The sequence below is a fragment of the Lithobates pipiens genome, unplaced genomic scaffold (genome assembly GCF_037356315.1).
Source record: "Lithobates pipiens isolate NorthernLeopardFrog02 unplaced genomic scaffold, aLitPip1_a1.2 Scaffold_16, whole genome shotgun sequence".
Lineage (NCBI taxonomy): Eukaryota > Metazoa > Chordata > Amphibia > Anura > Ranidae > Lithobates > Lithobates pipiens.
The window spans coordinates 538,965,884-539,037,972 of NW_027507748.1; the positions used below are offsets into that span (position 1 = coordinate 538,965,884).

At 41.6% G+C, this 72,089-nt stretch overlaps 1 protein-coding gene across 1 annotated transcript; it reads left to right on the forward strand.

The window, feature by feature from the left end:
• The first annotated feature begins 13,675 nt into the window (after nucleotides 1-13,675).
• TAMALIN (trafficking regulator and scaffold protein tamalin) lies at nucleotides 13,676-56,033 on the forward strand. Its single transcript, XM_077483279.1, has 8 exons — nucleotides 13,676-13,936; nucleotides 35,732-35,781; nucleotides 38,248-38,302; nucleotides 44,460-44,562; nucleotides 47,996-48,089; nucleotides 48,353-48,419; nucleotides 50,381-50,447; nucleotides 53,255-56,033. The coding sequence occupies exons 1-8, from the start codon at nucleotides 13,754-13,756 to the stop codon at nucleotides 53,689-53,691; spliced, it is 1,056 nt and encodes a 351-aa protein (XP_077339405.1). The 5' UTR covers nucleotides 13,676-13,753; the 3' UTR covers nucleotides 53,692-56,033.
• The last annotated feature ends 16,056 nt before the right edge of the window (nucleotides 56,034-72,089 follow it).

The window sequence follows — 72,089 nt, forward strand, 5'->3', positions numbered from 1 at the left end:
GAACTAAAGTTGCGCCTACGTCAAAGAGGTTACAGTAATAAAAGTTTAAAAAGGGCATACACACAGGCCAGAAAACAGAACAGGGCCTCCTTAATACATGGCCACAGACCACCTAAGACGGCCTGTGGTGTCAGATTATTTACCACATTTAATGAACAACATCTGCAAGTCAAAGGAATCCTTCAGAGATACTGGTATCTCCTGAAGGGGGACCCCCTTTTAGCTAAACATCTCCCGGATTATCCGGGTATTACCTACAGGAGATCACGATCTCTGAGGGATTCCTTAGTACAGAGCCATTTCTCTCCTCCTTCAACAGTGGGACAGAGACGAATGGGGTGTGCTCCCTGTCACAAATGCGGTTTTTGCAGATATTTATATGCATCAGGATCCATACTGTTGCCAAATGGTCATCTATTCAAGCCCAAATTTGCTGTGACATGCCAATCGGTGGGGGTAGTGTACATTATGATTTGCCAGTGCAATGCCTTCTATATAGGCAAAACCAAACGTCCCTTTTTCCACCGCATCAGGGACCATGTATCCCTGGTGCGGGGGAAAAAGATGGAAACTCCAATTAGCCGACATTTCGGTCTACATCACCAGTTCAATGACCATCTTATGCATTTTTTCCCACTCGAATACGTCCCTCCGGGAGAAAGAGGGGGGGATTACAATCATATTCTCTTACAAAGAGAGACCCGGTGGATATTCAATTTAGAAGCCACTCGGTCCCCTGGACTCAACGATGCGATCAGTTTTAAACCTTTTCTTTAAAATTCGTCATGATTCCTTTTTTTTTTTTTTTTTTCTTTCTCCCTTCTTCCCCTGAGATGTGAAAATATGTTTGAATATTGTAATGCATATTGATTAACATGATTACATTACCTTATGTGTAGTATACTTAATGGACTGTGTGTGTGACCCCAAATTTTCACGAGGGATCTCTATATTTCCCATTTTAACGAGTCTGTACGGGCACCCCGGGGCAAGATTGACCCATAGCCTATCCAACCAGTTATGGGTTTTGTCAACTTGCCCCTATCCTAAGTGTGAGGTTTGTATTGCCCACAGCTTGCAAGTAGTTTTCTTCTTGTCATCATTTGAAACCGGGGAATATATAGGGGCTTACAATTCCACTCTGCCATCCCCCTCCCCATGTATCTGCAAGCTCTTTGTCCGGTAATTTGATCAGGGCACAGAGCCCTCTTCCATCATGGTCGCCTGTCGTTGACAAGCGCGGTGGACGCTTTCAGCGCAGGCACGGACAAACAACTGTGGGCAAATTCCTTGACTCCAGCCATGTTCTAAAATGGCCGATTCGTTGTAACGACGTAAATCACGTCCTTCGCGCATGCGCAATACGATACATACGCGCAGCAAGGAAATCCTCCTCTAAGACGTGCCCGCAGCCCGGTAGTGACGTCAGACGCCGCCGGGCTGGAGCCACGAGTCAAAACACCAGTCCCGTCAGTGCTGTTCAGGCAATTGACGGGAAGAGACCTCGGGGACATTCGCTAGCGGATGAATACCTGAATCATATTAACTTAAACATCATCTTAACATACAGGTAGGAACAGGAAATTTTTATGGGACATAGAGGATGGTCCTCTGGGTCCAATTAGAGAATTTTTACCCTTACTATAAATCTAATAAGGGCACCTATTGATGTTGGGATTTGGTCACTTCTTTCTTTTCTCTCTACTTCTTAGATCTGCATAGACAAATATCTTTTGCTTTGAAGTGCATTATTGATAACTTATATCTGACAATATACGGATCACCTTGCCATTTGGCATTTCGAACTGGTTCAAATTCAGCTATTTCCTGGACTTTCCCAGGTATGCTTTCAAGTTGATTATTACTTGCTACTCAACTTTTAAAATTAAATAATTTAGATACAATGTACTTTCTTTCTCGTGCCTCTGCAGACTCTAGGGAAATATCAGGGATCCCCAACGGTGTCCTCATCACACTCCATTTGTTTGGTGTGAGTTCCCTCACTTACCAATAACCATTATCTACAGCAGTGACAAATGACAAATAAATTCACAAATCTCATGGGGTAAGATGTTTTAGTTTATACAACCTAATTTGTAATCTCCAAATTGGAGAATTATGCTATCACATAAATGTGTCTACTAATCTGGATCTCATCCATAGAATGGAATGTTTTTTCTTATAAACATTTTTTTGTCTACCAATAATTATGTCCTGGTTCTAGATGAATCTAATTACTTTTAATATAAAACTGCCCTGGTCTAGTTTTTAGATCAGAGTGGAATTATTTATTACAACCATTCAAGTATATATTTGGGATTTTTGGGGGACATATTGTTTGTCCCCTAGGGTTCCTTACATTTACATAATTGTTTATATAACTGTCTATTTTTTGTATATTTTCAGTTTTTTCTGTATATCGCTGTATGCTGCAATGTCCTGAGGAAGCTCGGAAGAGCGAAACATGTAGGAAAGAAACAATGCAGGCTAAACAGTATACAAATGTGGTAATCTGTGGAATTCTGTAGGATTCTGCACCAGTGTTTGTATATTTATATTTGTTACACTGTATACACATGGAAAAAATTGTTTTCCTTATTTGAAAATGTATTTTGTACATTTAATAAAACTTTATTGATTTTTATTTATTGTGTTCATATATGTGGTACCATTATAAAAATCCCGGGGGTTGGTTACCCTCCAGTCCCCTGTTAGCTTCTTCCCTCTTCTTTTCAAAAAATTTTCAACTGGGATGTGGTACCTTTTTACTTATTTATGTTTTTGACCAATAGCCTTTTCTATATATATCTTTTGTCCACACTTTACAGATATTTATTTGTAAAAATGTTTGAAAACCATTTATCTTTTTCCTTCCACTTGACAATTATGTGCCAATTTATGTTGGGCTATCACATAAAATCCCAATAAAATACATTTACGTTTTTGGTTGTAACAGGACAAAATGTGTAAAGTTTTACGGGGTATAAATACTTTTTCAAGGCACTGTATGAGGACATGCTTGGGTAATGAAAAGGGTCACTTTACATGGAAACTGAACAGGTTCAATTATTATTTGATTGCAAACCAGTAACAGAATGGAATATTTTGCTATAAATGGGGATATACATGCAATAAATAATTTATATATGGCAACTGCAAGTGAAAACATCTAGCGTGTGTTTAGTATCAGGGAGAAATTCTTGACACATAGATGTTGGATCTAAGCAAAATATTCTTGCTGAGCTGTACAAAATGTATGCAGCCTGCAGAGTTCACACGAATAATGAACTCCCAATTATTTGACCTTAGTGATTGTTTGAAACGCATAGACAAAGCTGTGAACGAATGTGATATAAAACATCTGCTTATGTATTTTTTATTGATTTCCCCAAGAAAAAACTGGCAATGGTTGTCCTATATATTTCACCTGCTTGTATGTTCATTGTAATACAAGCTTGCATGGCAAAAATAAGATTGGTGAATCCAAATTCCATGGCTACGGATAGCTTTATACAGAAGTTGGCTTATATAATCTCTAGTGTGCTTGGTGAAGGAAAGGCTATACAGTATATGTTCAGACTAGTCACTAGCTACTAGTACCTGCACTGTACCTTTTTCATGGACATGCATCAACATGTCCAGGTTGTTATTTTATGGGTCTTCAGTAAACAGCGTTCCATTTGCATTGAATGAAAGGGACATGTTTTAACATGAATACGTTCAAGTGTAAATCATGCGTATTCAAGGGTCTGCTTACTTCGTCCTCTGTTTACATTGTAATGCTGACCATACACAGACATCGCTTTAATTGATTAGAGTGACAATATTGGGCAGTAGTTGTCCACATTTTACTGAAAGACCAAGCATCTTAAAAAGTGATAGACTAGGAATTGGATTCATTTACACATACCCTGACATGCCTTTTTTTTTTACTTTTTTATGTATTCTATTAACATGCCCTGCAGCATGTTGTGATGAGTTATAGAAAAAGCTTCATGTATTGCAGGTGCCAACCTGTCAATGAGGAAAACAATAGTGATTGACCATCCTGGCAGATTAAACCCTCCTAGCAGGTTCTGATCTGTATGAACGTGCGCCACTTTGAATATGAATGGCTGGGTCAGGTGTTGGTTGTCTAATATCTGTAGGAGTCTAATCAGCCATTAAAACTAGCAATACATTACATTTAAAGCGGAAGTAAACCCATTGATTTAATAGTTTCAAAAAACTGTTAAATTTCCAGCAAGCCGGAAATGCCAACTGTCACAATGGTTGTGCTCTCAACCAAACAGTCAAACCATCCAATGGCTGGGGTCATAACTGATCACATGTGCAGCATCATGACAGTTAAAGATTAAGCAGAGGCCAAGATGGCAGCTTCCTTGGCTGAAAATAATAGGAGGGTTTACTTCCACTTTAAGTAAAGCGCAGCACTATATCCTTATATTGGTTCATTTGTGTTAATTTCATTAACATAAGAAAAAAAAAAGAATATTGGTCAAATTTAAAGAGCATATAAAAGTTATCTATCACACCTTTTTGCACCAATATTCTGATATCTACTAGATACTAGATGATACCTATGGTACTGCAGGTACTGTTTGCACATTTTTTTTAAAATACAATAGCTGCTGTTTATATTTCCCATCAGGGAAATAGCACTGCAAACCATTTGTCCTTATATATAATGGATACAAATGAAGATCTCAATAAAACAAGGAATTTAGAGATAAATACAGGGATCTCTGCTGTACTGTATCAAAGTAAAGGGCACAGATGGCAGTAGGATTAAGGTGCATGATCTCTAAGGTCAGATAAATGTTAGGGATATAATTGTACATCCCAATGTGGTTTCTGATAACAATAAAGAAAGCTGTGTCTGCAACTGACAATGCAGGTCCTGCTGTAATTATACTGAATGTTCCAATTAAGACTAGTAAGAGAAACGTGTTTATTTTATAAGGTGGATCAGCAGGAAGGCCCCAGATTGCCAATTATACTAATTATTTACTTGAAGCCATGGTTAGATAAGTTACCTGGCTATAGATGGCCTTGGTTAATGTTATTAAAAAAGGTTTCATAACAGGCATGTAGATCCTGGACATGTTATTTATTCCCTCCTTCATTTCATTAAAGTGCACCCAGGATTCAACTTTTCTAGGGAGCTCTCCCAGCTGACTGGGCACACTTTTCTTAACCACTTAAGGACTAGAAAAATGTAGCCCCTTAAAGTGGAGTTTCACCTAAAAGTGAAACTTCCGCTCGTTGTACACATTTGGCACCTTTCGGGGGGGGGGGGGGGGGGGGGGGTTTGACAGGATACCCGTCTAATACAGCTATCCTATTCCCACTTCCAGGAGCCTCAGCCGTGGGTATTGATGTCACCGCCCGGGCTCCCTCCTCCTCCCCAGTAGGAGAGAGGAGCGGAGCCTCGCGCATGTGCAGTAGTGTTCCCGGCGTGAAGCTTTAAGGCTTTACTGCTGGGTTCCCTTACTTGCAATGGAGGCGGCATGCACCCGACAGCTGGTCGAAACATCAGCTGCGGTGCCGACATTGCTGGACTCCAGGACAGGTAAGTGTCCGATTATTAAAAGCCAGCAGCTGCAGTATGTGCAGATGCTGGCCTTTAATTTTTGCAGGGGTGGGCGGACCTCTGCTTTAATAACCAGGCCATTCTTGCAATAGGGCACTACGTCGCTTTAACTGACAATTGCTCGGTCATGCAGTGTTGTACTCAAACAAAATTTACGTCATTTTTTTCCCACAAATAGAATTTTCTTTTGGTGGTATTTGATCATCTCTGCAGGTTTTTAGTTTTTGCACTATAAACAAAGAGCGACAATTTTGAGAATTTTTTTTTTTATATAATACATGTCCAAAAAAATAAATAAAAAGAAAAAAAATGTATTTATCAGTTTGGGCCGATATAAATTCTTCTACAAATTTTTGGTTAAAAAAAAAAAAAACGCAATAGGCGTATATTGATTGGTTTGCGCAAAAGTTATCTCATCTAAAACTATAGGATAGATTTAGGGACTTTTTGTTTTTTTTTGTTGTTTTTACTGGTAATGGCAGCGATCTGCAATTTTTAGCAGGACTGAAACATTGCGGCGGACAAATACGACCCCAAATGACACTTTTTGGGGGACCAGTGACATTATTACATTGATCAGTGCTATAAAAATGCACTGATCAATGTAAAAATGACACTGTCAGGGAAGTGGTTAACACTAGGGGGCGATCAAGGGGTTAACAGTGTTTTCTAGGTGAGCTCTAACTGTAGGGGGGATGGGCTGCCTGGGACATGGCAGAGATCATTGTTCCCGATCACTGGGAACAGTAGATCTCTGTCATGTCATCTGTCAGAATGGGGTTTCACTTTGTTTACAAAGGCTGATCCCCAATCCTCCTCTGTACTAGGCGATCGCAGTCCACCAGCGGACATCGACCCGCGGGCAGGTATGGCGATGTGCGCAGGAGAGCCAACCTGCTGCAGTACAATTGCGGCGGCTGGTCCTTAAGTGGTTAAAGTATAACTAAAGGTAAAACCTTTTCTTTAGTTTTGGACAGAGTGGAGAAGGATTAGAATCCCTGTGAGTTTTTTTAATTGCTGTCTGTGCCCCCATAGGGAAGATTCACGCTCTCTATTTGTCCTGTTTACCATTACCCAACTAAAATAAAATCCCAAATTTTGAGTTGTCCTCAGAAAAGTAACAGAGGGGAAATCTTCCAATGGGGCACTAGTTTTGATGGCCTGCGTGTCTCCAAGGAATTCCCTTTATTTTCAGGGATTTTGTTCACTTCCTGTATTGGCTATGTGACAGGAAGTGAGGGTAAATTTCCCCTGTGGGGCACAGATGGCAAAAAATAAACCAACAGGGTTTATAACCCTCCTTTACTCTATCCAAAATAAAAGAAAGTTTTGTCTATAGTTCTACTTTAATTTAGCTTCACTATCATGGCTTGTCTACCTGGAACAAGCATACTGCCAATGAAATCTGCAAAGTTTGAATTCCTCTCTTGTATGGTTGTTCCAGGTCTTTACGTAGCATGCAATACAACAAAAATTTCTCAACACTAGGATGTTGCTGCACACGTATACTGGGGTATAGGCTTTGGAAATTTGCCTTTATTTTATTCCTTACCTTTCTGGATCCTTTGTTTAATAAACGTAAAGTGATTGTAAATGATCACCTTATAAAACAACCCATTCAGTTTAAAATAAAAAGGAAAGGCAAAACATTTTTTTATAGATATAAAAAAAAGAAAAAGATAAATACCTTTTTTCCCCCCTTTTTTTTAATAAATGATCGCATCCCCTCTGTTCTCAGCTGCATAGATCTAGAGGAGGAGAAGCAGCAGCACAGTGAATGGCTGTGCAGCAGGGGCATTTCAGGACAAGTCTGATCATTGGAGGAGAGTACACCAGCTAGAGAACTGACCATGGTGTGCTCGCCTGCTTAGCATGGTTTGTTTTTAATAAGAAAGCAGAGAGACTGGCAGGAACACCAGAGATTTCACACAAAGGAAGCAATACAATGAGAACAGGATACTTTCTCATATAAGCACATATCAGGATTAATAATTAATATTAAATAATTAATAATAATTTAAAGAGGGCTTTCACTCATAATCTTCCTCCCCCAACCTGTAACAAAACCACACTTCTTTTTTCCTTCGTGGGGAGCGAATACCATTTTTGGTGGTGTCTGCTCCCCCACGTCTTTATTCCTCGACTAAAACCCCTTTCACACTGGGGCGTTTTTTCAGACGCTTTAGCGTTAAAAAAAAAGCGCCTGTAAAGCACTTGAAAGAAGCCTCATCTGCAATCCCAATGTGAAAGCCCAAGTGCTTTAAGAGCCCTTTCACAATGACAAAACGCTTGTAAAGCGCCGCTTAAACTAGCAGCGCTCTACCAGTGTTTTTTGAGCGCTATTGGGGCACTTTTAACCCCTGCTAGTGGCCAAATAAAGGGTTAAAAGCGCCCACAAAGCACTGCTGCCAAAAGTGCTTTTCAGGTGCTTTGCAGGCGTTTTGCAGGCATTTCTCATTGATTTGAATGGAAAGGGGTGCTTTAGGAGCGGTGTATTCACCGCTCCAAAAGCGCTGCAAAGAAGCTGCTTGCAGGACTTTTTTTGATGCCCTGCCAGCGCAGCACCTCAGTGTGAAAGCACTCGGGCTTTCACATTGGGATTGCAGATGAGGCTTCTTTCAGGAGCTTTACAGGCGCCAATTTTAACACTAAAGCGCCTGAAAAACGCCATAGTGTGAAAGGGATCTCAGTGTGAAAGCACTCAGGCTTTCACATTGGGATTGCAGATGAGGCTTCTTTCAGGCGTTTTACGTGCGCTTTTTTTAACACTAAAGCAACTAAAAAACGCCCCAGTGTGAAAGGGGTCTAAGTGAGGATGACGAACTCTCAGCCCACCACCCTGCAGCCCCCTGGAATAATGTCACACATCTCAGAAGGCTACAGGCCAGTCTTACAGAGGTCGGCCGCCTTGTGTATGTGTAGTATGTGGCCGGCTGTGAGTCATCAGGAATGATAACTGCCTACCCAAGCCAAGATGGTGGTGCAGAAGACTTGCTGCTTGGAAGACTGCACTGGACTTGTTGGGCTGTAATTATGCATTTCTTGAAAGTCAGCAGCTGCAGTACTTACTTGTAGCTGCTGACACTTCAATTCCCCTTACCCAGGTAAAGATGCTCTTCAAAATGTAATATAAATGATGGCATCAATAGTAGAAGGATAAGCTGAACTTGGTTGCTGGAAAATAATTGAACTGTCTATTTAGAATTTAAATGATGAAGTAGGACATAAGCCATATGACATAAATGTGTGACAATTGAGAAATAAATTCTGCTGTGAAGAGCATGGCAATGCACCGTTACTTGCGTGCCTGCTATTAAAGTATTTTCTGTATTCAAATATGATCCACAACATAAGATTTTGACTAAGGCAAGGTGGTCTGCATGTGTTTTGACTTTTGTCATTCTAATTAGCACTTTATATATACTGAGGACCTACTAGCACCACATTAAAAAGCCTTTGAACTAATGTATGTCAAAGACACACCTATTAGCAAACACCCCTTTCTTTTCCTCAATAATAGAAGTGTGTCTGACATGTGTAGGCATTTAAAAGGGCCTTTTTATCCACGACACATAACAATATGCATATGGATGCTCTCTATAGTCTACACAAGCAGTAGGCGTCTTGCTTACCTCTCCTAGTGGCTGCATTGTCTCAACGTCCAATTACAGATATTGAATAACCATCCATATAAACGTCACTGATCAGCTTTATATGTCTATACACCGCAGAGTTATTCTTCCTTTGAAAATAACGCATTTTACAATGTTAGTCCTTGGTTCTCTTTTATTTTATTTATTTTTTTGCTTTCCTGGCTTCCCTCTCACTAATCACTGCACAAAAGTGTACACAACTACTTAAAAATGTAAAATGATAATAAAAATAAAAATAATCCCACTGAAAATAGTGAAAAATGGAAACTAGTAGGAACAGAACTGCAGAATATTGTATTAACAAACAAACAAATACAAGAAAGAAATAATGTTAAAATTCTACTCTTCCTTTCATAGGGAAGAAAAGAACTAAAATGAAATAATCATAAGATCAATTTACTAAACTACATAACCTGCAAAGACAAGCAGTGTTCATTCACTCTCACCAGCATAATTGATTGTGCTTTTTTTTTTTTATTATTCTTATAATACAATTTTGTTTATAATATTTTTTGTAAGTAAACTTAAAGTCAGTGTTTCTCAACTCCAGTCTTCAAGGCGCCCCATCGGGTCATGTTTTCAGGATTTCCTTTGGATGAAACAGCCGTGGTAATTACAGGGAGGGAAACTGATCAAATCACCTGTTCAAAATAATGGAGAGACTGAAAACATGACCTGTTGGAGTGCCTTAAGGACTGGAGTTGAGAAACACTGATCTAACTAACGGCAAAACCTTACTCTCTTCCAGTGTTTCTCAACTCCAGTCCTCAAGACGCCTCAACTGGTCATGTTTTCAGGTTTTCCCTCAGATGAAACGGCTGTGGTCATTACTAAGGCAGTGAAACTGATCAAATCATATATGCAAAATAATGGAAAGCTTGAAAACCTGACCTGCTGGGGTGCCTTGAGGACTGGAGTTGAGAAACACTGCTCTATTTAAAGTGAAAAAAAAAGGTTTTGCCCTTAGTGACACTTTTTAACCAGACTCTTCTCATTCTGGGTCGACGTCATATGACAGTCCCCCGGTCACACCGTCTGTGTGTTCCTCGGACACGGCGCATCACCGATCAGAGTACAGAGCCAATGACATTGGTTCTTTACCATGTGATCAGCTGTGTCCAATCACAGCTGATCCCAGGTAAACAAATGTTGGTTATCAGCATTTCTTTTCCTCTGTGCTATCACTGTGTGAGGTAAGGAAAGTCAATAACAGGCTTTCCTGTGACAGCAGACATTTACACTGATCATCAGGGTCCTGATTAGCAGTGCAGCCCCATCAGTGCCAATAGGGTCCATCACTGCAGTATCTTAGTGCAACAGAAACAAGATATACATGTGCTCAAACCCCAATAGCTTGCACATGCATATAATCTATCAGGTGCTAAAGAGGTGTGAACACTAGAAATTCTGGATAACCTTCTGCACACTGCTATGTACCCTTTTGGACAAAAACATGTTTAAGCTGGCCAAAAGGGTACATAGCAGTGTGCAGAGGGTTGGTCACCCTGGTCAGAGGTCTGGTCACTGACCTGCATTGCAACAGAAACAAGATATACCTTTGCTCAAACCCCAATAGCTTGTACATGCATGGGATCTACCAGGTGCTAAAGGGGTGTGACAAGGGGTGGGCAGGAGGGATGGCTGCCCCTGGCGCAATGGTCTATTGCAGGGGTAGGGGGCACCCTAACCCTAAGGGAAAGGGGGCGCAGTTTGGCATCTTTGCCCTGGGCGCTGGATGACCTTGTCCCGGCACTGGGTGTGACCACATGTTAAAACTAGAAATTCTGGATAACCCTCTGCAAACTGCTATGTACCCTTTTGGCCAGCTTAAACATGCTTTTGGCCAGAAGGGTATATAGCAGTGTGCAGTGGATTATCCAGAACTTCTAGTGTTAACATGTGGTCTTACTCCTTTAGCACCTGGTAGATCACATGCATGTACAAGCTATTGGGGTTTGAGCAAAGGTATATCTTGTTTCTGTTGCAATGCAGGTCAGTGACCAGACCTGAACCTAGTAGCTCTCCCCCATTTTGTGTCTGTTTGCCCCATGTTGGCATTGTGCCCACTGTAAAATTTGCATTGGAAGAGCAGAATAGAACTGGCCATGAGAGGGATTACTTTGACGCAGTTGGCCAGCTTAAGCAAGTATTGCGATATATTTGAATGAAAAAAATCCTTATTTTTCATTGCAAAGTTTGCTAGAAAGGGTATTTATAGCAGTGTGCAGAGGGTCATCCAGAATTGCAGGCCTTATCAGTGCAGCCTCATCAGTTCGTATCAGTGCAACCTTACAGTGCCCATTAGTGCAGCCTTATCAGCACACATAAGTGAAGAAGAAAATTTACTTATTTGCAAAATTTTATAACAGAAATTAAGAAACATTTTTTTTCAAATTTTTCATTTATTTAGCAAAAAATAAAAAACCCAGCAGTGATTAAATACCACTAAAAGAAAGCTCTATTTGTGTAAAACAAAATTATTATTTTTTATATGTGTACAGTGTTGCGTGACCTAACATTATGATGATATTTTTAGTGTAGCATCACATTTTTAAGCCTAAAAAATGACAATACTAAGGAAAATAATATCCAAAATGAAACGTGTGTCAAAATCCATGTTAAACTGTTCCTGTGAGGGAATTAGGTGTATTATCAGAAACGAGAGGTAACCACGATGGAAATATATGAACCTTTTTAGGGCTCAGTCACACTTGTCCATTTTGCCAGATTTATTTTCTGTTTTAATCAATGGAAATACATCAAAAGATAGGTTACTAATGTTGTCCATGCGCCTGTTATTTTTTCTGGCATTAAATAAAGGAATTACAAAAAAAAAAAAAAAGATAGGTTACTGCGTGTAGTTCTAGGCACAATAAAATTACCTTACATTGCATGTCAACCTGTGGCAATAAGGCACTTCAAACACGTGTTTGTGTGCATTGACGTGCATTTCCACTGAAAACACATCTGGAAAAAATGGACAAGTATAACTGGGCCCCTATTTTGCTGCCACTTGTTTTTTACATTTGGAGCACACATACTAAAATGCACTTGTTTTTTCCATTTCATGTCTTCAGTGTTGTCACGTGAAAAGATATAATAAAATATGTACAAACATGTGAGGGGTGTACTCACTTTTGTGAGATCCTATATGTAGAAAGGAAGAGGGAGCTTTTGTCAATTTCTGAGGGTTGTTTATTATATTAAACTTTATTTTTTACATAACATTATTGCTATCACAAGGGAGCTGAGAAGGTCTACTATGTGATGATTTAGTGCAGGTGACAGGTTCTCCTTAATGAGATATCTGGGTCTCTCTGACCCCATAATACCTCCTGCACAGACCGTGCTTGATTAGCTTCTTGCCTGGCCAGACCAGTCAGCATTTGAGAATTCTTAACCCAGAAGTGTTCAGAGCTGAGTACTTCCAGGTTCAAACTTCATAGGGTGTACTGTATCAGGTGTAGTAGTGTAATGTATGACCCCTCTTGGTGTAGTACTAAGTAGTGTGGTGTAGTAGTGCAATGTATAACCCCTCTTGGTGTATTAGTGTCATGCATGACCCCCACTAGTTGTAGTAGTGTAATGTATGACCCCTCTTGATGTAGTAATGTCATGTATGACCCCTCATGGTGTAGTCATGTACTGTATCAGGTGTAGTAGTGCCATGTATGACCCCTCTAGTTGTAGTAGTGTCATGTATGACCCCTCTAGTTGTAGTAGTGTCATGTATGACCCCTCTAGTTGTAGTAGTGTCATGCATGACCCCTCTAGTTGTAGTAGTGTCATGCATGACCCCTCTAGTTGTAGTAGTGTCATGCATGACCCCTCTAGTTGTAGTAGTGTCATGCATGACCCCTCTAGTTGTAGTAGTGTCATGCATGACCCCTCTAGTTGTAGTAGTGTCATGCATGACCCCTCTTGGTGTAGTAGTGTCATGTATGACCCCTCATGGTGTAGTCATGTACTGTATCAGGTGTAGTAGTGTCATGTATGATCCCTCTAGTTGTAGTAGTGTCATGCATGACCCCCTCTTGGTGTAGTAGTGTCATGTATGACCCCTCATGGTGTAGTCATGTACTGTATCAGGTGTAGTAGTGTCATGTATGATCCCTCTAGTTGTAGTAGTGTCATGCATGACCCCTTCTAGTTGTAGTAGTGTCATGTATGACCCCTCTTGGTGTAGTTATGTACTATATTGGGTGTAGTAGTGTCATGTATGACCCCCCTCTAGTTGTAGTAGTGTAATGTATGACCCCTCTTGGTGTAGTAGTGTCATGTATGACCTCCGCCAGCTCTCAGGTCTCCCCTCAGCAGACACGTGCTCCGGCGTCTGTAGACTTTCATGTTGTGTTCCTGTATACAGGGGGGGCGTGTCGGCCAGACACAGCCCCGCCCCCGAACTCAGTTATATGCCCGCCGCTCAGTGCTCTCCCTCAATAGAGAGCGAGCGCCGAGTGCTGCTGGTCAGGACGTGTCGGGCTGAGCTGCGGCTGACTGGATAGGAATGACTTTCCGAAGGCTGAAGAAGCTCCACCACAAGGAGGACTATACCTCTCCGTCGGAGCACACCATATACCGGGATAGGGACAAAGCTGACTCTACCTACATGGCCCTGGACACTTACCGGACGGATGACATGTACAAGGCGCTCATGGTGTCCGGCGGGACCCTTCCCAGAGCCAAGAAGGTACAACACTGCGGGCATAGCAGTCATTACAGAGCACGTGCGGGGTGTTATGAAAGGGTTACTAGGAGGAGGGGGCCCCATACTGGGCTCTATTGATATGAGGAGCGTGTCTGCAGAGCTTCCCCGTGTTGTCATAGCATTGTCCCCGGAGGGGAAGAGCACACAGGGACGCCTAGGGTGGGGAATGTGAGACCATTGTTGGGGAAGACCTATTGTCTGTGTCTTGTCACTGATCAGTGCGAGGAGAACACCGGGAACTTCACTCCTCACCGGACATCACTGCCTGAGATCATCCCTATGATCGTTATTATCCTCATCACTGACTTCTGTGTCTGATGTGATCTCTGATCTGTATGATAGTTATCACCACCTGAGATCTCTGATCTGTATGATAGTTATCACCACCTGAGATCTCTGATCTGTATGATAGTTATCACCACCTGAGATCTCTGATCTGTATGATAGTTATCACCACCTGAGATCTCTGATCTGTATGATAGTTATCACCACCTGAGATCTCTGATCTGTATGATAGTTATCACCACCTGAGATCTCTGATCTGTATGATAGTTATCACCACCTGAGATCTCTGATCTGTATGATAGTTATCACCACCTGAGATCTCTGATCTGTATGATAGTTATCACCACCTGAGATCTCTGATCTGTATGATAGTTATCACATGATCACTGACTTCTGTGTCTGATGTAATCACCTGAGATCAGTTATTTAACAGATTAGTTATCTCGGGTGATCAGAATAACCACCATACTGATCAGTGATCATATATCTAACAGATCTGTATGCTTGTTATCCTGATCACCTGAGATCCCTGATCTGTTAGATATGTAATCACCTGGGATCACTGACTTTTTGTGTGTGATGTGATCACCTGGGATCGCTGAGGTCCTAGATCTGATGCATGTGATCACCTGACATTACCTATGAACTCTCAACTCCTATCTGTGATCACTTGAGGTCACCGATCTCCTATGTCTGATGTGATAAACTGACATCATTGATTCCCCAAGCATATGATTACCTGAGTGCAATTGATCTTCTATTTAATATTATCACCGATGATCACCTGACATCAGTGATCTGCTATTGATATTATCATTGATCGCTTGAGTTCACCAATCTCCTGTGTCTGACATGGTCACTTGAGATGACCAAAGTTTACTGTACTCCTAGCTAGGTTATGATGACCTGATCCCCCCCCCCATGACATGGTATTTCACGTAGATGGATCTTGGGTGTCACTCATTGACATCCTGCTATAAGGTCATGTAAGAGCACGTATACAAAAGATAAAAATAAAATGCTATGTGAGAAACCACACCACCACTTGCATGTACTAAAATGTTAGCTGCACACTCTAATACAAGTGTGAGAAGTTGGTGGTTTGTGTCTAGGAGCTTATGGCTTTGGCTCAGATTCCTGTAATAGTTGCACCTCACTTACCACATCTAGTTTTGCTCTGACTACATATCAGTTATGTGTTCATGTATGAATGTTGCCAAGGGCTCGTTCACACCATGTCCGGCGAGCTGCGCTTATCTTCATATATCTGCACAGGCTCTAAATGCCAGAACACATAGAAAACCATTGTTCTCTGTGTGCCCTGTTCACACTGTAACACTGCATTGAGGTGAAGTGCATATAAACCGCCACAGGGTTGATTTACTACAAGTTGAGAATGCAAGATCTGGGGCAGCTGTGCATGGTAGCCAATCCGCTTCTAACTTCAGATTGTCACAAAAAACCTAGCAGCTGATTGGTGTCTATGCAGTGGTGCACCAGATTTATCACACAACTTTTAGTAAATCAGCCCCAACATGTCTGAATTTTATGTAGTGCATTCTATCAACTGATGTCAAGGCATTCTGCAAATTGACTAGGGACAGTAAACCACAGGATGACGTCTGTCACAGCTGCTGCTCTTATGGTTTGGCGCTGTTGGTAGTATCCAGCTAACTGATGGATAATAGGAGTAATCTGAGGCCCATTTTAAGTGGTAATGTTTTTGGACTAGACATTTGGATAAATCTGTGGCTTGAGTTGACCAGTTTGTGAGGAAGACAATGTTGCTAAAACCTGTTTCACTATATCTGGTCGTACACAGAACATGGAAAAATGCAATAGTTTTAGTAAATATAAAGTGATAAATCTCTCTTCTCATCGGTAGTATATAGCAGTTTTGTGACTTCTGAGTTTCTGGCTAAAACTTGTAGGAGTTTTCATTTTCATCTGACTGTCCTATGAGGCTGCAGGACCCCTGACCCTCGGAACAGTGCTAATTGGTCCTGTGCTGTTTAAAGTGGTTGTAAACCCTTACAACCAACTTTGACCTACAGGTAAGCCTAGATTAAGGCTTACCTGTAGGTCCAAGAAATATCTCCTAAACCTACACGGTTTAGGAGATATTTGCCGAAAGACGGGCACTGAGCGCGCTGCGGTCAACGGCGATATGCTGCGAGTGGCGGCTCCCGTGCGCATGCGACGTCATTGCGGCTTTGCCGAATGACAGCCGCGGAGCAGCAAGACCCACCGAGAAGATGGATGCGCTGGACTACAGGGGACAGCGGTGACTTTGGCTCCTGTGTCAGGTAAGTGACACCTAATGGGCTACTATGCGATGCATAGTAGTCCATTATGTTTTACCTTTGCAGGGAATGAGAGGAAGTAAACCCATCAGGGTTTACTTCCTCTTTAATGCACCTTCCCAAGAAAAAACAAAAACTCTAGCCGTACACCAATCTGAGCATGTGCAGGGTGCCCCCAAGGCTCTGTTCTCTCAGGAGATGGTTTGGAGACTGTGGAAGAAGGGCATGATCAGAAAGCAGAGCCACACAGTGCTGAGGATTAACCCCTTAGGTTCCACAGGGAGTATAACAAGCATGCTTTACTACATATACAGACTGATTTTATTGCTGTGCGTGTAGTAACACTTTAAAGTGCTTCCCTTTCCTTCTCCAGTGATAGTTCAACCAGAAAACTTCATATTTAAATGAGACATTACCCATGGCCGCACACTCATACTAATAGCCAGCTGTGTGATTCGCTGATTTAATTAGTGGGCACCTACCCATTGCCATGTTTTCTTGGCAGTGCCTATGAGAAGCCTTCGGAATATTAATGAAGCTCTGCGTTCTAGGGTACTTCTGGTGCTATGCATCATAGGTACCTTACTGCTGAACTCCTCAAAATAAGAGCAGGATTAACCAGTAATTTCTAGAGATTTTGTCAATTATGTTGCAGCTAGCGATGTGTGTATTGATGGTTGGTCAGTGTAATATCATTGATTAGTAAGTGTACAAGGGAAAGCTGAAAGCTGGTTGCCATGTACAGCTGCTCCAGTTTTGATACATTCCCCTTATACTATATGCAATGCTTGCCAATGTATTTTTACTCTTGTACTGTAAGATAGATAATCTGACTATATATCTGTATTGGAGAACATAGCTCTCAATCATGGATATAGTCAGACTTTTTAAAACTCTGTTCTACTATATAATAAGGAGCACCTACATGTGTTTTTTTTCACCACAGGCCAGGGTAAGTAGATGGTGCGATTTTTTTTTTCTTTTGGTTGTAGGAAAGAAAATTGCTTGATTCCCCCATCAACAGTCAGTGTTGCTGGGGGAATCCCTCTGATGGAGCAATTGTTAACCCAGCGAGGGAGTGGTTTCTGCCAGAACACTGAGTATTGCTAATGGCTATAGCTGCTGGCAATAATCGCATGAAATATCCGACAGGCTGGTTGTACCCAAGATGGTCGATCAATCAACGTGGGTATAATCGGCATGCCCATATGAATCTCAGCCGGTTTAGCAGGGAGAACACAATTTTTTGCTAGCGAATGTAATCGCATGTAAAATCTGTCAGGCTGGTTATATCCAAGTTGATCAATCAACTTGCGTACAACCAGCCTGATGGATTTTACATGCTGAACCGGCTGAAATTTGAACCATGTATGGGCACACGTATTGTACCCGCGTTGATTGATCGATCAACTTTGGTACAACCAGCCTACCTATTCATGGTCCCTGCTGAACCAGCCGAGATTTGAACAGTATGGCCGGCTTAAGTTTTGGTGCACCCAAACACACATCAAATGTATATGTACTTTAGAAGTTATATCTTTCAGATTTCCAAAAAAGTTGTTTGGTAAACATCAGTAATTGTTGATGTGAGGTCAGATGGCTCCAGTGACAAGTGAAATGCCTTGTGTAGGTAGTAGTGTACTAGTGGGACTTCTTGTTTTACAAGTTTTCTCTTCTCACTGTGACAGATGACAGGTTGGTGGCGCTCTCATCTACTTCTATATAGCACTGTGCCAGCAGGAGACATTGTGCTACACGCTGGCAGTGTTTTGTAGATTACATTGTAACAAATGAAGTTTTGTTGCATTGTTATAATACGTGTATTGTCAGTTCTATGTGATCCCTGAAGCTGAGCTCCAGGTTTACCTCCAGACTTGTACAGTAGCACAGGCTCCTGTCCTGATCTGAAATTGCTACCTCTGGTTTCACTGTATACTGTAAGCATCTCAAAGTGTGCATTAGAAGCTGCAGCAAGTCTGCCAGAGTCCATCTCATTTCCTGACTGGAGAACATCCAGCAGCATCTAGGTCTTTTCTCCCCCTTTTTTCATCCACTGTCCCTGTCCTCACTTTTATTCATTGGATTTCAGCTTTTTTTCATTATTTTAAATGTGCTATTCTTGTATCAACATACAAAAGGGATAACTGACCCACGCATTTACGTTTTTAGGGCCAATTCACATGCGATCCAGGAGCAGTGCGATTTTAGCCTCTTCATTTAAATGGGCTTAAATTGAGCAGGACCACAGCAAAATTAGTGCATGCACTACTTTACAAAACGCAGAACAAATTGATCAAATGGTACTTCTGTACCATGTGATCCGGTGCAGGCAAACGCCCCACTTTTACACCCTTTGTTTGGGGTGTCAATTGCATTGCACCAACACCCACTGTAGATTGCAAATGCAGTGCGTTTTGAGCGAGGTTTGAAGAAATGTACACAGAGCTTGGGTTTCCCACACTGTATTCTGGTGTGAACTGGCACTCGATTGTGGAGGGCACCACGTGTGTTAGGCTGGTTTCACATGGGCATTCTCTGTAATCCGTATCTGCCTGCTCAGCAAGGGCTCTCCCTACTGAGCAGGCGGGTGACAGGTCTGTGTCCGCTCCGCAGAGCTGACATGGACACAGCCCCACTGTTCTCTATGGGATGGTTTCCATTAGACTGTCATCCAGTCCAAACCTGCTGGTTTTGCAGACAGGATCCTCTCAGATGCCGGCAGGTGTCAGCAGACATGTCCACTGGCACCTGCTGCTCCATAGAGATCTATGGGTGGTCCTGTCAGGTCTGCCTGAAAAACTGGCAGGTGGACCTGACAGCCTGTGTGAAACCAACCTTGATTAGGAAATGTAGCCTGCCTAGGAACTCCCATTCCTCCAGACTGACATCTGCCTAACAAGGCATGTATAGAACTCCTCCCAAGGGTCATAATCTGCCTGTATTGTATAGAAAAACGCAGAGACCCAGTGATTGATATTGCTCAGCCTAAAATAAGGTATATAATGAAAATAGGTTTTATTTACAAATGTCCTTTAATGATTGTGCTTTGTCCTTCCATGTTCTGTGATCGGTAAGGCTGAAAACTTGGTTTATAGGTTTGATCTAATATGGCAGCACACCAGTTAAACCCCTTTCATGCAAGCTGTCTGATCAGGTCTGCCTGTCTATTTCAGTCAGACCTAATCGCACCCTCCAGTCTCTTCTATGGGAGGGAGAATGTCAGTGGACACATGTCCGCTGCCACCATCTGATCTGCCAAAAACAGTTGGATGGTGGTCCTTTTACCCATGTGTCTTGAGATCAGATGGAAACAGAGGTAGTCCGTTTCCATCCGCTTGCCCCGTAGAGGAGAGCAGGACTGTCCATGGGGTTTATGTACTAAAGGCAAATCCATTTTGCACTGAAAGGGCAGTTGCTGTAGATCAAAGGGGAAGATCTGAAATGAGGGGAAGCTCTGCTGATTTCTATCATCCAATCATGTGCAAGCAAAAATGCTTTATTTTCCTTGCATGTCCCCCTCAGATCTACAGCGACTGCACTTCTAGTGCAAAGTGGATTTGTCTTTAGTAAATCAACCTCAGTGTCCGTTGTACATATCGGAGCAGACAAAGACCTATCAGCCTGCTCAGTGGGGATCCGTGGAGAAATCCCAGGCTGAGCAAGCAGATTCTACTTAGTAGAGGCACCCGTGTAAAAGGGGCTTGGATTGGTGTAGTTTAGATTTGGTCTTGGGTCCCAGCTTAAATTATTCACTCTATATTCTACCAGCTAGGCTTTTAGGTTGCACACTAGCAATAATCGCAAGTAAAATCTGACAGGCTGGTAGTACTTATGTTTATCAATCCCTACACAGCAGTATCACTGATAGCCACGTATTCACATGTACAATGTATGAGGGTAAGTGTACATTGTGTATTTGACTCCAAGAATACAGAGGATTCTACCTTCCTGGAGCTTTTTAAGTGCTGCGTTGTAGTGTATCACAATATACAAACACGAAATCTAATCCAGAGGAATATAATTGCCTCATGCTGGGTCCTTCATTTGGCTCAGAGATAAGTTGTCAGTTATGCAAACGTTTGCCTATTTACTTAACTCGAAACTAGAAAATCGAGTTTCGAGTTGAGTAAAGCAAGCTTTAGGCTGATTTTATTATCAAACTAGGACCTAATTATTTACTAATTTGCATGCAGAAAGGACGGCCTAAAAAAAGCACATCTACGTAGATAAGCATCTGTCAGTTTTCTTTCTATAAACTATTTGTATAAGTTAACCTTTTCAGAGAACACTGTTTGTGATTCTTCTGATAGAATGAAGTGTAAATGGGGAATGACACGTGTCTCTTTAGGGCTATCTTCCTGTTGATTCATGGTCTGTAATGGGTCAATCTCGCAGTGTCCATACACCAATAGATTGACATATATTTTACAGGAGACAGCCCTTAAAGCAGAGTTCCACCCAACAGTGTAACTTTCGCATTAAGGCCTCCTCCCAGGGTCCTTTTTGTGAAACTGAGCTTTTCGGGAGGTGGGGGGAGCATGTACCAGAATGTGACAGGTACCTGCTCCCACTTCCATTCTGGTCACCTGGGCAACTGGAAGCGGAAGCTCTCCTAAAGTCTTCTGGGACACGACAGGTCCTAGAAGATTTAGGGGCAAGTCACAGATCACGGCGCCGCATATGCAGTGGGCACCTGGCTGTGAAGCCGCAAGCTTGTCAGTCGGGTGCCTGTAGTAAAGTTGCCAGCACCGCTGAGGGAGGATACGGGGAGAACAGGGCTGCGGTGAGTACACCGCTGCACCATGGGACAGGTGAGTGGCTGTTAAGTCAGCAGTTGCACTTTTTGTAGCTGCTGACTTAAACAAATGATTGGAACTCCGCTTTAACGAGTCAATGCTGTTTTAAAGCCACAAAAGCAATGGCTCTTCAAATTACAGCTTGCTTGTTTCATCTCACTTGGGGGAAAATTGCCGGTATGGACTTTACTTAGTGACACGGCTACAATTCCTGCAGTATAACCAGAAACAATGGCATCCTGAAAGTAAATGAGGGCCAGCTTGATCGGTCATGTAAGTTGCACAGCCTTACTTTTCATGTTTTTTGTTCTATATCTGCAGCCGTGATGTAGGTCACTGTTAAAGCTCGCTCACATGTGCAGATCTATGTAAAGTTCCCACCAGCAGGTTGAAGGATTGGCATTCTTGACTTTCTCTTTTTTTATTTTTTATTTTTACGAGGAAGCTCAGGTTATGAGCAAAGGCAAATATCTTCCCCAGCTGTCAAATTGAAGGGCATGTCACTTCTAATAGACAAGTTTTATGTTCTCCCTGTAAATCAAGCTGATCAAGCCAGTGTTTTTTGGGCTGCAAGGGGCCCCTTGCACAGTTTTCTGTGGCCCGCAGGCATATTTAGGGATTTAAAATGAATGAGACCCTAGTTGTTTCTGCAAGCTGATTTGACTACATTTTGTTTTGTTACCTGATGGTTTTTAAAGTGTTTTTATTTTTTTGGGGTACGTTCACACTGAATGTGGTTTCGAAATTGTGTGAGTTCAGCTAAACCTCATTCAGGGGCCCATTTGAAAGACATCTGTGGGTTCATGCACAGATGTCTATTGAAACTGCCCCCGAAGTCACCAAAAGTAGTGCAGGAAATACTTTTGGAAATCGGTGCGGTGCCGCAAAGTCGGCATCTCACAGATTGGCACAGTGTCGTTGCCTGCAATAGACTGCGATTTAGCATGTCAAATTGTGCCGATGTGAACGGGGGTTTCATCCCATATGAATGCAGATCATTATAACAAACACTTCAGTGTATCAGCTCATGCCATCTTGGATCCCATTAAATTGAAGTAGTAGGGTAATGTGAGCAGAATGAGTTCTACTGATTGAAATGTGGCGGCTCCCGACTAAACCAAACAAATTTTGATCAGTGTATTGCCAGCTTTAGTGCCCGTTCACTGCAGACATTGCACAGCAATGCTTTCATGTGTGATGTGATGAATGCAAATGACTCGTACTGTATGGAATTGCCCTGGATTGCATCAAAAGCAGCATATGCACTGCTTTAAAAACCACACTGCAACTGGATCTCATGGTGCTGTGGTATCATGCGATACAGTAAAAGCAAATGCACTGCATTTGCGATTTGGAGTGTAGTTCTGAATCTTGACACCTGCAGCAGATGGCACAACCATTGCATTTTGAATGCGGTGCAAGAAACGTATACCGAACAAGGGTTTTCCACACTGTATTCCGATGTGAACTAGCACTCTTATAGCGTAGAAAGATCGTGTGGGAGCGAAGGACTAGGTAAGTAATGGATCCTATTCTCCTAGGCATAATTAGTTCTCCCCGGAGTTCAGCTTTAAACTGCCCACACAAACGGCTAGACGTGATTCCCAGAGATTACCATGTGAATTTTATGTTCGCAAACCTGTTTCCTAGTGTTTATTTTCCACTAATATCCTTATTCACTAGGATCTCTGAGCTCCTTTGCCTAAGTAAATGAGAAGAGCACACATTGATGACTTATTAATTGTTCAGTGCATATTGTGTCTCTCCTGAGAGCCAACCTTTCGCCAGCAGCCTGATTGCTGCCATTTTTGGCTGAGCAGTTCTGTGACTTGTCATGCAGAACGTTTGTCACAAGGTTTTCTCTCAGTCATTGTAGCATAATAAAAAAAGATTAACTAAAGTGCTAAAAAAAATTAATAATGGGAGTTGCTTTGGTTGGCAATTATTTCTGGAAATGCAGGTTGCTTGGTTGTCTTGCAAATTTCACTTCCTTGGCACAGATTTTTAAATCGGCAGTTCTAACCATTTGGAGCTATCTTGTTCCATTTGCTCAACATGGCAGTCAGGCAATTGGCAGTCAGTGCTTGCTAGTTGGCCCCCCTGTAAGCGCCTGCACAGCAGTATTATGACAGAGCGTTTTGTCAAATTCTTCAGAAACATGAAGATGTCTTCTTGTGTCTTCATAATGTTCCTGTTTCTGGGTATTGTGTTACAATCGGTTTCCTTTTTTCAGTATGAACTACATATGCGTTTTCTGCAAAGTTTTATCCTTCTAATGCCTAGCATCTACGATTAGAAAATCAGACGAAAACTACCGCTTTCAAATTGATAGTCCAAAATTCTGATAGTACACTGCTTTCGAGAGCCGATCACGACAGTTAATGCGAAAATATCCGAAGGGACAAACATGAAAAATTCTATTGTGATACCAGATTGTTTATTCAGTACAGTATTTGTCCCCAAAAAATCGGAAGACCGAGACGGATGCTCGCAAATGAAAGCATATATTACAATACAACACATTACATCACTTCTGAAGTTTGAGTCTGTCATACGAGAATTTTTATAACTTTAGTAACCCATTGGTTTTCGATATGAGACTAGCATGCAAAAAATCGTCTGACATTCTCATCGTGTGTACGAAGCTGGGGAAGCTAAGGAGTCTGGCAGGAAGTGCCTAGAACTTTGGATCTAAGAAATGTATTATACAAGATTTATATAGTGCCAACAGTTTATGCAGCGAAAATGTAACTGGTTCTACTGATGGCAACTATAGGTGGACCAATGTTTTCCTGAGATTAGGTTTTGAGACCTTTCTGTATATGGCTGTTATTCATGGAGCTTGTATAGTCGAGTGTACAATTAAACTGCATTTTTGTTCAGTTTTTCTTCCGTTCTATTTGCAAAGCAAGCCTGTACAAGGAATTTATTGGCTGGGATGGGTTGCAGTTGGGTTTTCTGTTGGACAACCAGGATCTGCAGCATTCCCTGTTTTCTCTCTAAGTGGACCTATGGATTAAAGTTCATGGAAACCTGGAGTATCCAAAGGAAACACATATGCAAGCATTAGGGAGATGATGCAGACAGTGTCCTCGCTGGGATTTGAACCAAAGGCCTCAGTGCTACAAATGTTAATTGCCAAACCAATGTGCTTCCCCCATGCAGTGGAAACTTTTATTGCCTTTTTTTGTGAAGATCAATTTAAGTAACGATTTGGTGGCCGACCACAATGTAAAGCCTGCAGGTATCTTCACGGACAGATTAGCTGCTGGGTTCATGACTGTAAAGCCTAGTACACATTAATTGTGTGTTTTTTTTCATTCAACCCAGCAGATTGAACGAAAAAAAGCTGAATGCTCCGGTCGGAGCTGCTGTACTTATTGGATTAGCTGTTGGCTTCAGGACTTTAAAACCTGGTACACACTAATAGGTTTTTTCATTTAGCCCAGAAGGTTGAATGAAATAAACTGACTGCTCCAGTCAGTCGATGTACTAATGATCCAGCATTAGTACAGCAATCTCCCGGCTGAGCTGTTTTCTGAAAACAGCTCAGAACACTCCGATCAGCACTCTTAGCCATTGGCTGAGAGCACTGATTGGGAGCTGGTTGGCTGCTGGTTTTCCAGGATGTTCATCTGACAGAAGCCAGACTAGCTTATGGACTGGTGGCCATACACGTGCCGGATGTGGGGGGAGCATTCCTGGGCTATAGCTGCTGGCAGTAATCGCATGCAAAAAATCTGATTGGCTTTATGTACCCAGGTCGATTGATGGCTCGACCTGAGTAGATAAAACCTGCCCATAAAAAGATCGGGACTCAGCTGGTCCCTGCTCAACGGGCCAAATTTTGATCCATGAATGGCTGGCTTTAAGCTGACCATGCATGGAAACCATTCTGGCCAGTTCCCGATAAACTGATTTAATCACGGTTTGTGTATTCTGACAGCTGTGGGTGCTGGCTGTCTGGATACAATAGCTGGCGGGGGAGATTTGTCTATCTAGATAAGTTTTAGTGTATGGCAGGCATGTACTGGCCATCGGGACTACAGGGAGTTTCCCGGTGGGCCGATGGCTCAATGGGCCACTCTGATGTAAGGGGGCTGGTGATGGGGCACTCTGATGTAAGGGGGCTGCTAATGAGACACTCTGATGTAAGGGGCTGCTGATGGGACACTCTGATGTAAGGGGCTGCTGATGGGACACTCTGATGTAAGGGGCTGCTGATGGGACACTCTGATGTAAGGCTGCGTACACACGCGCGGACTGTTCGCCCAACTTTGTCCGTCAAACAGTTTCGGCAAACAGTCCGCTCAAAATTAGAATGGACGGACATGGCCACACACGACGGACGAACAGTTTGCTGAAACCGTGCGCGATGACGTGAACGGCACGTACGACGGGACGAAAAATACGACGTCCTATACACTGCATTATAACTTTCGGCGTGTAAATCCTTTCTGAGCATGCGCGGAACTTAGTTTGACGAACAAGCCTACACATGAGCGGACTGTTCGCTGAAACAAGGTTTCAGCGGACAGTTTTTCGGAAATTCCGTAAAACCTTGTTCGTCAAACTGTCCGCTGAAACTGTCCACTGAAAGCCCACACACGAGCGGACTGTCCGCCCAAACACTGTTCAGCGGACAAAGTTGGGCGAACAGTCCGCGCGTGTGTACGCGGCCTAAGGGGGTGCTGATGGGACACTCTGATGTAAGGGGGTGCTGATGGGACACTCTGATGTAAGGGGCTGCTGATGGGACACTCTGATGTAAGGGGCTGCTGATGGGACACTCTGATGTAAGGGGGCTGCTGATGGGACACTCTGATGTAAGGGGGCTGCTGATGGGACACTCTGATGTAAGGGGGCTGCTGATGGGACACTCTGATGTAAGGGGGCTGCTGATGGGACACTCTGATGTAAGGGGGCTGCTGATGGGACACTCTGATGTAAGGGGGCTGCTGATGGGACACTCTGATGTAAGGGGGCTGCTGATGGGACACTCTGATGTAAGGGGGCTGCTGATGGGACACTCTGATGTAAGGGGGCTGCTGATGGGACACTCTGATGTAAGGGGGCTGCTGATGGGACACTCTGATGTAAGGGGGCTGCTGATGGGACACTCTGATGTAAGGGGGCTGCTCATGGGACACTCAAAATGTAAGTGGGCCGGTCTGGATGAAGTCCAGGGCCAAATTTCTGCCCCAGTCCAGCCCTGGTGTATGGCCAGCTTTATTTGTCAGGCAGCTCTTTCTAACCATATGCGCCCTTTTTACATTTTACAAGATTATGGTATAAAAGGTGCAAGTCACACTTCTGATGTCAAGTGTCTCATGGTGACTAAGGTCACTTTTGTTTAATTAAACCTTCTAAATGAATGGCATATGCTGTGACACCAGTAATCTTTAAAAAGGTTTGGCACCACTTAACCCATATTCTGTCTGGCAAGCTACACTGGTAATCAGTAAATGATTTGTCTGCTGCTTTGTGCCACCTTGCATTTTTTTTTCTTTATCCTATTTGTCCTAATCTAGTTATGTTTTTTTGTTGGTGGCACTTTGCTCAGACTGCTGCCTCTCACTTTTTCATGATCCTTTTTAATAATAGATTTGTTTTTCTTTTCTGTTAAACAAGAAACAGCATGGTGGTCACACCCTGTCTCTTTAAATTGCCATAATTTAATTATTGCTTTGTTTAAGCTGCATTAGTCTCTATCCTTTTGGAAGCAGATGGTTCATGAAGTTGGGGACAATAAGAAGATTGAGCTTTTGATGTGAATAAACAGAAGCTGGGACACGTTCCAAGCGATCTGTAAAGCAAATATATTCAACATAGATCTGTATTTTACAGTTTTAAAACTTTTTTATTTGCTTTGACATAAATAGGAATTGTAAGGAAGGCATTGTCCATGGAAGCATTGTTTTAACCTTTTGACAGATTGCCTAGAAAATTGACAGTTATATCTGAATGAAGCTACTGTATATAATCTGGCTTTGCCCTTCCTCAAAGTATCTTTAGTTTCCACTAGTCAAAGGGACACAGGTCTGACTGGTTTTAAAAGCGGGACTGGTTTTCCAGTATCTGTTATGTAATGTAATAAGCACCTGCAGAAAGTGAAGTCAAGATGACCTGAAGGCTTGTTTACAAATGTGACCACAGATGACCATGTCATTTGTGTCTTTTTAATAGAACAAAAGATTACAGCACACACATACAAAAATGATTTAAATCCTGCAAGGCTATTTAAAGCGCCTGAACATACATATTCAGCAAATAAGCAAAAATATGAGGATTTGGTCACACCATATGGCCATACAGTGCCCACTACTGCGTCAAAGTACCCCATTATCAGTCAATAAGCGTTTTATTTTTGTGCTGTAAACTTGTTGTGTTTGTATAGTCTTATGTAATGCATTTTAGGGTGCGCCACCCCAAGTCCGTGTGTCTCCAATATCCCCTGTCTATATATAATGTGGTTGTGCTGGGAATCCTGGTGTCCTTGGAATGTTTTTGGAATTTTTTTTTTTGCTTTCATCTGCTAATAGTAAGCAGTAGGGCACTTCCACATCTGTTGATGTTGTCTAAGTAATTTGGATAAATGGTGACAACTATGTATGCAAATTTTTGCTTCTGCAATATCTTTCGATCTTTCACAAGGTTTGAAAAATTCCCAGGTAGCCGAATACTCATTGCTTATGTCCATGTTTTTGAGAATTTTTGGTTGTCTTCAAAGGAAGCACTTGTTTCTTGGCTTCATAAAGATTCCCAATGGTTCCTTAATTGGGTTGACTCTGTCCTGAATTCTACTTGGCGATTAGATAACAGTAGAAAGAAAAAAATCAGGAGCTATATATGGGCCGCCCTGACTGCTGCATCAGTTGTTGGACTTGCTTACGATGAACAAAATGTGTCAAATGGGGCTAAATCTTTTTCTAAATATAATTTTTTCACATGCAAAAAAGACATGGGTGTTTCAATAATAAAAAAGCGAAAAAATGCCACTCACAGGTGAACCAACATATGCAGTATAAACCAAAATCCAGTGAAAAAACAAAAGTGCAACACAGTCGGTGCCAAATCAGAAATGGCCACAACATGTGATAAAACATGTGATAGTCCAGTGCAAAAAATGAATATCACAAAGTTCTATGGAAAAGTGTAAATGGTTGCTTCAGAATCTAGCAATGGGGGGGAGGGGAAAGGATTGGCTCATGCAGTCCATTGCTTAATTCAGAGAGTTAAGTATAATTCACCACTAAGTGCAATGGCCGCTCACCTAATTAACAGAATATCAGGCATTGGATTAAACGCTGACTTTCATGAAATCTGTCACACAATCAGGTGATTGGCTCGCACATAGGGAACACAATAATAATCCTCGTGCAGTACAAACGATTTTAATAAAACAATGTAGAGACTTGGTCAAAAACACTGCATCCAGTGAAAGCTGGGACCAAGGGGTGACAACGAGAGGAACGCTGCAGAACCCGAACTTCAGTGTCTCCCGTGACCGGAAGTGACATCATCTGACTTCTCCCAATGTGTTGCCTCAACTGCAGTCCACAGGTTGCTTGGAGCATGACCAAAAAGGACTTGCTCAGCAATTGGCATGTAATGTTTAACAGATTAGAAATAGATAAGTGACCTATCAAGAGGTTATTCTAGTTTTGTGTCCCTTTAAATAAAAAATAGGAACTTCATAAAAAGGCATGTGGATGTCTATGCGTAATAGGGTTTCTAAGGAAAAAACAAAAACGTACATACTCCCCTATGTGGCTACAGCATTGCTCTAATGCTGCCTCTGTCCCCCACTGGCTCTAAGGCTGTGAACTGAACGATCACATGACTAGTGATGGCTCAGTTCTCGGTCTTCACTGGACAGAGCGGTGACTAATTTATCAGGTCTGTTCTGCCCCTCCAGTGTTCACTGGAGTGTCGGGCTGTGGAAGGGGCAGGAGTGGCTGGCTCAGGCTCTCAGCATAGCACTGGGAAGCTGCACCAGCTGCCAGTCGGGCATCTGGACGTTGAAGTTGGGATCCTGGATGGGCTGTGATGTCGGCTTATATGAATAAGACTTACAGGACAGTAGGCATAAGTACACACACTAACTGGCCATACTTCAATATTGTAGTTTTCTGATGCTTTGTGTTACCATAGTCATAAATGTGTAATTGGGTCCTATCAGGCTGATGAGATGCAATTATAAGTAGCCTAAAGACAGTGACTTCTAAGCTGGTTCACTTTCTGGAGGCATAAAACAATCATACCTGAGAAAGAACAGATCATTTCTAACTTTTTCAGGGATTTGTTTGATGCCCAGACTTTATTGGTCTGCGGATGCTATGGTACAATAATTTGCCCACTTAACGTGGAATCTGATTGTAGAAATTTGCAGCCTGTCAACAAAAGAACCTTATTAAAGCCAGATTCAGTATGAAAATTTGGGTAAAATGGAAGCTTAATAAATCCACTTAATACTGAATAAAGTATTATGTTGTGGCCTGTGCCCACTGGTGAGCCACCCCATTTCTGCTCCAACAATAAAGTAAAGAAAAATTGTCCCAGGCAACGCTTCCAACAGTTGCCTACTTTGTAAAATTAAAAATGCTTGGCTGGGGTTGGGGCATAAATGGTGGTGGTTGGCAAACAGCCTTGTAGAAAGCCAAAAGGGTCATAAATGGTGGTTGGTAGATGGCTAAATGCTTTCAGACGATGGATGTCTGGCAATGTGTACATGATCACCATTTGTTAAGCTGTGCTAGCAGGACGTCTGCAAATAGCTGTCTACACTTCCCATATTCTAGGAAGACTAGGCACATCCTAGTACTTAACGACCCAAACAATACAGTGGGACTTTCCAAAAGCATTTAATGAAGGAAAGTTAAAGGGTTTAATTGCAAGCCACATTAAGCTTTCCACATAAGTGAAGTAAATCTATATACTCCGATTTGTACTTTGGCATGCAAAGCGCCGTGACTCACCCAGCTAGATGCTTTACCTAGTTCATATCTGTTTAACATGATCCTTCAAATTTCTGCAACAATTGTTCATTTGCTACAAATGTTAAGTTGACTTAGAGCTTCAATGCATAATTCACATTCCTGGCTGTGTGAAGTTTATTCCAGCGATACTCTCACGTTGGACTACCCCCACCTACTTTAAAGTTTGAAGTTCCTATTCACATTTTATAAATGCGATTGGAACGGTCTTTGCCTACTGTATCTGACGCTTGTTACAAGCTGTGAACCTCAAATCACACAATGGAAGAAATTGTCTCTAGAAATGAATTGCGAGTTATTTAAAATGTATGCGGGGCAGCGTGAAAGAAACTTTTATGAGGGTAGACTGGGAAAATAAAGACCTTCCCTCATAGGCCTGTGAGAAGGGCAAGTGTTAAACTATGGGTAAATGTGGCATATGTGGAAGAATCCTGTCCACAGTGAACATCATTTACATGTTGCATGCAAATTTTGAGGTCCATTACGTGTAATGATTACGTCCGCTTCATTCAAAATAAAATTGGCACCGCAGTCTGCAAAGAATGGCTGACGTGTTCATTGTTTCTGCAATTATAATACTTAAGGCTCTCCTTTCTTCTTTGCACTTGTGTGTTAATGGACTGAATTTTTTGGATGCTTGATGTTTACTAAATGTGGGAAAAAAACGCGCTGTCTTTTATACAAATAGTGATAGCTGCCAACACATCGGATAATCTGTAGATATGTGAACGAATAAAGTAATATAGTATAGTGCAGCACTGATGAAAAATGAAATAATGAGATTATTTCCAATAAAAATTGATACAAAATATAAATGTGCAAATAAATACACAACAAATTAAGATTGTCCAACAATAATGAAAAATGTAAGCATATAAAGTCCATATAATATGGCAAAGAATGTGACTGTGAATCTGGTTGACTGTAGATAATCCACCACCGTAAGGAAAGAGGCTTACCAGACGGGTTGAACCCAGCTAGGCGTATGCCTGATGGGTCAACCAAGCTTTTGGTGTAACATCCAAGGAAAGGTACAACAACCACGACTTCCAATATAGACCAATCTGGTAGGGATAGTAGTGACATCAATAGGTATCCACCATAGGAATAATGACCAAAATTCATAAGCGGTTCCTCTCAATATGACATGGCAAAAAGGAGAAAAATGGGGCCACGTAGTGTGATTCCATTTTAAATGTAAAACATTTATTGAAAAAATTATTATAAAATGGTCACTCACATTTGTGAAGACATTAAAATCATATGGATAAAACCAAGTAATTCAGTGGCATCAGCAGAGCCCATCCCAACATTTCGTCCTAATAAGGTATCCTCTGGGGTCTGAACCTCAAATCTCAATTCATTTCCAGAGACAATTTCTTCCATTGTGCGAGTTATTAAATGTATGCAGGGCAGCGTGAAAGAAACTTTTGAGGGTAGACTGGGAAAATAAAGACCTTCCCTCATAGGCCTGTGAGAAGGGCAAGTGTTAAATTATGGGTAAATGTGGCATATGTGGAAGAATCCTGTCCACCGTGAACGTCATTTACATATTGCATGCAAATTTTTGGGTCCATTACGTGTAATGAATACGTCAACTTCATTCAAAATAAAATTGGCACCGCAGTCTGCAAAGAATGGCTGACGTGTTCATTGTTTCTGCAATTATAATACTTACGGATCGCCTTTCTTCTTTGCACTTGTGTGTTAATGGACTGAATTTTTTGGATACTTGATGTTTACTATTGCTACTCATATAATGCACAGAATGGACTGCAAAAATATGACTCCAGTGTTATGGCTTGTAAAAGACTGTGCTTGTCACTTGAACATATGACCCTACAAGCTAAATATATGTTGGATATTATAGATGTTGCATGATGTGCCCTGTCTACCTAAAATATGGCTCAGCCCTGTTGGCTTACAGTTTAGCTGAAAACTCCAGATTTTAGGATGGCCATGGAAAACCAGGATGTACCATGATCACTGTGGTCATCTTTGGACAGTGGATGTACCGTAAAACTGACAAGCCATTTACTCTTAAAGTGACTATATAAATCTTCACTTTATATAAAAACAAAAAAAAAAGCTGCCTTCTGTGGGGACTCACCTGTGGGCTCAATCCCAAGTTGTTGCTGTCTGTGTCCCTAGACAGTGCAGCTTGTCCCCACCACCCACTGTCTGCTTACAGAATTTGACAGCAGTATGAGTGACAGAGAATGGAGAGCCGTTGTAGATGGGCACAGCTCTGGATCAAGATCGGGCTCAGGTAAGTATAAGGGGAGTTCATGGGCTGATACAGCTACTGGGATGTTTTACATTAAGGCCCTTTTCACATGGGTGGATCAATCAGGTCTGCCTGTCAGTTTTTTAGGTGGACCCGATCAGACCATCCATTGCCCTCTGTCAACAGACATGTGTCCGTTTTCTCCTTCCAAAATCAATTCTATCTGCTAAAAACAGGCGGATGGGAGATTCAGTACCTATCTGTCTGGTGGATCCGATTGGATGACAGTTGGTTGAAATGAACAGTCAGTCCATTTGTGACCGCCCATAGAGGAAAGGGGCTGTGTCCAGTCTGCATGAGCTGACCTGTCATCTGCTTGCTCTGCATGCAGACAGATTCCCCACACAGCAGGTAAAGCCATAATGTGCTAGTATGCATAACTTGCCTGAAAACGAAGCCCTTCAGCACCGCCATCACTGAAAGAGTTTCCATCTTCAGCTAGTCTTCCTTCCGGGTTTGTGGACTCCCAGCTGTGAGTGGCTGGAGCCACGATGACCTCACTCTTGCTCAGGAGCTGCTGCTTACGAGTCAGGACTCTGATGGAATGCCCTGGGTGGCCAATTCCTTCAGATCGCATGTGTCGGTGATGTCACCGGTTGCATGTACAGTAAATATCTTCTAAACGGTGCCAGTTTAGGGGGTACCCATAGGTAAGCTGTCTTGATATAGTCTTACCTATAGGTAAAAGTCAGAGATGGGAGTTTACTTTCACTTTAAATGAAAAATCCAGCCACAACCACGTTAATGAGGGTTTTGTACACACAAGCTGCAAAAACAAGCACTTAAAGTATCACAGTAATATGAAAACAGATAACATTGTGTGTTTGAGCAAACCTACCTCCTCCATCGGTCTAATTGCCCCTCCAGAATTGGTGTGGTCTTCATGTAGCATAATGTGGAGGAATTTGATTTGGTTTTGTATATTCTTTTATATTGCAGTCAGATGTCTTGAACATGATATCCTCCTGCTTTTCTGATTTGGTGCCTGAAATGACAGTTGCAAAAAGCTTTAAAAGTATTGGTAAACATGAGACGGTCATCCCAACTAACTTGATATCCTGGTGTTCTGGTGCAAGTAAAACAAATATTAAAATCCTGAGTGGGAAGGAAGTTTGTCTTTTTAATGGTAGGAAATGAATGTGGTGGTGCAGATTAATTTATGCATAATATGCAGGTCATTACTTTATTTCCATAGAAAAGGAAATTGCGCTGATTGTCACATAAGTAATCATGCTGAGATTTTGTCTAAACCAAGTTTGGTTGTGTCCTATGTCTACGGGCTACCTCAGCATTCTCATTTGGAACATCTGTGTTAATTAGACCTCTCATTAACAATTTGTCCAGAGACATTTACACATAATGTATTTAAAGTATCTAATCCCAGATTAACCTTCTGAATTTCTTATTGTTGTCTTGGGAGCTCATTTAAGATTAGCGCAGAGTAGCTTGTTGCACTCAATTAATGTCTTTGTTTGAAAAAGCCCCAATAATTCCATACAGTATGTGGTATTAGGGCACGTAGGCAGTCTGTAGTGGCCTTTTGGCTTGTCCCAGCTTCCAAAGCGCTGCTGTTTAGACTGCATAATGTATGAGATGAAATCATTGTCATTGTAGCATAAACTGTAATTTGACCATCAAAGGGGCACTTGTCTTTACGAAATAGATGCTAGAGACTTGTTTGGTTATATAGCACTTTAATGTTTAGTTTATTACATCACTGATTTTCTTTAGGTTTGACATTTACCACTTATGTGGGTTTGGTGACCAGTATACAACCCCCCCCCCCAACATGGGTGGACATCTTGATGTAGGGGGCCTCAAGTACAGACCCAGACATCACTAAAGGGTTGTACATGTTCTGTAAATGTAATGCATATCTGCATTCTCCCAACAGCTTTCTGTAGCAACAGGGGAAACCTTTATCTAGTGTTGTAGAAACCAAATCTGCACTCAAATATTTTTCCTCTACTTATTTGGTTACGTACTTGTGTAAGGGGAAATTCTGTTCACTGTTTGCAGAAGCAATAAGTACCAAATGGCACCAGGACCCCAGACTTGCATAATGGCTGATGCTTTTTTTTTTGAGCTATTAAAATTCGGACTATCCCATTGCTACTTTGCAGTCACTCTAAAGCTGGCCATACACTTGTAGATTTTGAACAAACGTTCATACGAAATGCTCAGAACATTCAGTGGTTTGAATGTCCTAAAGTACTTCCTACCTTAATTTGCTATTCACATAACTTTTTGGATCAAATTGACTTCTCCCAGTGAAAACCACAAGCGGTTAGAAATTTTTCTCTAGTATGAACATTTTTCTTTCTAATTTTTAAATGTCTTTACTGAAGTTGAAATGTCTATTTTGCCCCAGCCAGCTTAAGAGACGTTCGGGTTTTTTTTTTTTTAATTATAAATACCTAGGTGGATGCAGCATCGATCCAATGCTGCATCTGTCCCCTGCCGGCTCTTAGGCTGAGAACTGAGTCAACAAACGCCACTGATCGCTCAGTTCTCCCTGCCGCTCTGGGCAGAGAGCTGTAGTGGTCAGTTACTGACCACCTGCTTTTGCCCCTGGAGCGCCAGCTTAGGGAGGGGCGGGAGTGGTTGGCTGTCACCCAGTGGCACAGCAGAGTCTTAGGCTGGCCATACATGGAGTGGATTTCTTTCCTGCAACCATGGCTTAATGATTCAAATGGATTTGAACTGTTTTAGGCCAGCCTTAACCAGGTTCTAGTCCAGGGTCCTGGGTGGATCCCAACTATGACTGCAAGCTTTCCCCAGCTTGGGCCAGCTCTGTGACGTCGGCCAACAGTGGGCTTTAGCCTGCTGTCAGCTGAAAATGGGTCACAGGAGTGCAGAATGAATTGCACTCTTGTGATCCACAGAAGTACAGCCAAACAAGCTTTGCCTGTATCCATACATTATATTATAAGTATTCATATATTGGTCTAAGGGATACCTTTATGTAGCAAAGACTGGACTGCTGATCTGGTCAGTGCAGGCACCTTGCTAGAGAGATATCTACTGGTTATGCTGGGCACAGAAATAAAGCCAACCTGTGTATATTTTTGTATATGTCTTTGAAGTTTTTTTTTTTTTTCTACATTTAGGGTTCCCAAATGGGCTGGAAGAACATAAGCCAGACATCTGAACATCACAGGTAAGTTATCTCCTCCATCTAGCTTCATCTGTCTCTCTCTATAAGTGTAAATGGTTAAAATTGGTGGCTGTTGAAGCAGTGTTTTGTGCTAAGGAAGCATTTCAGGATCACCTTATTGATCTCTTTTACATTATTTGTATTGATGTAGATTTGTCACTGTGGATTTAACCATCAGATTGTCTCCACTATTGATTTAATGTAAATGAAGCATATGGTACTTGGCTTAAGCCGTCCATAGACAATTCAGCAGGGACCGGCTGAGATTCAAACAATGTATGGGCAGGCTGAATGTTCCAAGTTTGATCAATCGATCAACTTGGGAACAACCAGCCTGTTGGGTTTTACATGCGATCGCTCAAGGGTATTATTGCCACTAACTGTAATTGTGTTCTCCCAGCAGGGATGACTTCCACACCCCCTGTTGTACACATGTACTATAATTTCTTAGATTATCTTTTAGCCCTTAAAGTTTTATGTAGAGTTTGTAATTGGCTGTACAGTGTGGCCGTATTTGCTCATTATGGATTCTCAGTAAGGATGCTCAGTTTCCTACTGTGATGCTCTTATCTCAAAGATAAGGTCTGTCTGATAGACAATACACTGAATTTATTAAAATATATACATTTGCTCTTTATAGAAGTAGGTGTTTGGTCCAGTAAGTATACTAGACTGTTCCTGTAAACCATAGATTCTGCAGTCTATAGCCAAGTGAAGCACCTACAATTCTCCTCTTAGAATTTTATTTAAATCTGCAAATCTTTTGCTGAAAAACCCAAATAATAAAGCAAATCTAAACCCATAATGTTTCTATTTTTTGGATAGAAAAGTCCTTTAAAAAAAAAAAAAAAAACACCTCTGCTAATTTTTTTTCCTCCTCCCCTTCCCATCTGTGTTACATTAAAAATATAATGTCACATCCTGTTGTGTCTATAGCAGTGGTGATCAATGCTGTCCTCAGGGCCCACTAACAGGCCAGGTTTGCAAGATAACTGAAATACATCACAGGTGGTATCACTTGCTGCTCAGTGATTGCAGTATTCTAGTCTGCATGTCCCCAAGGTAATACATAAAACCTGGCCTGTTAGTGGGCCCTGAGGACAGAGTTGATCACCACTGGTCTATAGGATGGAAAGTGAGGTGAAAACTCTTCAAAGTGAGGTAAAGTTCCCTCAAAATCTGGCAATACATGTAAGATGAGCGAGAGAAATCAATTGATTTATCCATGCATTCTAGACTGTGTAGCTGGCCAGATCTTTTCTGTTGACTATTTTCTAACAGACTGCACCCATGGCTGTAAGGATACTTGGATAGTGATTGGATGCAGCCCCTATTCGGCCAACAGTTTTCACCAAGTTATTAATTTTTCAGATTGAAGGATGACAGGTGAGGGCATGATGTCAGGGCTACTTCTAAGAATTTGAGTGGTTTCATAAGGAAACTGCCAAAGTTTGCTCCATATGTGACCGGCTTAAGACCGTTGTCACCAGAACAAGTGTCCCCACTGGAGGATTGGTTCTTTATTCCTGTTCTGGCAGCTCTAAAATGTGGACTTTCCTTTACTCTGTCCCAGTTACAATGGTCATCAGGATAAACCGAGAAAGTGGATTTCTGTAGAAAGGACACAGCAAATTACCTGACTGGTTCTAAGGATAGGTTCACACCACATGCGTTGGAATTGCTTTGGAAGCTATTCTAGTGCATTCCCACTGCATGGAGAAGGCAAAATGCTTAGTCTCCTATGTGTCTGGTTCATACCACTGCGTTTCGGTGGTGTGTGGGCATCGTGCACTGGAAAAGGGTACTGCATGCAGTACTTTTTTTTTATTTTATTTTTTTTTTATCAGAGCAGTGCGCGGCAATCCACGGCCTCCCACGGCACAGCTGGCAATTGAACTTTGAGATGTGTGACATCTCGAAGTTCATTTAAAAAAATAAAATGCATTGCAATGCAGAGGCTGGTGTGAACAGGCCCTACATTCTAACAACTCTATTCTAAACCAATAAAGTTTTGCCGTTTAATCAAGTCACCGCTCTTGCTGATTTACATTTAATTCTCTAATAGTAAGCAATCTAATGTTCCCTAACTACAATAAGGTGCCTGCAGTTAACTTATGTATGTTAGATTCTTTTTTTTTTTTTTTTTTTGGTTTCTTCCTAAAGTCATTTTGCTAATGACAAAGTGTGAAAACAGTATCATTAATGATGGCATCTAATTGGCAACATATGTGCAAAAGTGGACTTTAAGAGACTCCAAATAAAGGCCTATTGAGGCACGGTGGGCGTTTGGCTTTGATAATGAGAGGCCCGTAGCCTTGTTCTACAGAACAATGGCCTGTATTGTGCAATTCACAGTCCATATGCTTTGTCTTGTCTACTGGTAAACTGCTGTGAAGATGTGGGGGGGGGAGGGGGGACAAACACTATACAAAAATGGGAACAATAAGTTTTTTTGTTTTCTCTTTGCAGAAAAATAGTTACTTTGGAGAAGGAAGATTCTGAAACTTTTGGGTTTGAGATTCAGGTGAGCCCAGTTTTCATACCTTTCAGCGTTTTCTTAAGGAACGTCTAATATAATTGCCTTTTGTGTTGTATCTCATTTATCCAGCATGTTACTATATTAAATTACTTATCTGCTACAAAATCTGCATAATGTCCTGCCACCTAAAGTTTTAATCTTTCCTTAGATTTTTTTTTTTCTATCCAATCTAACACTTGATCTAATAATATAATAAATTGAATATCAAGCTATTGTTTAATGCAACATCAAAGGAAATGCATTCAGCATCATTCTTTTTGCCTTTGACAATTGATTGGATGCTAAAATGGTCATTGGGAAAATCTGCATTGATTGTGCTTTGGGTTGTTTGTATGAATTGCTCATTGGCCCAATCAATTGGTATTTTTCAAACCACCCAATCGTTCTCTTCAATACAGTTCTGCAAAGATGGTGGAAAGGTGTCAAATTGTGGTGAAGCCAGTCTATATGGTAGATTCCATCACAACATCGGAGAACTGGGTCTGTACATGTGGCTTCAGTTTGGAGCAATGTGTACAGCAAGGTTTTCTAAATTAATTTGTAAAATTATTAGCAAGCTTTAGGACACTTTGTTGAATCATTTAAAGCACCAGTCGGTACTAATAAAACAGGTGTGTATTCTCCCGCGCTCCCTAACCTTATGCGTCTCTCACTTTTTTATTTTGTGTCTGGCTGCAACCAAATTGTGTTCCCACAACTGCAAACAAAATAAAATCAAAAACGTTGGTTGCGCCTATGCGTGTACAATCAATGTTTTTTAAACCAAAACCCGACTTTCAAACCACTAAACTGCTTTCATTGGTGACAAACTTTCTTGTGTACAATAAAATAAGTGTGACCATCCCAGATTAGTAGTGCTTTTCTTTCGAATATTTTCCCTTTAAATGTGCTTCTCATATCCCGCAGTTTTTCCACCTCCACCCTTTCAGTTAATACAATTGTGCAGTGACTGCCACCACCTTTCACCACTGCGCTCGCCTCCAGGTCTAAAATCGCCTTCCCCTGCTGGGGTTAATTCCAGGCTCCTCAGCTGTTCAATCTCCTTCCTCTCTCCTCACTGAGCTGGCTTTGTATGGACTTCCTTTTCTACAGGTCCCGTCGGTATAAAAGATGCATTCCCATTGTGTTGTATATAAAGGGTTCACATTTATTGTACAATATCCACTCGCATTAAAATGTGAAACCGTGTGCTTTAATAGATCCTCCGATGGGGCAGCAGCTCCCGTACGCTCTCGTATGTTTCACAAACACAGGACTGTCACCCGACTCTCCCACAGGTATCGTCCCAATCACCTGACTTCCTCCGGGATCATGATACGTAGGGGATTTTAAACCCAGATGGTATTTGATGTGCTGCCTGCCATTTTTGTAGAACAAGTCCAGGCATGGCATTTTTGACAGTTACATTCAACCAATATAAGTATGCATGTGGAATCCCTCTAGAAGCTGGAAATTACTGAAGTAGACCCCTCTACCACTGTGTTATCCTGTCGTTTCTGGGTTCCATGCCGAGCGGCTGCTGCATTGTGAACAAAAGTTTGTCCATTTGGCATTGCATTTTCTCAGAGAATGCAGAGCATTCTGAGAATTGCATAAGGTGGAGAGAGGCGGGGTGATGACCTCGTGCTCCCCCACCTCATCCAATCTGAGAATGCTTTGCACTGAGTGCGAAGCATTCTCTGACCAGCACCCGTGCTAGAAGAGTGACCACCTGTGTTCAGAAGTACTGTAGACAGTGTTCTTTTCTTTCAAAGCTCCGTGTTTCATCTGTGAACACAGAGCTGATGTGACTTTCCAAAAAAAAAAACCTCTTTATCTTGATGCATTCTTGCAGAAGCATTGTGGCTTGTCACTTTTTTTTTATTTTTTTTTAACAGTGGCTTCCTCCTGGGTCTTTTTTTCTTGGAGTCTACTGTCACTTGAAATATGGCGGTGTGATCAGTCACTGATGTACATGGCACTTGTATCTCTCCTACCTGTGACAGTCAAAGGCAGACGTGCCTAAGATTTCACACTGCAGATATATGACTTTGAGACTGTAAGCAGATGCATCCTTCCATACAGGAAAGTACTCTACTCTGGTGTTTTTCAGAAAGAATGTTAAGGCAAAAGGTGTTTTTTTTTTTTTTTTTTTTAGGGTACTGATTAGGTACGCTAAGCATTTCTAGTTCCTCAGTCTCTGTTCAGGTTAGCTTTATTATAGTTGCATATGGTGAGTAATTGAGAAGTCTTTAATTAGCAAGTCCTTGTTTATCACTTGTTCTGTGCATTGACTGACTTTTGGCTTGGCAACTTTTATTTGCTTTGACTTTTACACCCACTCGGCCTAACTTTTATACTGAGACCATACAAAAGGGTCACCTTGGTCAGGCTAAGGATTTAATATTACCCCATCTTTCAGAGTTGTCTAGACATTAAGGTTCGCGTGCTAGCCAGTTGCCTAAAGTTGTGTTTTTTTTGTTTTTTTGTTTTTTTTATCTGACCCCACAGTGTGAGCCACAACATTTCCCAACATTGTTTCAGCATGTGTTTTCTGTAATGCTTCCTCCTCTGGACTTTTTCATCATCTTTTCGGTTTCCACAGTATAGTCGCAGCCTAGAGATTTACAGACTCTCATATATAGGAGATATACCTCTACACTTTAAATTAAATAGCTGTCATGTCAGCCCTATACGTAAAGTCCATCCATTTCTCCTTCTGAAAATGATGGTTTCCAGGTTGTTGTGCTGAACCCCTAGCTCTGTTACTTTGGGGCATTAACCTGCAGATCAGAAATGTCAGCAAGCGTTAGTAATCTTTAGCTTTAATAGCATTTTCAGGAATCGACCAGCATTTGGTTTAAATCTACTTCTGGAAAGGATTTTATGTTCCTCTAGTCTTTACTGCCTTCAAGCCTGGGTTGACAAGCCAGCAATTCTGCCATTTGATGGACTGGTGTGTAGTTTTTAATAAGGGCTCGTTCACACCATGGGCTGTGCTGAACGCATGGCTGCTGATATGCCCTGATAGTAACCGTACTGATGTGCCAATCCAGACATGTTATACTGTTTACTTTTCTGTTTTCTTTTGTGCAAATTGTATTTAAATGTCACAAAATATTGTAGTAAGTTCTGTTGGCTGCATAGCAGTGCATAGCGGTGAATTGTGCCACATTACACTCACTCTGCTGAGAAGTTTCATGCTGTACTTTTTTTTTTTTTTTTTTTTTTTTACGCTTTTACACACCCACAAAAGCATAGTGGTATGAGCTGGAATGGTGGGGAACAAGGCGTTTTTTTTTTTATTATTTTTTTGCATGATCTTGCATTGGGACTGTGCTCGGCAAGGCTGCCCAGTGCATTTGATGTGAACATGCCATTAAGTGGAAATTTCAACTTCTGTGCTATGGGACTAATTTTGAATGAACTGAACATGGTGGCTTTGGTTACATGTATCAATGAATGTCATGCCACCCTTGTGCTAGAGTGTTAATTTAACCAGCAGTGACTACATATAATAGTTTTATTCAGAGCATGTTATAAATATAGATATAACAGCCAGTTAATAAGTAACTGCAGATTTCCGTTCGCCTACACAGAGCTCTGGATTATCACCTGTTAAACAAATAGAAGCAGATGGTGAGGTGTTCATCCAGGGCAGCCTCCTGTCAGTTGCTAGGAAGTGGCCAGGCTAAATGTTTGCATATTGTCATTAGTTCCTTCTATTCCTGTGGCTTGGTGACTGGTGTTTATCTTTCTTAGGTCTCCTAAATCAAATTATCCAGTGCTGTATATAAAGGTTATCTGCAATTCCATTTAGCTAAAGTGACACTAATGTACTTGTACTGAAAAGATTGCAGCTTTACATTGACCAGCTGGCAGATGACCTCTGATTGGCCATAGACATGAAGTAAGTCACTTCAGCTGGATTTGGGCCCATGATCTAGTGTGTGTAGGTCCAGCAGATGCCAGCAAACTGGGGAATGATTAGTGGGGTGGGTATGAACAATTTTACATTTAGTGGTACAAGTAGCCATACACAGTGCAAATTTCTTTTCAGCAACCATAGGTTGCAGGATTCCCCATCAACACAGTGCTAACAGGGGAATCCCTCCTGAGCAATTGTCTGCTCTCGGTGGGGGAAGCCTCTATAGCAGCCTCTAGTGATAATCGTAAGAAAATTTACCAGGATAGTTGTACCCAAGTTGATTGCCCAAACGATCAACTTGGTACATTCAGCCTGTCCATGAATGGTTTGAATCTCGGCCGGTTCAGCAGGAAAGAAATTTGACCCGTGTATGGCCGGCTTTACTCTTACCTTTGCCATGTCCCGCCAAAAAACTACTACGCAACAATTTCTCAGCTGAAGATATAATTCTGCAGTAAAACAAGACCATGCAGCACAAAGGCTGCCCAGTTTAGTCTGCCCATAGACAGTGCATTTTTTTTTTCCCTCCAAACACAAATTGCAAAAGAAATTTGCACAATCTTCCCATCAACACACAATGCTGACAGGGGGATCCCTCTGGATTCTCTTCTCCTGGCAGGGGAAGCCATCCCCACCAGGAGAAGACTGTGATTATCACTAGCTGCTACTTGCGATAATTAGAAGCGAATCTGGCAGGCTAGAAAAATCTATAAATCTTAGCTCCTTTTGGATAAAAGAACTGATAATCAAACTCCAGCTGCAGTAAAAAAAACTTGCTAATAAGCAAAAAAGCAAAGTGAGAATATAAAAACAGTTTTCTGTGCTTGGGGTTGATCACATTCATGTAAACATGCAGAACGCACACAAAAAATTAATAGTCCCATTAGGTGATGAAACAAAGTGCTTGTGCTAAAATTGACATCTCCTGTGCAATGGTGTTCAGACTGGGTGCCCCACTTAGATGTACACTCACCCTGGATGTTAACCAACTATCGCTAGTATGGTCCTTTATGCATGTGGGGATACCCCCCTAGGGAGCCTGTTGAAATGACCTCTCATGCAAGAATGTACCTCATAAGTATGGATGGAAATGACAAAGGGGAACCTTCATTGCGCAATGCCATAAAACCAGATTTATTAAATACACAAATTAAAATAATTCATTAACATTTAAAAGTACTTGATAGTCCTGGCAGCCGGTGTATGTAGCAGGTGATTATTAAGGGTAATCGGCCCTGATAGGAAAAGCTGCCGTTTGCGGCGTTCAGCTCGATTCCCGGATAGTTTTGTATGGGCAGAAGTAATGTGATGTCACAGTGAAACCGTCAACGTTTCAACTTGTCACAAAGCCACAAGTTCCTGAAGATGGCTTTGTGACAGGCCGAAACATTTTTGGTTTCATTGCGTCACTTCTGCCCATACGAAACTATCTGGGAATTGTGCTAAGCGGCGGCTTTTCCTATCAGGGCCCATTATCCTTAATCACCTGCTATATACGCTGGGTGCCAGGACTATAAGGCACTTTTAAATGTGAGTGCATTGTTTTCATTTGTGTGTTTAATAAACCTGGTTTCACGGCATTGCGCAATGAAGGTTCTCCTTTGTCATTTCCATCCATACTTGTCTCATGCTTGAATGCACCTCATATTTCAACAGGCTCCACACATGCCTAAAGGACCATACTAGTGATAGTTTGTCACATCCAGGGTGAGTGTACATCTAAGTGGGGCACCCAGTCGGAACACCATTGCACAGGAGATGTCCATTTAAGCACAAGCGCACTTTGTATCATCACCTAATGGGACTTTATAAATTTTTTGTGTGTTCTGCATGTTTACATGAATGTGATCAACCCTAAAAACAGCAAACTGTTTTTATTTTAGAATCTGGCAGGCTGGTTGTACCAATCGATCAACTTGGTAGCCCAATAATGGTTTGAATCTCACCTGGTTCCTGCTGAATTGGCTGAGATTTGAATAGTGTATGGCTAGCCTTAGTCAAAAAAGAGAAACCACGTTGTAACTGGATAGTTGATTATTATATGTGAACCTGTGATTGTCATTGGAAGTATTATTTATTTATTTTTTGCCATAGGAGCAGTGTTTTATCATGCTGCTTATTTTTAAGGCTGTAAAGTACACACAATCCATTATCTTGCCTGGTCACATTTTGGAGCTCACTGTGGGGTTGGCTACAAACCTGAATTAAGAGTTCCTTTTTTTTTGTCTTCTGCAGACCTATGGATTGCACCATAAAGACAAGAATACAGTGGAAATGTTTACATTTGTCTGCCGGGTACATGAAGGAAGCCCTGCTATGCTGTGTGGCCTAAAAGTTGGTAAGTCGCCTTTTCATCTACCTCGGGTTAATTGCTGACACTCCAGCCAAAACATGAGGTGAACGTAAACTGCGTATGCATGCTTTTTTTTTTATCTGGAACTTCCTCATATTATCATGCTGCTGTCATTGGTAAGAAATGCAAGTGGTTTACTGGTGACTTCCTGTGTAATTGAACACCTTCCTGACAGCAATTCTTAGATAAAGTCCCACATGCCTTTTGTAAAAGCACTGTCATCTCCACCTTCAGTCATTTGAATGTGTGGCTTGGTTAGGGGGCTGGGGGATTTCCTATCACTGTAATTCACCATTGGTCATATACATAAGCAGATGTGTGGTGTGACACTATTACAAAGAAACATATATTCTACTTTTTTTTTGTTTCCCGTAAGACAGGAAAAAAAATAGAATGTCTGATTTTTAAATATTTTTTTCTTCTTCTTTTATCCAGTTTTGGTATAATATCTAGTCCAGTCCCCACAAAACATGGTGTAGAGATACCCTGAGTGCCCGTTCACACAGGGGCGACGCGACTTGCAGCGCGACTCACAGACGCGACCTGCACACGACTTCAGCGGCGACTTGCAAAATGACTTCTGTATAGAAGTCAATGCAAGTCGCCTGAAGTCGCCCCAAAAATAGTACAGGAACCTTTTTCTAAGTCGGAGCGACTTGAGTCGCTCCTATTAGAACGGTTCCATAGTACAGAATGGAGCGCGACTTGTCAGGCGGCTAAGTCGCCTGACAAGTCGCGGTAGTGTGAACGGGCACTCATTATCTCCCCAGCTTTATTTTTTAACTTCATACAAAAAATAAAGCTGATTCTCTTATGCAGTTATTCAGTTTTGTTTAGGAGGTTTCCAAAATGTTTCTCACTTTTCAGTAAATCTCCCATTTGTAGCAGTGGTCTGACCATCTTTTACTTTGAAGAACAGTGTGTTAACATGAAGCCTATGTCAGTGGAAATGTTTTTCTTAGAGTCCCTGTTGCTTTTCTGTGTTCTCCAACATGTTCTCTGCAGGAAATGACTCAGGCAAGCTAGGGCTTGGAAAGGAGCCTCCAATTGTGTCCATGCAGTAATGTACGGAGCACGAACTTCTGTTCCTGCTCTAATCAAACTTGCCAGATTTCATAGAGATTTCAGGGAACCCATGAAGCTGCAGTCCCCTGCCTAGCATCCTCCTTTATCTGTGGGGAAGTGCAGAAGGACATTCAGTAACGGCAGCCAAGAGGAGCAGAGGCCAACAAAGTTATAGATAGCTGAGCATATTTATGTATTCAAAGTTAGGTAATCACCATGTGTTGCTGTTTTTTGTTTATGCAACTCGTACAGCATGTTTTTTTTAAGGGATTACCATTTCTCCAATCCATTTAGTAATCTAGGTAACTACAACTAGGCTAGATAACGTGAGACAATGGGGTTGATTTACTAGAGGCAAATCCACTTTATACTACAAGTGCATTTGGAAGTGCAGTTGCATTAGATCCGAGGAGGACATGCAAGGAAAATACAGCATTTTTGCTTGTACATGATTCGATGATAAAATCTGCTGAGCTTCCCCCTCATTTCAGAGCTTCCCCTCAGATTTACAGCAACTGCACTTCCAAGTGCACACTTGTGTAGTGCCGAGTGTGTTTGCCTTTAGTAAATCAACACCACTGTAACATGTGGGTATCCAGATAGTAAACCCACAAGATATTAATGAATAAATTGCATCTAAACTTAATTACAAGTCTCCTTTATTTTCTTCACCCTCTCTAAGCTAATCTTGTCAGCAGATATAGGCTGCATTGGTCTCTGGTCCTGGTGCTCAGCCACAACATAGGGAAAGAAGTACGTTTTTGGTGCTCAGGCAAAACATAGGGCTGGATGTATGTCACTGGTACTGATCCACCACACAGGGCTGCATATGTCACTGGTGCTGATACACAACACAGGGCTGAATGTGTGTCTGTGGTCCTGGTGCTCTGCCACAACACAGCCCTGGATGTATGTTTCTGCACCTGGTGCTAATGCACAACACAGGGCTGGATGTGTTTTTGTTTTGGTACTGGTGCTCAGCCAGAACACAGGGCTGGATGTATGTCTCTAGTACTGGTGCTGATCCACAGCACAGACCTGGATGTATGTCTCTGGTACTGGTGCTCAGCTACAACACAGGGCTGGATGTATGCAGGAAGTTCTACTTATTGAATGGTTATCCAAAGGCAGCCAATCAATAGAACTGCCTGCAAACCAATCCTGCCCAATGTTGCGGTTTATTGCTAGATGTCAGTGATCAACCCTGACAGAGCTTTGGGTGAGAACCCAAAGCGATCGGGAGTTCATTGCAGGTGCGTTTTTAGGCATTATGGCTTGTAGACAGTGTTAATAAATTTGTGTTCTAGTAGAATTCAGGTCTGAGATGGGTACACATTGGCCAAAAATCAACCAGTTTGGTCAGTGTTCAACTGTCTTTCCAACAGAATATTAAGAGAAGTGCCAACATTTTGTAATGTATGGGGGGGGGAAGGGGGTATCCTTTGTCCCAACAAGATAGGCCAAAATGGACTTTGATAGTACCATACAAAAAGCTTAGGGTAACAAAGATTGTAATAAAATTTAAATTTTTCTATACCAATCACAATTTAAAATACATAGGTTTAAAAGAGAGAGGACAAAGCAAAAAGGCTCTATATGACCACAATTGATGTGACACTAGAATGGTTTTACTATATGAAAACCATTCACTCGACATGTTTAGTAGTGGCTTGAGTTACCGCTTCTTCAGGAGTGTGTATGTGTGTGTGTGTGTATATGTATGTATATATCTATATATATCATTTTTTATGTTCAAAATCAAATAGGTCACAAATGGTGATTTTATTTTTGTTGCTCAAAACCATAGTTGCAAATAAGGCACTTTTTTTTTTTATTTTTTTAATCAGTTTCACAAACTTGAAAAAAGCAAAGCTTTTGTTAACCCCTAACAATGATCAGATAATGACCTCTTCATCATTCCTTGCTACCTGATGTTATCCTGTAGAAAACCCCAGCTTATCACGTACAGAGGTTTTTTATAGCTAACCTTAACAAGTTGAATGTCGGCCTAATAGTGGATACCTGAAGTGACTGGTGGATTTTATCAGATTGTTAGTCACTTGAAGGTACAGAGTTACTCTGGGTTTAGCTAAGGCTGGAAAAACCGGATATTGGAGTAATGGTTTATGGCACCATTAAAGGCTCCTTTTAGTATTTTTTATTACGCATAAGCTGGCACTTTATGGTTTCATTTTGTGTTTCTTGTTCATTTCACACCTTTTATCCTTCCTAATTTCAGAAAGATTTTCCTAAAGCTAGTGTAATATGTATGTAGCAGATCATTAAACAACTTTGATCTTTCATGTAAAGGGTATGATACGATGTCCTCTTTACACTTGTCTTATTTTTTTAGGTGATATAATTGCTGGAGTTAATGGCCTCAATGTGGAAGGAATCAGGCACAAGGACATTGTAGAGCTGATAAAGGTTTCTGGGAACAAAATAAGGTAACCTTTTTTTTAACACAAATTGGTTGTGATTTTGCTACCACTACATGTAGGATTCATGAGATAGAGAGAGATAGATAGATATATCTCTATCTGTATCTCTATTTTTTTTTATATGTATAATTTCTTTATTTTCTATGTGTAAATGTTTTAAATGCAGACTAATATATATATATATATATATATATTATTTTTTTAACATTGATCTGCACCACACAAGACCCTGTTTTTTATTTCGTTTCAATGTGTTTCTGTATTGACAGGTTGGAGACTGTTTTTGGTTCCTCAATCAGAAGAGCTGAATTGGAGGCCAGGCTTCAGTATTTAAAGGTATGTAGCAGTAATGAGATGAGCATAACCACATGGACTAACTAGAATATTTTCAGTCTTGAATAAAAATGTTGGGCATCCTGAACATTTTCCACAGCTGATGCTGAGCATTTATCTGTTGATGCTAATCTGTTAGTCATGCTTCCAGACAGATGCTATGCTAGGTTCACATTTGTGCATTGGGAGAATGTGTTCTAAATTTCTCATGTTCCTGCAATGCACAAAAAATGAGCGATCCTTTCTGCAAGCATGCAGTGGTGTCATTAATGTGGATGTAAACCCGATTTTTGAAATTTGAGCTGGGCACATATATCTGCAGTGTTTTAAAATCTCTTCAAACCACTATGTCACTGTCTTCTGCTCCATCACATATGATCAAAGCAGCCACAGTTTTGTGTTGGGAAGGATGTTATAAATTAGCGGAGCCATGAACGATTCAACAAACTGAGCTGAAAGCATCTGAGGTGTGGGGGTGTGTGCCTTTCCTCCAATCCGCTGTCTTGGCTGTGTGGCAGGCTTCACTGCAGTGCTAACTAGGAAGAGAATCTTCTAACACGATGTGCACTTTCTAAAGGATAGATTTTATTATATATATATATATATATATATATATATATATATATATATATATATATATATATATATATATATATATATATATATATATATATATATATATATATATATATATACATTCTCTGAAGATGGCAGATATACATATAAAACTTATGTAGGGAGATTTGTTTCATCCCTGTGTATCATCTAAAGCTGTTCACTTCACTGGGTAAATGTGAGGTTTTACATCCACTTTAATGGCACCCCAACACATCTGTGATAGTGTGAGTTATTTTTCCATGTGCCAGAAGCATAACAAAAATACAATGTTTTGGGCATGGGGCAATTAAAAAAAATAAATAAATAAAAAAAAATAGGGTCATGCACTTTTTGCATGTAGGACAGCTTATTGATATGTATGGGCTGCCTTAAATGTGACACACAAAATTGCACAAAAATGCACATGCCCTGTCGTACCTGCATAGGTGTAAACTGAGTGTTAGGAACTCTCTGGAGCAAAAATCTAAACTGCCATGAGAGGTAAGGTATGCATCCACTTGCCTCTTCCATTTCCAAATATCCTTCTGTCATAACCCGGTCATCGGTGCTCTACGTTCTGGAGTCTGTATTGGGGTTGCAGTAGTGTGCACCATGGAAGCCTATGTGGCTGATTATACGAAACAGTCAATGCAGATGGCAGCCACTGAAAGCCATGGAGCCAGATATCCAGAGAAGTCAAATGTGCAAGTATACATTTCACTCCAAACCTTGATTCCACCAGCATTTCAGTGTCGTGCTTCCTGAAATTCTGTTTGTTTTGCAGAATTATTTAGATACACTTTTATTGTTTAGCCAGCAGATCACCCTTGGTGACCTAACTTTTTCTTTCCAGTAGTTGCATAATACAGCTAGGTCACTGCCCTACCATCAGCCCCTGATAGACAGTGAAAAAAGGAACAGACTAATGTGTTCATCTGTTCAAATTTCTCCTGTCAGCATGTTCCTTATCACCATTTGAGAATCCAGCAGATCTGATTTCTCCTCCCCTTCCAAGTCAGAGCTATGCTGTACATTGGCATGTGAAAGGCTGATCTAGGGCTGAACATAAATCTTTAAAAAAAAAAAAAAAAAATGTAAAGGTCAATATGTTTCTGTCATCGGTATTCTGTTTCTGATAAGTCAAATTTGGGAAATATACCGTAGTTGCTTTTAAACTACATTTGATGAATACTTAATGTTCCATTTTCTTAATAGCTGCCTTAAATTTAGCAAACCATTTACAGATTAAATAACCGTATAAAATGCAAAGACCAAAGTAATATGCACATGTGTTTGGTAAACAAGATTATTGGAGAGGAGTAAAAAGTAACAGATGTTTGTCCTTTATTGTCCTTTTTGCCCTACAGCAAACTTTGTATGAGAAATGGGAGGAATATCGCTCACTCATGGTGCAGGAGCAGAGACTCCTACATGGTAAGTGTCCTGTATTTAATTCCTTGCTGCTTACTCCACATGTGGTTATTGCATGTTGGGAGCAAACCACTTCAGAGCTAGTAACCCTGCAGGAGAGGGGTCATATAACCAGTTACAATGTGTTACCAATTAATCCTTCAGCTCATGGTATTTTGTTTTAACAAGTATTTTCTTCCCCTAAAATGTTCCTGTTTTAGTGTTCTTTTCTTACAGATCTGTGCTAAGTTTGTAAGGCTTCCCAGAATTTAATGTAACTTCTCTTTTTTTTTTTTTTTTCTCGCTGATAATCCTACACAATTGCAGTTCTGCTGCTACTCTACCCTGAGTGTTTCAGGTAGAGATCAATAGCCGTAAAGGCCAATGTCTTTGAGGAAAGTCCACTCAACAGGGTTGAACGATCACTTCCTATGTGACCCAAAATACTAGTGTCCCCCCCACCCCCTTTTGCTGTTTTAAGCACTGGCCCCATAGAAGTGTTTGTAGACAATGACATCACTTAATTTCTCCCCAATTTGCCAATGTGTTTACTTTAAAGGTATATCTAATGACTAGCCCACATAATTAAAAATATATATTACCTGCTCTGTGGGGGGGGGCTACTTGTGTGGGCTTGCTCTTGAGCTGCGCTCTGTGTGTCCATTGACATATACAGCGTGGCTTGGCCCTACCCACTATCTTCACTGGCTATGATTGACAGCAGAATCTCCATACTCTGGCACGGCGCTGGGTCAAGATCAGGCTCAGGAAAGTTGGGGGGTGGGCGCACAAGATTTTTTATTTTTTTTGCATGCATTAAGATAAACGCTCTGAAAGTGCATTGGTCTTGGGACCCAGTCATTAGACTGGGTGAGATATTCAATAGTCTGGCATGAAGTGGAGAGCACAGTTTTTTACTTGTGCTTACTCTATTTTGCAATGATCCATGCATTGTTTAGTCCAGTGTTTAACTCCAGTCCTCAAGGCGCCCCAGCAGGTCATGTTTTCAGGATTTCCTTCAGATGAAACGGCTGTGGCTATTACTAAAGCAGTGAAACTGATCAAATCACCTGTGCAAAATAATGGAGAATCTGAAATCATGACCTGTTGGGGCGCCTTGAGGACTGGAGTTGAGAAACACTGGTTTAGTCTGCATATTGGCCGTTGCCTTGTCCCTACTTCAATGTTTTGTTTTGCAGACCGAAAGGTATCCCATCACATTATATACAGGGAATAGGGGTCAGGCATAGGTGCTGCTGCACCCCACCTTAAAGTTAAATTAGTGTGGCCCCTTGTGTACTTTGTTGCTGTTGGTATGAGTTTCCACCAAACATGTTAAATGTTTGGTGGAAACTCTGTAAATATGTTAGCTCTGTGCCCTTTTTCTTTATGTAACGCTTTAGACAGCCTTAGGGAACACTATATAATGGTCTGACTGGGAGTGCTGACCTGGACAGGCTAACGTCATACAATGCCAGGGATAACATATTGGAGAAATTAAAGTTCTTAAGGGTTTTACAAGTCTTGAATCATAGCCTCACAAAACACGAATTTCATACTACAAAATCTAGAATATATATAGATTGAAAACACATGACAGTTTGTATAGACGTTTGTCATTGCTGCCTGGGGATCAATTTTTGTCTGAAACGATAATGGATGGCTATAAATGTTTTATTATGCCATGTGTGTTTTTTGAGGAGTTACCTCCCATTTACAACTTCAGATCTATATTAATGTTGTTGGGTTATGGTATCAATTTCCTAAATACAACATTTTTACAGAATTATGCCTTTAATGAATCTGCAAAATTGCTATATGTGATACCATGTCCAATTTCTGAATTGCGTTGGTTTACCTTCATACGAACATGAACAACTATATCAGTGTTTTAATGAGAAGTTGCAGTCTTCATTCCTTTAGACCAGCCTTTCTCAACTGGGATTTTATGGAACCCATGGGTTCCATGAGCAATAAGCAATTTCTGCCTCTCAGATAAGTAACCACTGAGCCATAGAGAGTATCTGACCCAAAATGAAACCTCTATTTTACAGGTTAACCTGTACAGACTGCTCCCAAGCTTTGCCCTATTAAAGAAGTACACTGAAATCAAATTTGACAGGTTTCGAAATATACAATGACTCGAGACTGAATTGGAAATGTGTTTTAATGGCATTTTATTGTCAAAATATCTTATGCTGCAGATATATATTTTATGTATTTGCGCTTTTATGAACAATGCTGGACATAATCACCAGTCATTTTCTGTGATGTGTTCACCCCCTACATGCAAGGTGATTCGTCTGATTAGTGTGAAAGTATCTGCTGGAATTGGATGTGCTTGGTAGCGAGGGCTTAAAACACATCTGCAACCTCTGATTTCTTCAGTCACATCATTTTTTACGTTAGACATATCCCTACAGAGTAGTTGAAAGGTAAACTGCCCATAAACTAATAGATTTCTTTAGTTCAGGGTCTTGTTCTCCATACGCACAAATGATGTGGGTTGACAAAATCACTGGCTGAAGGAATACCCAAACAGTGCCTGCAGCTAGTTGACTGCAGGAGCTACTTGCACAAAAAAAATTGTCTTGCAGAGCCTCCCCCTGTTAGAATTTTTGGACGATTCCTCTGCATTTTGTATGGCCGGCTTTTGACAGATAATTCTGTGTAGACAAAATTGCAAGCTTGAAGGGCCATGTTTTTTCAGAACAGCTTGCTTGGATATAGTGCTCATATTGGCACTTGCAAGGGAGATGTTTCTTTTGGGACCTAGTTATGAGATTTTTGTGTTGGATTGCAGAAATGATTCTTTTTTGTACTTTTTTTAGGCATTGTCGTGAAGGACCCCAGCGTATATGACACATTGGAATCTGTCAGGTCCTACATCTACGGAACAGTGCCTCAATGTACCAAAGAACCTCTGCCAAGCACCCTGGCCACTGGAAGTATGTGCAGTAGTGCAAGTTGCTTAAGTACTGCCGAGGACAATGAGGATGCTGTGTATCAGACGTGCTACTTCAACTCAGACTCTATAGATGAAATTAACAACATTCCCAATAAAAGCACTCTCAAGCCTTACAAGTCACCACTAACTCGTAGCTCAAGTGTAAAGTGCGCAAGCCCCACAACGAACTGGGATAAGCCAAAAGAGCAGAATAACTTTGCATCTTTACCAAGGAAAAAACACAAAAGCTTTCGCAAAAGACTCTTAAAGTTTATTCCTGGACTAAACCGATCATTAGAAGAAGAGGCCAGTCCTCTTTAACACTTCTTTATATGAACAGTTAAGTTATTTATTTATTTTGGAGGAAAAAAGTGATTTGTATTTACATTGTTAAACTTTATTGTTAAACTTTATAACATGTTTTTCATTAAAACGGTTTGGCAAAGCAATCGGCGCCAAACGTTAGGATTTTCTATATAAAAAGAAATGCATCTGTTCTTCCATTGGCTTGAGTGGTTCAAAGGCTTCCCAAAGGCGTAGCAGAGCCAGCAGGAGGCTGCTGCACAGTGAAGAGTTTTGTCCTAATTTGTGCCGTAACTGAAGCTCTGCTGTCACCGTGGGGGTACATGCAGTATACAAAATATTACACATCAGCCTCTTAAGTGTTCTTTTGGCTGAACACACTCTCCGTTGTTTACTAGTCTGGCCAATGCTTACACAGTGATTGTCTAAATGGTTAATTTCCTGCACGTATAGTGAACATTCATCATACAAGGCTCTCACTGAAGTGGTGTTGGGGAATATATGTTCATGATGAGTGATGACTGACAGCTTCTTATGTAAGGTTCTTTCAAAACTCTGTGCCCATTCACCCCATAATGCAGGTCCTAAGGGATCGGTCATATACCTTACCTCTGTTACTCTGTCAGATGCAACCAAATGCCTTTATACATGAAAGCTGCATTATTCTGTGTGTGACTAAGCAAAGTACACGGTGTGTCAAAAATACAGCATTGGAAATTTTTCCAAGGTTTTACAATGTAACCCATTGGCGTGAATAAGCTTTTCTGAAATGGAAAACAATGTTTTTCTAAGTTTCATACATATTGCATGCACTGGAAAATTGTACATAATCCATAAGTAAAATATACAGTGTGAGTGAAAGCCCATGCTGTGGCCATATATAGATTTCTTTCCTTGTGTTGGCATGCTGATTGAAAGACACCTAGCAGATCTTTATCCATTCTAAATGAGGGTGGACAAATCTTCCATGCTAGCTCTTGTATTCTAACAGCCAGCACCCACAGCTGCTTGAATACCCAGACAGTGACTGCATCTGATGATTTTTCATCTGGCTCCTTTGGCAGCTTGATTGGACAGTCAAATTTTGGTTGTGACGCCAAAAAAAGCTTAAATTGGCCAATATTTGGGTCATGTAGGGCAGCCTTTAAAGTTATGGTGAATTCCACCCTCTCCTCCTTCCCACCATTGGTTCTGCTTCCTTATAGAAAAATCAATGCTGTCCAATACTAGGTGTCGGCTGCAGTCTCATTTCCTTGGGATTCCCAGCCCTATGAATGGTCAGCTGCAAGATGTTTCTATGGGCTTGGCAAAGCTTAAAATATAGTATATGGCATTTCTGGTATTCAGGAGCAAGATTTTAAACTTGAGCAAACTTTCTCTTGTAAAGGCCCATGAAAGAAATCCATACATGGCACACCTTCTAAACCTGAACAATACATTTGTGGTTTATTTACGGAAGCTAGGGAGTGCAAAAGCGGGCTCACTTCTGCATAGAAAACAATCGGCTTCTAACTGTAGCTTGTTCAATTAAGCTTTGGCAATAAAACCTAGAAGCTGATTGGTTTCTATCCAGAAGTGAGACTGATTTTGCACCCTCCAGCTTTAGTAAATAAACCCCTTTGTGTCAACTGAAACAGTATTGGCAACTAATGTGCAATTTTTTCAGATTTATAAATCTTCCCTGTTTTCAGTATTTAAGGAAACCTGTTACAGAGAAAAATTAACGGATTTCCATAATGCTGATTTGCTGGCTTCAGTGACTTTGGGAGTCACTGACTGGGGACACAATTGCAGATTAAAGGCTCTGACCTGGTTGCTTGATTGTTCCAGGTCAGTGACTGTTATGCTGTTGCTGTGAGTTTGATACCTTCAGCCAAACAACTGCCAGTTTCAGGAGGAGGTCAGGCTCCTATTACATGACTATGCTTGCTTTGTAGCAGTGATGGTTGTGTTATCGGTCATTTTAGGCTGGAGACTGGCTGTAATGTTTGACCACAAATCGTCCTCGCCCCCCCCCCCCTTTTTTTTTTTTTTTTTTTGTTCCAGCACAACATCCCAAAAATAAAGCTTTCGTAAAGCTTCAAATTGAATATTCTATACTTCTGTATATTGTGTTATCAGACCTTCTACTTAAATTGGCTAATAGTTTGTTTTACAGTTGTATGATTATAGTGTTGGCATTCCTTTACAGGAACAGTATTTGCAGTTTTATGCAGCATGTAGGTGCAAGTTGAAGGAAGGTATCTAATGTAAATCAGGTTTTATGTATTTTTCTACTTTAGTGTTTGTTTTTACCTAAATTTACATTGGTTAACAGCCACTTACATGCATTTCCACTAAATAAACTGAGCAAAGACGCATACACTGCTTTTGTATACTGCATGTATCGTGTTTCAGATGTAAACATGAAGTCGTGAATAATGTGAATGGCACCATTGCTGTGTGCAATAATACTGACTGCTACATGCTCCCTCGGATGAGTGAGGTCAGAAGCAGTTATGTTCAAACTTATCATAGATCATCTATTAACAGCCTTGTTTGTGTAGCTGAAGGAAGAAAATGTCCTCTCTAGCTTACTCTTTTTTACCATTTCAAAGCCAACTTCAGGAATTCAGACAAAATCTACCCTTGCAGTAATTAGCATTATATTGTGGCGAACCACGCTTCTGCTTTTTAAAGTCAAAATATGATTCCTTTGTGGCCTGTTGGCATCCTTGCCCTACACATTTAGAAAACTGACTTGCTAGGTTTCTGGATAAAGGCACCGAAAAGTGGGTGACGAAAACAAATCCCAAGGTAGGAAGTTCTCTATTATAGAATAGTTTTTTCTTAGTTTGGACCAAGTACAAAATATACCCAGACCTGTGTTGAATCTGTATTGATGAAGGTAAAACTGCACATTTGCAAAGTAAAGCCACTTTTAGGGGCCAGTTCACACCAGGAAACATCCTGTGTTCCTGTGCAATTTTACATGCGGTGCGATTTGTGCCCATTCCTTTTAAATGGGATTAGTTGCACTGAACCACACAAATATTGCAAGCACTACTTAAAAAAAAAAAAAAAAAAAAACACTGCAAACGGATTGCATGTTACTTCTGTACTATGCAATCCAGGGCCAACAAACTCGCTGCGATTGAGGTTTCATGAACTTTAACATGGACATCGGCTGCAGATTGCAACTGCAGTGTGGGATTCATGCACAACATGCAGGTTTTCTGCACTGTGATCTGTTTTACAAATAAACTGATTGGAGCTGAAAAAAGTTTCATACATTTTTTACTTTGAGTGTTTTTGTAGTTGGCACAATATGATTTTAGAATAACCCAGAGAAAAAAATAAAAATAAAAAAAGACAAACCACAGTTCATTTAAGTGATTTACTAAAAGCAAATACTGTGCACTTTGCAAGTGTAGTTATTTTTCCCAGAGCTTAGTGAATGCGGATATTCTTTACAATAAAAAGCATCACCAATCAGGTACAAGGACAATAAACATTTTTGTTAGTGCATGTGGTAAAACACTGCTGATTTCCATCATCCAATCATGTTCAAAGCTCTGGGGAAAATTAGTGCAACTGCACTTGCCTTTAGAAAATCAACCCCATCAGAGTCCCCACCGTAAAGCATGGTTCCCATCAGAATGCTCCTTTTTATCTGTCCTTGGAGTTGATTTACCAAAACTAGTGCACTCAGTCTGATACAGCTGTGCATGGTGGCCAATCGCCTTCTAACTTCAGCTTGTTCAATTTGATTTTGCACTCCCCAGCTTTAGTAAATAAACTCCCCCCATGTCAGATTCCACAGCAGAGTTGTGCCCTTTCCATCAGGCTCCTCCTTTTATCAGAATCCCCGTCCTTGGAGGCTGGGTAAAATCTTCCAGTGGGCTGCAGTTTGGAGACCCCCCCCCCCCCCCCCCGCACAAGAAGTACAGGTGCTTCCCTTTTAGGCAGATTGGAGTTTTAGGATCAACTATAGCAGGGATATGCAATTTGTGGATCTCCAGCTCTTGCAAAACTACTAGTCCCGTAATGGCTGTTGGTCTTGCTATGCCTCTGGGACTTGTAGTTCTACAACAGCTGGAGGTCTGCTAATTGCATAACTCTGAACTATAAGCTTCAATGGAAAAAAAGTTTTCTGGGTGCTCCTATGTGTCTGGAGGAAAACAGACTGATCTTGCATGGCTTATTGCTCCAAAACACAAGGTGGGGGGGGAAAAAAAACCTTTGAAAGTGTCCCAGGTAGCTCCTGTCATACTTTCAGCTTTTGAGTAACAGAAGAGCCATAAATTCACCATTTGCAGGAATAGCTCCTGAAACTTACTTTTACAGTCGTAAATTGTAATTGTAATCATCAGTGTATGAAGTACACTGCACTTTAGGATTAGTGGTCGTTTAAATCAGCAGATTTTTCTTCAGGAACTCTGAGCAGACCAGTTTTCCAAGAAAGTAATCTGCCTGCTGTCCTGGAATGACCCTGAGCTGCTCTTGGCTTCACTAGCAGGTCTTCAGTGCTCTACCTTTTACATGCTGACTATCCACTGTGTTCTATTACATTAATGATTCTGATTTCATGTAACATTGACACAGAGGAACCAATCTGTACAACCCTGTAACTTGGTCCAGTCAAGGTCTATTTATTTGAAAGGAACCTGCCAGCATAGAGAAACGAGGGCTGCATTGGTTTAGGGAATGCTTGCTGTGATGCAGTCATCTTCGGTCTTTTATCAATAAATGGTTTACTGATGCATAACCAGCATGCACAGCACTTGATGATCACACTTTATTTCAGGTCAGTGATTTACAAGTAGGAAAGCAAGGAACAACATGGCAACCTGGATCTTACCACTTCAAAAATTAACTTGGAAATGGTGTATGTCATCTGCACAGGGTTCCCTTTTAGATTGAGAGCCAGAAAGATATGGCTTTGCTCCTTCCCCCATTACTATGCCATGACAGTGAGTTGGATGTTTTCCCATTAATGAATACCTGTGATGAGAAAAATAATGGGGTGCCATAGCAGAGCTACTGCCTAGTTTCCTGGCTTCAATACTTCTGGTTTATTAAAGTGGATGTAAACCCACTCTCAGCCTTTATAAACTACTGCAATATTGGTTATCTAGAAGGATATACATGCCTCCTGCATGTATAATTCTCTCTCTCAAATGTCTCCCCTCTGTCTTCTATAAGCCCCAAAAAAACTTCAGATTTTGTGGGTGAGTCTGTTTTGCAGGGCTCAGTGGGTGGAGTCATGATGTTAGTAGACTTCCCGCCCCCTCCACACTCCCCTTATCAACATGTATTTTCTCCTGTACGTTTCTTACACTGAACTTCTGCTATGATCTCTAACATCCAGTCAAAACCCAGATAAGTCCCCACATGACTTCAGCATGCCCAATCATGCTGAGGTGTGGAACAGCCAATCCTTGCAGAGCAGCAGAAGAAAGGAGTTGGAAGGAATTAAAAAAAAATAATAATAATAATGCATGTCTAGTGCACCAGATATGTAAATCACCTGTCACTCACAGCATGGGGGGAGGATTTGGCAAAGTTTTTCTCTGTTAAGCTTTATCTCATTAAAACAATAAAAGATGATTGCTCAGAGCTGAATTAACTCTTTGTGGCAAAACTGGGCTCAAATGATATGAAATCTTATACTCCTACATTATGACATTAAAAATAAAATTTGGGTTTACATCCACTTTAAGGCACAACAGTCTGTGAAAAAGAAAATGCAGAATCTTCTGCCTCTATCGGAAAGCTGCTTATACACAAGTTTTCTGTAAGACAAACCTATCGTTTTCCCCCCACCCATGCTAAACTCCACGGATGGAAGAATCTCCCCTGCGACAGCTGTCAGAATACAGCAGTGGCTGCATCTGGCAAATGAAAGGTTGGTCTCTGCTAAAAGACACCCTACATACATTCCAACAGGGCACTCACCCAGCTCATATGCTGCAGTAGAAGAAAATTTGTCCAGATGGCCACCCTCCCAAACGATCCACTTTATGCTACATTCATAACCCCATGAGTAATTGCTGAAAGTGTCAACCTCAACCTCTCCTCCACTGTGTCTTGTCCTGCCTTGGATTTTATGTCTAATGTACAATAAAGTGGAGTGCTTGGGAGTGTGGCCATCTGGACATCCTTCTTGCTTCTAGTGGCTTCATATGATTGGGTGCAGCCACTTTTCAGCAACCATTTTTCTGCCCGCCTCCTTTGATTTTTCAGATCAAAGTATATTGGGCAGGAGGATGACAACAGGGCCGTCCACTGCTTGAAATTTGGCCAATTCATGAGGAACTGACAAAATATGCTGTGTACGGCCAACCTATTTTTTGTGGCTTAATACATCAGTATGATGGCAACTAACCTTTTTAAAGAGTCAGCAAATGCAGCCTACCTATGTGTTTGTTTTATTTAGGGAAGGGTTGAAAGACTTTATAGTTGATTTTAGTTTTTTTTTTTTTACTGTGTCCCATTGGAGGGAATTTCACTTCTTTTCCTAGAGATGCAACAAAATAATAGAGGATATCTCCACAAAGTAAGGTGAATTTCCCTTTGGGGTGCACCCACACTGGCAGTCCTGACCAAGCCCAGGTATGGTTCACCCCCTTTGCCTGGTTGGTGTAGTGTGCTCTGAACCGTATTTGAGATCACTTGGAAGAGGTGGTCTTGGCATGCTTCACTTGTGGTCCAGTATGGTTTTCTTCAGTGTGAGTGCAAACCATTCCTGAGCACAGAAGCAGGGTTCACTGTGGTCTGGATGGCAGAAGTGATGATGTACTGTAAGTATGCCTGGGAACACTTGCTTATAACCCAGGGCAACAGCGGGCCAGCAAGGGGGTGGGGAGGGTGGATAATCAAACTTGACCATGGGTCCGTTCAACTGTGTGCAGTGTGAGTGCATCCTTGGATAGTTTTCATAAAAAGAAAATGGGTGTTCCCAGGGCAGAACTTAAGGTGTTTGGGGCCCCGGGCTTGAGTCACTTTCAGGCCCTACCTTCTGTACAGTACCATATTTATCAGAATATAACACGCACTCCAAGTTTAGGAGGGAATTTTAAGGGAAAAACTTACATTTAAATGCCCATCAATGCAGTCTTATCAGTGTTTATCTGAAGCCTTGCCCATCCATCTTCAGCTTTGTCATTTGCGGCCTTGTCATTGCAGTCTTGAAGTTTAAAAATAGCGCTGTCAAGATGCAGAGTCCTGTGTATCTTGGGCTCTCTCGGAAGCTCTCGGTTCCTCCTGCCGGCTCTCGACAGCTCTTGGGTCCACTCAGCGGCTCTCTCAGTCCCGAGCGGAGCCAAGAGCAGCCGAGTGTACTCTGCTTAGCTCACAGTCACGCCCAGTCCCTCTATTATGACCATCATAGGGCGGGACAGGGCGTGACTGTGAGCTGAGCCGAGCACACTCAGCTATGTATCTCGATGGGGCCCCCTATTGGGCGGGGCTCATGAGCCCAGTCAAGCCCAATGGTAAGTCCGGCCCTGGGTGTCCCAATTGGAGGACTTACCCTCCACCTCTTGTTCTAGTGACAATTTGGATTTTCCATCATTTTTTGTAGCAGTAGCCGGGCAAAAAGTGAGGGATCTTTGTAGTGGGGACAGAAAATACCGAGGTAAAAAACTGACATTTTGGCAATAGATATACTTTGATACTACCTCCACTATATTTTATGTGGGTTTCAACCACAGCAGGGCACTCCCAGTTTTGTAGAACTATGCTATATCTATGACATTCTACATGCCTCCTTGTGTGGGTGGAATATTTGCTGAGAATTGTTCCCATGTGTACATGTAGCTATTACAAATCTCCTTTGACACAGTACAATATGCCAGTCAGCGGTACACTGGCAGGCAGAACAAGCAGCATGTGCAGGACAAATGTTACTGCATATTAGGGCCTCACAGCAGCAACAACCGCAAGATACATTCCAGCGTCCCGAGGAAATCTCCGCAGCTGTGACAAACTATGCACAGGAGTCATCTCGGAGCACAATGGCTGCACAGTGTGGCGTCCATTCCCAGGGAGACTTTTGCTTCTTTGTTTTTATGTATGTGTACGTTGTTTAATATAATTGCAGAACTGCATATTTTTTTCCATTTGCGTTCAGCAGTTCCAAACTTGCTGTGTTCAAAGGTCATTCAAGACTTTGTGACCGAGTTACTCAAGCAGCATGTAACTTCACATTGAATCTCTTAAGAAGAGGTGGCAGAATGGTTGTTATAAAATGTACTTCTATGCTAGAGGACTCTGACACTTATCTAATAACATGCTGTCATAGCTCTTATGAAAACGATTAGGTCATGGCAGCTATTCATGTTATAGGCGCTCCTATGATAAGGGTTAAGTAATAAAAATGATATACATGTGGTCCCATCTTAAAGTGACACTAAACTGCGGAGTAAAAAAAAAAAAAATTCCATTGAAGTTTGAGCTGAGCTTTGTAAATCTCTGACTGGGTGAACAAAATATCTTTTGGCAGGTAATACAGCTTCCTTAAATGTATTTCAGTTTGAAATATGCCCTTCAAAGCAGTTGATTGAGAAAAAAAAAAAGAAAGTATATGAATATTTGTCACTTTAGAGTGATAAGAGCTACATTTGGGAGATTGCCATGAAATGAGTGGGGTTTGCTACACAATGTATAACCTGTGCGGTGCAGAATAACTAAGATCAATGTCACCTGGAAGAAAAAAATAAAAATATTGCAATGTGTTGGAAAATTTGGTTCATGACAAAATGGGCCCAGAAGAGCTGAGGGTGGAATTGTTTGCAGATCAGGACTCTTTTTGTACCTGTGTTCTTCCTACTCAAGGCTTGCTATCCAGTATTTCTATTGGTAAGACACTGGGCAGGTTTTCCTCAAGCTGAAATGCCTTACCTACGCCGATAGGTGCACAGCAGATGTGCGTTCAATATGAAATAACATAATGTCAAAACCTTTTGACTTTATAAAAATATTCATGTTCCTTAGCATTTTATCCATAGGGTTTTTACATATGTGAGGTTATGAGAAATGGTGCTCCCCAAACAGGATATTGCATTAAACTTGTAGGTAAATAAGAAAACCAGGACCTTCACTAAGGCCCCTGTCTTAGTGGAAGAGTGGGACTGATAATAAAGTTGCAAGTGCCTTCACCCAGGACAGGGTCTCTGTGAACATAGGGAATCCCTTCTTGGGGAAATGAATTCGTAATCTAATCAAAGTAATTGGGAGCAGAGGAACTACTGCAAACAGCATATACAGTAACATTAACCATAATTATATAAATACACAGAATTATGGAAATAATACAAGTTGTATATAAGAAAAGATTAATAATTACACATACGTCCAATGTACAAATGGGTATTATCAGCAAAGAGCCCAACAGGAGTCCTGGCGGAATCATGCACTTATACTCGGGTATATATACTGTAACTGTTCAATAATAATAATGATACCTTCAAATGAATGTTGCAACAAAGTTCAGTTGCAGGCTCCCCTGATGATCTTGGTGTTAGAGACCATGAAGGCAATATCTGCGATGATGCGGAGACCCTCCAGCTGTTGTTCCACCAGCCTGGAATGCAGCTTTTCACCAGCAAAAACTGTGGTGTGGCAGTGGAACTCAGAACCAGCCTATCTATAATGCCTGAGGCCGCGTACACACGCGGGGACTGTTCGCCCAACTTTGTCCGTCAAACAGTTTCAGCAAACAGTCCACTCAAAATTAGCATGGACGGACATGGCCACACACGACGAACGAACGAACAGTTTGCTGAAACCGTGCGCGATGACGTGAACGGCACGTACGACGGGACGAAAAATACGACGTCCTATACACTGCATTATAACTTTCGGCGTGTAAATCCTTTCTGAGCATGCGCGGAACTTAGTTTGACGAACAAGCCTACACACGAGGGGACTGTTCGCTGAAACAAAGTTTCAGCGGACAGTTTTTCGGAATTTCCAAAAAACCTTGTTCAGCGGACTGTTCGCTGAAACTGTCCGCTGAAAGCCCACACACGGGCGGACTGTCCGCCGAAACACTGTTCAGCGGACAAAGTTGGGCGAACAGTCCCCGCGTGTGTACGCGGCCTAATAGTCCATAGTAGCTTTTAATCTGTTAACTGGACCTCTAACTACCAAGTGCCTATGCTGACTATAACCCTAAACTAAAACTAGCTATATAATTCAAGCTGAGAAGGGACAGGTTTACCTAAAATAACAGGAGTTGCATATAAACTCTATTTCAAAAAACAGGTTCACCTACTAACATATAACAATGTAACCACTAAACATTCACACAATATCACAGACCTAATTATCTGGTATAGTGTACAGTATGAAAGATAACAACTTCTGTCACCAGTCTTTAGATATATACCCAGAAGCGATGGGCAACAATAGTAAACTATTAAAAATAGGAGCACTTGCCTAATAATTCCCTGCTTCTGGTCTGGATTTAGCAACAGCTCTTCCATAAACAGGATGTGTGTCTTGGGCTTTTTCTCTCTCTTCACCTCACCTCCTTCTGGGGTTTCCAACCCAACAACCAAAAACAGGAATTTCTACACATAATTATATGATAAGCAGCACAGATATTTACCCATACAGACAGTACAGGGCACAGATCCCTACCTAGGACAATTTAAAGCTGAAGTTTAGGTATGACATTTTTTACATTGTTACATTGGTCTAGCTTGTACCAATGAATGTATGTAAGTGCCATACCTATGAGATCTCTATGGTAGATGGAAATCACTGTAGTAGGCACTCCAACTTCAGTGAGCTCAACTAGCTTCCAGGTCCCATGCCCAACGGCTGCCCTGCTGGTTACTAAACACCAGAGGGCACTCACCTGGCAGAGGTACCATTCGGAGGGCACTTCTCTCCACCATTTTCAATCAGAGAATGCTTTGTATTACCTTAATGTCCCCATGCTGAGTGAGGGACCTGTGTTCACAATGCAGTAGTGCAACCACTTGCCTGGGAACCCAAAAGCTAGTGGAGATCACTCTGGTAGCAGTGCCTGCTACAGTGATTTCCAGCTTTCACGGGGATCCCACAGGTGTGGCACATGCATATTTACATCCCAAAACATATCTCACTGTGTTGAATGTTTCCTCCAGACTGCATTGGCGATGGAGCATAGTGTGAATAATTTTTAGCCTGAATGATTAGGGGGTATTCAAAGAGCTATATTTTTAATACCTGAACCAAACTACAACACAGATGGAAATGCCTCCAAATAGTGTAATCTACACAAACATCAAATAACAGCATCAAGTAGAGATCATGCAATCATACATGCTACATACTAAATTTACATTTAGGCCTCATGTACACTGTTGCTGGTAAACGGACATTCAGAGGCAGTTGGCTGCTTTTTTCAGCTGCCCCTGAACTCATCCAATTTTATTTATGTGTACATATACACAGGTTAGTTTAATGTCATTTTTAGGCAGTTACGTTTATAGGCTTTTCTTTGAAGGAAAAAAAAACGAGTTCAGGCGCTGAAGTTTCCGACGTTTCATACGCTAAATGCGGTAACTCACTTTTAGGAGCATTTCAGGAGTTTTTAATTTCTGGCTATTTTGAAAAAAAATAAACTTTTTTTTTTCAAACGCTTCTAAACGAAAACGCTGCTAAACATGACATGTAAATGCGGCAAAACTGACGTTTTAAACATGGGTTACTATCTGTCAAGTTAAATCGTTCAGGAGAGGTTGTAAAAAAAGTCCTGTGTACATTAAGCCTAAGATTGCACAATATATGGTTATTTTTTTCTATTTATTAACCAGTTGCCGACCGCCGCACGCCGATGTACGTCGGCAGAATGGCACGGGCAGGCATAAGGGCTTACATGTACGTCCCTGCGGCGGTCGGTTTTCGTCCGGGAGCGATCCTGGACGAGGGGGCGGCCATTCATTCATGGCCACCCCCTCGCGATCGCTCCCGACGAATAGGAATCCCCCGTGACATCACTTCCTCTCCTGTAATGTAAACACAGGAGAGGAAGTGATGTATTCTCTCCTCCGTGTCGGTATTTTTCGTTCCGACACGGAGGAGAGCGGATCAGTGAGTTGCACCAACACTCTACACACACAGTAGAACATGCCAGGCACACTCACACCCCCCCTTTACCCCCCGATCACCCCCCCAATTACCCCTGCCCCCCAGTCACAGTGACACCAATGTCATTTTTTTTTTTTTTTTGCATTGGTTTCATTTGTGACTGTAATAACTGTTAGGGCAGTTAGAGTTAGCCCCCTTTAGTTCTAATGTACCCCCCTAACCCCTCCAATAAAGGTTTAACCCCGTGATCACCCCCCGTCGCCAGTGTCACTAAGGCTGGGTTCACATTGCAGCGGTTTATGAGAACGAATGTGATTCGCACCGCACTGCAGTGCAAATCACATCCTATCTCTGTGCGATTCGAGTTCAGCCATTCGCCGCACCCGCCGCACCCGCCGCAAATTCGCACGGGATCCTTTTTTTGGCCCGCAGCAGAATCGGATCGCATGGGTGTTCACACCATGCGATCCGAGTTTGCAGATCGCACTGCGATATGCGAACTGATCTGGGGGTGTCAGTAACATTTCACTGACACTCCCAGCAGTTCGCATAGGGCAGTGTGAACTGCCGCCGGGAGGCATGCGATGCGGGAACCCGCCGCGGATTCGCGGCGTTTCCGCATCGCTCCAGTGTGAACCCAGCCTAATAAGCGATCATTTTTCTGATCGCCGTATTAGTGTCACAGGTGACGCTAGTTAGGCAGGTAGGTATTTAGGTTCGCCGCAGCTTTTTATAGCGCCAGGGACCCCCATATACTACCGCATAAAGCCCCCTGATTGCCCCCTAGTTAACCCTTTCACCTATGATCACCATATAACTGTTACAGGTGACGCTGGTTGGTTAGTTATTTTTTTATAGTTTCAGGGCACCCGCCATTTATTACCTAATAAAGGTTTAACCCCCTGATCACCCGGCGGGTGTCATTTGTGACTAATAACTGTTAGAGCAGTTAGGGTTAGCCCCCTTTAGTTCTAAGGTACCCCCCTAACCCCCCCAATAAAGGTTTAACCCCGTGATCACCCCCCGTCGCCAGTGTCACTAAGGCTGGGTTCACATTGCAGCGGTTTATGAGAACGGATGTGATTCGCACCGCACTGCAGTGCAAATCACATCCGATTTCTGTGCGATTCGAGTTCAGCCATTCGCCGCACCCGCCGCAAATTCGCACGGGACCCTTTTTTTGGCCCGCAGCAGAATCGGATCGCATGGGTGTTCACACCATGCGATCCGAGTTTGCAGATCGCACTGCGATATGCGAACTGATCTGGGGGTGTCAGTAACATTTCACTGACACTCCCAGCAGTTCACATAGGGCAGTGTGAACTGCCGCCGGGAGGCATGCGATGCGGGAACCCGCCGCGCATTCGTGGCGTTCCCGCATCGCTCCAGTGTGAACCCAGCCTAATAAGCGATCGTTTTTCTGATCGCTGTATTAGTGTCACAGGTGACGCTAGTTAGGCAGGTAGGTATTTAGGTTCGCCGCAGCTTTTTATAGCGCCAGGGACCCCCATATACTACCGCATAAAGCCCCCTGATTGCCCCCTAGTTAACCCTTTCACCAGTGATCACCATATAACTGTTACAGGTGACGCTGGTTGGTTAGTTATTTTTTTATAGTTTCAGGGCACCCGCCATTTATTACCTAGTCTCACTAGTGTACCCCTAAATTTAGGGGTGTCTACTTTCCAAAATGGGGTCATTTGGGGGGGGGGTTTGTGCCATCTTGGCATTTTATGGCCTTCAAAACTGTAATGCCCTTAGAAAGCCTGAAGGCGGTGCTTGGTTTTCGGGGCCCCGTACGCGGCTAGGCTCCCAAAAAGTCCCACATATGTGGTATCCCCGTACTCAGGAGAAGCAGCAGAATTTATTTTGGGGTGTCATTTCACATATGCCCATGGCATGCGTGAGCAATATATCATTTAGTGACAACTTTGTGAAAAAAAAAAAAAAAAAGTTTGTAATTTTCCCGCAACTTGTGGCAAAATATAAAATATTCCATGGACTCAACATGCCTCTCAGCAAATAGCTTGGGGTGTCTACTTTCTAAAATGGGGTCATTTGTGGGGGTTTTGTGCCATCTTGGCATTTTATGGCCTTCAAAACTGTAATAGGTAGTGAGAAGTGAACTCAAAAATTTACGCCCTTAGAAAGCCTGAAGGCGGTGCTTGGTTTTCGGGGCCCCGTACGCGGCTAGGCTCCCAAAAAGTCCCACATATGTGGTATCCCCGTACTCAGGAGAAGCAGCAGAATTTATTTTGGGGTGTCATTTCACATATGCCCATGGCATGCATGAGCAATATATCATTTAGTGACAACTTTGTGAAAAAAAAAAAAAAAAGTTTGTAATTTTCCCGCAACTTGTGGCAAAATATAAAATATTCCATGAACTCAACATGCCTCTCAGCAAATAGCTTGGGGTGTCTACTTTCTAAAATGGGGTCATTTGTGGGGGTTTTGTGCCATCTTGGCATTTTATGGCCTTCAAAACTGTAATAGGTAGTGAGAAGTGAACTCAAAAATTTACGCCCTTAGAAAGCCTGAAGGCGGTGCTTGGTTCTCGGGGCCCCGTACGCGGCTAGGCTCCCAAAAAGTCCCACATATGTGGTATCCCCGTACTCAGGAGAAGCAGCAGAATTTATTTTGGGGTGTCATTTCACATACGCCCATAGCATGTGTGAGCAATATATCATTTAGTGACAACTTTGTGTAAAAAAAAAAAATTATTCAATCGCTTGAGGCAAAAAAATAAAATATTCAATGGGCTCAACATGCCTCTTATCAATTTCCTTAGGGGGTCTACTTTCCAAAATGGGGTCATTTGGGGGGGTTTTGTACTGCCCTGCCATTTTAGCACCTCAAGAAATGAGATAGGCAGTCGTAAACTAAAAGCTGCGTAAATTCCAGAAAACGTACCTTAGTTTGTAGATGTGACAACTTTTGCGCAAACCAATAAATATACAATTATTGACTTTTTTTTTTACCAAAGACATGTGGCTGAATAAATTTTGGCCTAAATGTATGACTAAAATTGAGTTTATTGGATTTTTCTAATAACAAAAAGTAGAAAATATCATTTTTTTTCAAAATTTGCGGTCTTTTTACGTTTATATCGCAAAAAATAAAAATCGCAGAGGCAATCAAATACCATAAAAAGAAAGCTCTATTTGTGGGAAGAAAAGGACGCAAATTTTGTTTGGGTACAACATTGCATGACCGCGCAATTACCAGTTAAAGCAGCGCAGTGCCAAAGTGTAAAAAGACCTCTGGTCATTTACCAGCAAAATGGTCCGGTCTGAAAGTGGTTAAGCAATCAGCTGCTACACACAGGCCCATCATGAAAGGGCAGGCAAAACAAGCAATTTCTTGGGGCCCCGAGCTGAGCTATAAGTTGCAGCCTGTAGCATGGCCAAGCTCCTCTTCCTTCCTCCTGCAGTCCTTGTGGTACCAGAGATTCAGTTTCCTGTTCCCTGCCGGACTGACAGGAAGTGCACACACTGAGTGCTCATTTCCTTTCAGTCCAGCCGGCCGGGAACAGAAAACGGAATCTCCTACCACGTGGTACGCGGTAGGGAGTGGGTTAAAAAGAAAACAGGGGGGGTGGGAGTAGTAAGGGGGGAGGCAGTCATCAAGACCCATTTAGTAATAAAAATATGGTAGCTTGCTGACCATAATAAAAACAATTACCATAGCTTTCTTTCCATTTTCTTGCTTCTTTTTTTTTTAATCAAAATCAAAATTTTGGTAATATTTATTAAAGCTTTTTGCAAAAATTTACAAAGCAGAAAAAAAGACTCTACAGTACACTGTAGCAAATGTTCAAATTGTATGCACATTATATGCAACAGCAGTATTTGCACTGTGAACCTTTTTTATTTATATAAACTGTTGGTGAACTTAAACTGTATCGCTATGCTGTGATTCCGGTAGGCTTTGCGCGTGCGTGTGTGCGTGGGTGCGTGGGTGCGTGGGTGCGTGGGGGGGGGGGAGTTGGGTGGGCCTCCATGTCCATTTTGCTTGGGTTGGGGCCTCCAAATTCCTTCAAATGGCTCTGGCTACACATAATGATAATTGATAGTGAAGCACAATTGAACCACTAAAAATCAAGTATATAGTGCTAGTTCTTAGTGTGCCCATAGACATTGGAGTGGGGTAGGGGGAAGTGATTCAAATAGCTTGTCCTTTCACTGTTGTTTTCAGCCTTTTAGACTGGAGCTGGAGGCACTAGTAGATTGCCTTCCCACCGTGCTCTGTAGGTTGAACATAACCAGTTGACCATTCATGTGTAGGGACCGGGCCACAAACAGATCATCTCTGGCCAACTTCTGACTGCAGAAAGACTTTGATATGCAGGCCCAGAATCACTGGGTCACAGGTTTAGGATTAGGGCAGGTAGGCCGTGTCACCTTCATGTATCTCCATACTATGATTTCACTTATAACAAAAGTGTATCTGTAAGCAATTGCTTTTTTTAATTTTATTATTTCTCCTATTAATCTTATCCCATTGCTTTTTTTGTGTATTGTCTTACATTTGTTTTCCCATGACATTCGTTTGAGTGTTGTCTTCCATTTGTGTTTACATTCCAGCTAAGCTTATTCTGGTATAAAGTATGTTTCATCATAGGATTGGTCAGCCATAGACATGAGATGTTCTTAGGAATCTTGTTTTTATGCTCCTAATTGAAACCATGCAGGTGAAAGAACTTTTCAGAAATTAGCATGCACTGAAAGCAGTCTGCTTAGAAAAACTACACATATACTATAAAAAGCCATGCCAGATTGTATTAATCTTTTTTCCACCTGCAGAGAAATCATTGTAGCCCTGACCTTACAACCCTTACCTTCCTTGATGGTGTTAGGTTTGTTAGGTTAGGTTATGTTCATACCGCCTTAAGGACATTATTACAATTTTTAACTAAGACTTTGAAGGTTATTCTTTGTACATCTGCCCCACCGAATGTCCCTGTAGCCTGTACTATGTCACGTGGGCTGTGATATTTGTCAGTAGATATATCAGAAATTATCACTGTTCTCACAGGTCAGCTCTAGCACATAAACATACACTGCTGTTTCTGATCTGTATGATGTTTTTCTCCAAATTACTTTCTATTCAGTCATGTTCAGCTTAAGGCAAAATCTGCCAAACCAATAAACCTAAAATCATGTCTAACTTGTCCAAACCCACACAAAGTCTCAGAGCAGGATGCTGGAGGCTTGACACATCTTGTGTTGCTTCCAAATGACTAAGGCCTGCAGCCCCAGGAGAAGACACGGGAAGTTGTTGATTGTCCTGCACATTTTCACATCAAGACTGAAGAGTTTGCATTTGCTGATCTGCTTGGACATCATATAGTGGAACACACTGAAACATATCTGTAAATCTAAGATGCAGCTTCCTGGGTTGATTACTTCTAGACAGATACACGTTGAGTGTGTTACTATACAATTTCCTAGAGCAAACGGTGCCTTGTGGTATTACGATTATAGAGTTTAATGGATTTGTCATTTAGTACCTCAAGGTTCATAAAATCCTGCTTTCTTTAGCAGAACTATGTCCAATATCCATGAATATCACTGAGAACAGAAAAAAAGCTGATGTCAAGACATATTCAATTACACCAGTGGCATCTAAAATTAGTTATTTTTCATGAAAACATTTATTCATGGATCGAGATCAGGCTTAAGTAAGTCTTATTGGAGGGGGGCTGAGGGAATGGGGAGCTGCAGACTGAAGTTTTTTTTACCTTCATGCATGAAGGTAAAAAAAACTTTCAGCCTTTGGAACCACTTTAAATTGTGATAATAATGCATTCGAACACTGTTTAAAAGCAGCTGAAATTGCTATATCATGGCCTTACATATGTCCAGTATAAGAGTTCCCCAGCAAAATGATCTGTTTAGATATTGGCATTCCAAGCTTATATGTTTAATAAACCCAAATTTATGAAGCTTGTATTATGCTAACAAATAAATCCTCCATGGAATTTATGTAGAAAACCCCAGGTCATTTCCTTTCTTTTTTGGGGTATAAAAAGATATTTGTACATGTAAAAAAAGCTGTTTAATTTGATATTTCTTTAACTTACTGTAGCCAGATGCTGGGCTACAGCAATATCGAGATGGAAGCATTGCCCTTTATTCTTCTCTGCCTCTACTGAGATATTGATGCTGCACCATCCTCTTCTGGCCGGCAGGGGGACAATAAAGTCAAGCAAGCCCAAAGACTTCTATGCAGAGTGCTGAGAATCCTGTGAGTTGTAGTTTGAGACAACAGCCATATAATGTCTACACTACAGATCCCATCTGGTACTCTGCAGTAGGATTGGAGAGATGATTTTTGTATAAACTGCCTGG

Excerpts from the sequence above, each read along its gene's own strand:
- TAMALIN (XM_077483279.1), top strand. The coding sequence starts at position 13,754 with ATGACTTTCCGAAGGCTGAAGAAGCTCCACCACAAGGAGGACTATACC. Across the intron at positions 35,782-38,247 it reads CAGACATCTGAACATCACAG|AAAAATAGTTACTTTGGAGA; the intron begins GTAAGTTATCTC and ends TTCTCTTTGCAG. Across the intron at positions 50,448-53,254 it reads GGAGCAGAGACTCCTACATG|GCATTGTCGTGAAGGACCCC; the intron begins GTAAGTGTCCTG and ends TACTTTTTTTAG.